Genomic DNA, 72,089 nt, shown 5'->3' on the forward strand with positions numbered 1-72,089 from the left:
GACTTATTATAAATTTACATGATTACTTAAGAAACAGACGACATTGCTATATTGCTTTACAGATTGAGTTGCAAAAATAAATTCCTACTTCTTTATTCGATTACCTAACAGCCACATATAAAAAAAAAACAGAACTGCTTAATTCTGAATTTATTTGCTATAGTTAGAAACCTCAAAACCATGGGAGCCATGTGTATTCACCCCCTTTACTCTGGACCTCAAAATATAATCCATCGCAACCGAAGTGCATTCAGATTTCACCTCATTTAAAGCTGTGAAGGTTTCAGCAGTTTGTTACAGAAAATCAGTCTCACAGCAAGTTAGCGAAAAAGTTGTGAAGAAGTTTAAAGCCTGGCAGACATGCAACAATACACAGTGGTTTAAGTCAAATGCAAGAATGGCCCAAAGTTTAGATTTAAACCCAATAGAGAAATAGTGGCAAGTTATGAAGTGTGATATTTGTTGTCACTCTCCATCCAATCTGACTGATCTTAAACTGTTTTATCTTGGTGTGGAAAACGTCTACAGAGATTCCCTAAAAGTTGTACAAAGTGTTCATTCACCCAAAGTAACAATAGTTTATTATGGGCGGGGAAATTTTATCCTTCTAACCGGTTTCTACATTTTGACTCACTTAACCTCTATATTTTGGCCTTGCTTAATCTGTACATATATTTATATTGTTTAATAAATGTATTTATTCATCGAAGTCTGTCTTGAAGACCCCACAAAATGCACATCACCATTACAGTCACCAGTTAGCTGTAATAGATCTATTATTTTCTTGCTCTGCACGATTGATGCACTGGCTGCTTTATTTAACATCACAAAAAAATATATAGTAGCCTAATAATGATCGAATGTGAAAATTGTGGCTTAGACCCTGCAGAGTGTGTACAGTACGAAATCAAGTGATGTGGATATTTTTGCGAGGCACTGTAATATTCTGCATCGTATCGGGTTTATGAAAAACCTACACCCGCAACTTCTGAAGACTTTTGTGGTCAACTTTTAATGTAGTGCATGGATGCAGCGGGGTTGGGATGACATGGAGAAGTACTATAAGAAACAACTGAGTGAAGTACTTTTAACCTGCAGTCAAAGCCCAAGGACTCTGACCATAATTTGATCAGGGTCTGGTGCAGCAGAGATTATCCGAGCAGATGTCGCTTCCCACCCCACGTTTTGAAACAGTGGGGCCAATAATAATAAGCGCGCGCGCACGCAGGCACACCAAGGAGAGAGGCTCTCTGCCCCTGCGCATCTCTCCTCTTTCCACTTTCTATCAGACACCGGGGTCGCAGCTCCAGTCTCAACAACTTTTGACGTTATTCCGGCGTGCATCTCTCTCGCTTCTGACAACAAACGGGCACCATGAGTGAACGAGTCTTGAAATGGCTCCTGTGCCATTTGGCTCTGTTCACTTTTTGCCTTGACGAAGTGTGGGGACAGATCCGCTATTCTATCCCAGAGGAGCTGGAACACGGGGCTTTCGTGGGGAACATCGCGGAAGACTTGGGCTTGGATCTGGACAAGCTGTCCATGCGCAGATTCCGCATAGTGTCCGGCTCCAAAAAGCAGTACGTGGAGGTCAACTTGGAGAACGGCGTCTTGTTTGTCAATGAGAGAATCGACCGAGAAGAACTGTGCGAACAGGGTTTGTCCTGTTCTTTCCACCTGCAAGTTGTGATAGAAAACCCTCTGGAGCTGTACAGGGTGGAGATCGAGATTCTGGACGTGAACGACAACTCCCCGAGCTTCCCCTGGACCGAGATCAACCTGGACATCTCAGAATCTGCTGCGCCCGGATCGCGTTTCCCTTTGGAGAGCGCGCAGGACCTGGACGTGGGCTCCAACTCGCTGCGCACCTACTTGCTGAGCGTAAACGAGCATTTCCACCTGGACATCCAGACGCGCAGCGACGGGAGCAAGTTTGCGGAGCTGGTCCTGCAAACCCCGCTGGACCGAGAGCAGCAGAGCGCCCATCAGATGGTGCTGACCGCCGTGGACGGGGGGGCGCCGGAGAGGTCAGGCACCGCGCAAATCTTCATCACGGTGTTGGACGCGAACGACAACGCGCCGGTGTTCGACCAGTCGTTTTACAGAGTAAGGCTGGCGGAAAATGCGCCAAAAGGCACGGTGGTGATAAAGCTCAATGCATCGGACCAGGACGAGGGTCCGAACGCGGACATCGCATACTCCTTCAGCGGCCACGCGCCCTTAAAGGTGCGCCAGCTTTTCAGCGTAGACACACGTACGGGAGAGATAAAAGTGAAAGGCGTGATCGACTACGAGAAGGCGAGGATGCACGAAATTTACGTGCAAGCGAAAGATAAAGGTCCCTCCGCCGTGGCTGTCCACTGCAAAGTCCTCGTCAACGTCCTGGACAAGAACGACAACCTGCCGGAGGTCATCTTGACCTCGGTGTCCACACCTGTGCAGGAGGACGCGCCGCCCGGAACGGTGATAGCCGTGATCAGCGTGATGGACAAAGACTCGGGGGAGAATGGCAACGTGGATTGCGAGATTCCGCACCACGTCCCGTTCCAGCTCCACTCCTCCTTCAAGAACTACTACACCTTAGTGACCTCAGACTTTCTGGACAGAGAGTCTGTGGCAGATTACAACATCACCGTCACTGCCAGAGATATGGGTTCCCCTCCTTTGTTCACAAGGAAAACAATCATCGTCCAGGTGTCCGACGTGAATGACAATGCGCCTCGTTTCAAACAGCCGTCCTACACAGTTTACCTCACTGAGAACAACGCACCGGGAGCGTCCGTCTGCTCCGTGACCGCAAAAGACCCAGACTCGGGTCAAAATGCGTACTTATCGTATTCTATTCTAGAAGGAGACATACAAGGGATGCCGGTGTCCACGTATGTGTCCATAAACTCGGACAGTGGGAACATTTACGCGCTGCGCTCCTTCGACCACGAGCAGCTCAAACACTTCCAGGTTACAGTGCAGGCTCAGGACGCGGGGTTTCCCCCTCTGAGCAGCAACGTCTCGGTCAGCATCTTTATCTTGGACCAAAACGACAACGCGCCCGTGATCGTGTACCCCGTTACGCAGAACGGCACAGCGCCTAACGAAAATGTCCCCAGATCGGTGGATGCGGGATACCTGGTGGCTAAGATCAACGCGGCAGACGCAGACGCGGGTCAGAACTCGCGCCTTTTTTATCAAATGCACCAAGCCACAGATCCCAGCTTGTTCAGCGTGGCTCTGTACACAGGGGAGATCAGGACAATGCGCCAGATAGAGGAGAAAGAGCCCAGCAGGCACAGGCTGGTCATTCTGGTGAAGGACAATGGTCAGCCGCCCCTCTCGGCCACGGTTTCCATCATTTTGTCAATAGTTGACAGCCTGCCAGATTTACAGCCTGATTTGGGTGACCTGTCACAGAGCCCGCATCACAGCTCCAGCTTCACTCTGTACTTAATCATGGCTCTGGGTGCAGTCTCCTTCACATTCCTGCTGGCCATCATCGTCCTCGTCGCAGCGAGGAAACTGAAGGGCAGAGTGGACAGCAAGACGTCTGGCCTCCCCTCCATCAGCGGCGGCTGCTGCGGCTGTTGTTTCCATTCACAGCTGGCCTCCTCCAACACCACCACAGATGTTTTCAAAAAGTCCAACCTGAACGTCCGCATGTCCGCTGCAGGTGCGTCAGGATGCCCAGAAGCGAGCGTCGGCGGCGCGCACCCGCAGGTGTACTGCTACAAAATGTGCTTGACCCCGGAATCCTCCAAAAGTGACTTTATGTTCCTCAAACCTTGCAGTCCGGTTATGTCAGTTCAGCAGAACAACACCAAGAGCACGGACTACCTGACCTCAGGTTGGAGCACACTGGAGCGCAATGAGCTGTCCAACAACAGAGCAGCGACCCCGAATGAGGTAATGATCTAAAAAAAAAAACATGACTGGGCCAGGGCAGTGTAAAAATTATTAATACCCCACAAGTATGCTGCAGCCACAAACCTTTCTAATTGGATTTTACAGAGCCAACCAGTGCGAGATTTTCTGGTTTAACTTTTGGTTAAACACACTATGTGTTGCAGAAACCTATCACTGCAAAGAACCAGGAACACTACATCCCTTCAGTGAAACACGGTGGTGACAGCACCATGCCTTGGGAATGCTTTTCTTTTCCAGAGAAAATAGATGGTGGTCGGAGTTGAGATTTATGGACGATTTACACCAATAAATCCTAAAGAAAAGGCCATGAATGTCCGTGAAAGAAAGTTGATTTTGTGCCTGATGAATAATTTGTTTGTCATAGTGCCCATATATTTCCAAATGTCTCAGCGTTTTAAAGGGATCGTGAAGCTATGCTCAAACATGTTTCTCAGAGATTAACTCCCTCAGCACCACCAATCTACCACTGTTCACATTTAGCTTTCAGGACTTTTCCACATTTTCACTCTTTGCTGCTAAAAACCTCAATCTTAGCCTCGTTAAACTGCAACACATAATTCCATTTAAAGTCTCTGTGGAGTTTAGAAAACTGCATTTATGTGTGATATGGAGAAAGGGATTTTATTCCAACATCACTTGCTGGCTGACCTGCAAGTAAGTAACAATCATTAATAATGATTGTTTGAAAGTAACCACAAGTTGTTACTTTTTGGCACAGATATCTTATGGTGAGTTTTGGAAGTCCTTTACCTCTATTGCAACTCTGTTCATTGTTTAATGAACAGAGTGGCAGGGTTAAACATGACTCCCCAAAAAGCACTATTTGTCAAAGTCCCAGTTGCTATTGCTCAGATCGATTGATCATTGTTGCTTTCTTTTCAATATCTTATTGTGATTTACAAAGTGTCTTTATATTGCAGCTCAAGTATTCGCATAAGAACTTGACTTGGACCAAGAACCAACGTAACTCAGCTTACAAAAGGTGAGTTGATTCAGATGTTCAGTTAAAATCTGGAATGTACAAGCATATTATCAGGTAATACGTCTTTTTTTTTTTTTTTTCTTTTAGATATAGCTCAGCTAATATGGAGGGAACTCTTTCAAGGGAGGCAAAGTGTGACCCTGATGGTTTCGCCTGCACTGTAGCACCACAGTACTGGACTTGGGGAAACCAAATGAACGGTAGGTCCGGTTCTAGTCTACTGTTGCTTATATGAAAGAGGTTATAAGTAGATTAAGCGTGAGGCTTTCCCTGTGTCTGTTCCAGAGGGATTTTGTCAAAGACGTGAAATGATAAACCATAAAGCAGATAATGCCAAATCCCAAAAGTAGGGGGGGATTTTACCGCTTCAGTATGAGAATTATTTAAGTCCCCTCGAGGAGTATTATTCGCTAAAAGCTGAATTAGGAAGATGCTTTTAAAAACCACAGTGTCCAGATCAAGTAAAGTGTATTTATATATGAGCTCATTTCCTGAATTTTCATTTCATATTTATTTTTCGTATTTTTATTTTTTTTTAACAGACTGCAAGAGATCTCTTCAAGAGGGAGTGCCTCCTAACTACTCGTGGACTCCGAAGCACGCTCAGTTTCATTCTGAGGGAGCGGATTATCAGCACAACGTTTACATTCCCGGAACGCCGTCCGGCTACAGCACGCTGAAGCTGACACCCAGAGGAGACCTGGATGTCTACAACACCTTCTCCACCTTTGGCAAGAAAAAGAAATTTATCTCCAACTACGAGCAAACTTTTGATGGAGATGACGGCGTCATAAGCAATTCTATTTTCAAATGAGATGCTGGACACTTCGGAACTCTTTTAAGTTAGCAACGTTTTTGTAAACAAGATAAAACTTAGAGACTTTCATGTTGCCCTAAATTGTTGCCCTTCATTTTTCAGTGGATCGATGACAGATTTGTACAGAAGTTTATAACTAATGTCTCACAAGGCAACCAGTCATTCTTAATGCATATTGACAGGAAACAAGTTGAAACAAAGTGAAATATATTACTTTTAGCACAGCAGCCTTCCCCTTCATTTCCACCCTTGACATAAATGTTTGGAAAGCTTTGAAATAAATGCACTTTTCATTTGAGCAGCATAATTTTCTACTAAAAAATATAAGACATGTCCACGATCCTAACTGGACATTTCTTGAATGGGGAAAAAATAATTCTACATCAAGAGGTCGTTGTTTATTAGAAAACCAAAGAGAGCACAGATCCTGGTGACATAAATGTAACTGAACTTTCTGTTCACCAGGTATATGGATTATGTGGACAATACCAGTTTTCACAACGGCTTTTCGCAGGATGGCAATAGAGACAGCGAACCTGGAACAGTTATATAATAGATAACAGCATAGAATTTCATGCTGTTTAGTTTATTTTAAAGATTTTTACATGTCTTTGAGAGGTTGGAGTTGGGTGGGAGTTTGGGTGCAGTATAGAATATGTTTTTGTTAAGAAACTTAATGAAGTTTGTTTTTCCTGTATTAAAGTAAATAAATTCACTAAAGTCTTTGTACATAAACATTCTACTTTAATCTATTGAATATATTTATATTTTTCAATTCAGTTTATTGCAGCTCTTCTGAAAAAAAGAGCTAAAAATGAATCCGAACATTCATGCGTTTTTGGAGATTTTAAGGCAGAAAATGACAAAGTAAACATAGAAATAAGTTTTCAAATTGCTGACAACTTTTGTATCTGCTGATTCAGTTGACTTTTTTTCGGATGCAAATAACGCATCTCTGCGAGTGCTGATATCCACAGGTATATTTTGGATGAAGAATCTGCAGTCATTTTCCTGTCAGTTTGATTAAAGGCAGTCATTACCCAAGCTGCGCTGTCACCGCTTGAAATGACTTCCAGGATTTCTACAGCTCACTAGATATGAGCTGTAAAAACCCTTTAGGTCTAGTGAATAATGTATAGGGTATCACTATGAATTATTAATAAATCCTTCTTTGAAAATCACTCTTGGTTTTTGTTTCTTACTGCAACTATGATAATATAATTATTGAGAACTTTTTTTTTTTAATGCCCAAGGATACTTGAAGAAAACATTAAATAAATAAAATCCATGTGGTGGTTGGGTCAGTTTCAAACAGCGTGTCGGTGGAGCCGGGGGCAGTTTGTCAGATGCAAGCATAAGGTAAATTCACCATTTTCTTGCAGGGCATGTATTGAGCAGAGGCTGCTAATTCACTCAGTGTGGTCCAGCCCCTGCTGGTTTTGTTGATGGGTAGCAGTTGGCGGTCTTCGGTTTGGGTTCGTCCACCATGGCTCTGCAGGGACTTCCAGGGGGATTTCAGCTGCGGGGTCTTTGCGGAGTCCTTTATTTGGCCTCGGTCGGCGGGGGATTGCATTGTGGATGAACTTGGATGGATCCTGCCTTGTGTGGATCCTGGAGCCAGTCTGCTATTGGTGTAAAATGTGCCCAACCACACCATCTGCCTGTTGTTTTCTCTTCACATCTTCAGACTTTCAAAGGCCACTCCCAGACCTTTTGGAGATACCCTTCCACCTGTCTGTTCGCGAGCACCTCTACACTTGAATGTCAGACATCCTTCACCAGTTAATTTGTGTGTGCTAGCCACATACAGTATATGTCTAGAGACAGGCATTAACACAGTCATATGTATGTAGACCCAAGAGAACAGCTTTGGATACAGCAGAGGTGGTCATGTGTTTGGGTCAATACATATGTGTTTGTGTTTGTTTGGTTGTGTGTCTGAGAAGGTGGCAAACCGGCCTTCTGTCTCCAATCAATACCTGAAACTAAATTACTACCACTACCACTAAGACCTCAAACAAAAGCAACATTATTAAATTTATTTTATGAAACAGATTAATAAAAACTGTAGTAGCCTGACAACACAACCACCCGGCTCAGGCTTCTTCTAATTTTAGCCAATGTCACACAAACACACTATTTATTTGCAGAGCAGATTGAGTAAAAAGGGATGAACTGAATAGGCAAGATAGGAACCAAATTAAGTCAATGAGAACTTATAGTTACTACACACCCTTGAACAATTAGTGATATAAAAACTGCACTTAAATCAGTTTCATTATGCCAATTGAAACTGAATCCTGTTTGTCAATGAGAAGAAATATGTTTGTAATCCATCCAAAAGTCCATTCAATTACAATCAAATATCGATAGAAAATCACCAGCATTAAATCAGCAACAGCTGATAACTCTCAATGAACCAGCTAGAAACACCTGGGCTTGTAGGGCTGAGGTGAGAAGAGTGTGCCACTAGTACGACAATTTTACTTTCTACAAGTTAAAACATGGTTGACTGATCAAAGCATCAGCTGGCACTCTCTAAGAGCATCTGCAATCAGAACTGTGACAATAATAATAATAATGGACGAAGTAGGTTACAATCTAAGAGAGAAATTTAAATGATTGACATTTCATATTTCTTTATATTATCATATGAAGAAACAGAATACTATCAGAGTACAATATTTATATCTAGGGGCTTTACACAAGAATTTCTAATAGCGTTTTTTTGTTGTTGTTTTTTTTATCCGATACAAAATGACTGCAAGGCAAAAAGCTTGTGGAGAAAATGCTTATTAAAGCTTATCTTACATTTTAATACTACATAAAAGCTTTCCCCTGATGATCATTATTTATTTTAAACAAGTGAGCTCCTAAAATGTTCTTCTGTCTTCCTTTTTTGTTTTTGCAACACAGAAAAAAGAGAATGTAGCTCTAACTTACATAAATCGTATCAATCGATCACACGTTTAGCTAATATAATCCAACTAAATTTGTTCATGTTTGTTTTAGTCGACAATTGAAAAAACGTAACAAATTGCCTGGTGTGTCTGGTTGCCTTTACTATGTCAGGACAATGTGTCTCGTTGTCCTGACATAGTAAAGGCAACCAGACACACCAGTTTGTTTCCCTAAACTGCTTGGATAGAAATCCTGAGAAAGAACATAAAGAAAATAGGTCATTGCAGGAAGTAGAACAAAAAAATTATATATAATTTAACATATTGGTGAATAAGAAGGGTTTTATGGGTAGATGTCAGAAAAGTGGACTAGAAGAGCATTCCAAAAGCTTCGGCACACCAGTTTGAGAAAGGCGAAGCATTCAAGTTCAAGAGGACATGTGGATCTGAGATAGCGCGTAAAGGTGAAGCAGTTCAGAGAGGCACAGAGGATAACATGTCAGGAGAAATTTATTGGTGAGAACTAGAATTTCCTAGTTGATCCGAAACCTCACTTAAAGCTGATTTCTTACAAAATGCTTTTTGTCCACTGCGATGGACTGGCAACCTATCCAAGGTGTACCCCTCCACTTCGCTGGAGAAAGATACCAGCACCCCTCCCAATCCCGCGAGGGAAAAGGGTGTACAGAAAATGGATGGATGGATAGATGGATGGAAGGATGAATGGACAGATGGATGGACAGACACTCTTTGGCCAGTCTGAGCTGTTTTACAAAAAAGAATAGCCAATAGCCACACATTTCAGTCTCTGAATGGATAGAGCTGGTTTAATTAAAAAAATAAATAACTTGTGGCTGTATTTTTGGAAAAATGTGTCTCTAGAAAGCATCAATAAAGGGACTCTGTGTCAATAACATACAATTCAACTTGCAAGGAGATCTTTTTGTGTTCAAAAGACTGAGAAAATCTGATAAAAAAAAATTTTTGTCATCTATGCAACCTTTGGAAAAGTAATAGGATTAGTATTTCCCTAGAAGCTGACTTTGATTCTGAGCAAAGCTGAGCTCCAGAATTTTATTTATTCAGAATAATCCATTCAGTTTCTGCCAATTCCCAGTTTGATAAAGTCTGTAATAACATACTCAGATGTAATGAAGCGCCATGAACCCTACTAATCTTCTCTGCTAATAAAAGACAAGAGCGCCTGCCCAGGGACAAGACAAGACTCTGATAGTGGTAGGGCGAAGGGAAAATGTGAGCTGTTTGAGACTCAAGGCAGAAAATGTCTTTTAACCTTTCTTCCTGACATTCTAGTGAGTAAACCTCAGATTTTAAACTGCAGCGACAGAGATTATCCTTAAGATCCGCCGCCTCTAACTGAGCCGCTACAGACCACTGGGTCAATCTTGAGCTTGTTTGAGCCTGACCGCCTCAGTGAACAGCTTCACGCTCAAAACGCAGCACTGCCAGGGGCCAGTCTCTCAATTTATATAAAATCCTTGGAAAATGATGTTAGATGGATAAAAAAAATCTTCCATCTGTCCAAAATGACATTTGGGGAGTTGAAGGAATTTGAAGGAGTAATCCCGACAACCCCACAGTTACATCCTGTCAATTATTCCAATTCACCAGCCTGAAATTTATTTTAAAATGAAACACATGCAAGAGAAAAGAGTCAGAATATGTGGTTAATATGTTGCATGTCTTTCCAATGAAAAGACTTATAAGGCAGTTTGGTTTTGTAAGAATCATTTTTGAAAATATTGTTTGCCTTACATGTTTTCTATTAATTTGTAAGACTGTTCTCCTCCAGGGCATACAATATGTGAGCTTATTTTTAATATCCACTAGAGGGCATGATTTTCCCACATATTCTCACTATCAGGTCTTCCAGCTGCTGAGATTGAGCAGTATATATATATATATATATATATATATATATATATATATATATATATATATATATATATATATATATATATATATATATATATATATATATATATATATATATATTGCTCAAAAAAATAAAGGGAACACTCAGACAACACAATATAACTCCAAGTAAATCAAACTTCTGTGAAATCAAACTGTCCATTTAGAAAGCAACACTGATTGACAATCAATATCACCTGCTGTTGTGCAAATGGAATAGACAACAGGTGGAAATTATTTTCATATTTATTTCATTCATTCAGATCTAGGATGTGTTATTTGAGCCAATTGGTGGCATTATATGAGGTTTGATCGTACTACATTATCGTTTGGATAAAACAACTCTGTGTAATTGGATCTATGCATATATGAATCTGAATATGTCTATAATCCATTGGATTTTGACAGATTTTAATAGCATTTAGACAGACATAGATTATAGATAAATTCTTCGTATTATTAATAGTAGTATTAGTTGTAGTAGTGGTGGTTGCAGTAAAACTTATGAATAGATAGATGCATTCCTTTGCAATGTCACTAGATGGCAGAAAGGCTTCGTAATGGTTGCTACAACATTCAGCTGCATATATCATTTAGCCTTTCTTGGAATTCGCAAGCAGATCTTTTTCAACATAAATGCAGAGTTTATGCATTACTTTTCAAGATGCTGTTGCCTTTTATTCTCTGAAATGGTCAAATTGTATTATAATATGACATCATTTAATAGAAGAAAAACAATTGTAACATGAGCAGTATGTTTTCATTTAAATCCACTATTAATTTTTATAAGGTGGATTTGTAAGAGAAAAAAAAAAGTAGTAAGAAGAAAAGTGGGGTAAGATATCTCCGAAATCAAAATACTATAATCTACGAAAATTTAAGCGAATATAAGAGCTAAAGTTATTGACATTTGTCAGTCTCGAAATGATTGCAAAACCTTTCTAAGGCATTGGGATTCCATGCAGCAGATGACAGTTAGAGCAATAATCCACATAAATAGAAGTGTGAAACTTCTAAGAAGTGTCTGACTCCAAGAGAGAATAAAGGACTCATCCAGGAGGTCACAAAGAACATCTAAAACTGTACAGATAGCTTCCCTTATCTCTCCAATTGTACTTTGTAAACTGCTCCAGTGCTGACAGTGCGGAGATAATGTGAACAATAGAGTCCAGGCTGCTCACTGAGACAAACTGTTTAACGACAAGTCAGTCATATTGCTTTCTTTGTTATCTTGTGTTATTCTGTCAAAGCAGAGAGGCTGTTCATACTGCCGGGTATGAACAGCAGGGTGGGTATTTACATAAAACTGATGCAGATACAGGCAGCATCTCATTCAAATTGCATTGATATGTCCTCAATAACATTACATGTGGAAATGTAAAAATGTATTCACTCTCAACCTTCATAAATGGAAAACAAGGAAGAAATGATCAGAGGAACTTTGGTATGATGAATTTGACACTAATAGATTTAATAAGGAGCTGTCCTGATGTTTGTGATTATAAAATCAGAGGAACTTATCATGAGACACAGAAAAGCGAAAGCAACTAAACTGATTAAACACAGATTAAAATTAGTAATAAAAAAGACTATGGGGACAAGGAGAAAGATGGACGTGGGTGTGGGAAAGTTGATAAATATAAAAAGTACACTGACAATATTTGTTTCAATATAATGTTTGAAATGAGCAGCCAAATGAGAAGAGCAAATAAGATCAATCTGGTTTTCAGGGGAGGAACCTACAGTACCATGCAAATATTTAGTTTTCTCCTTCAGCTTTATTATTAAGTCACCAGCATCAAGATATTTAATTGGGATTTTATCTAACAAAAAAAAAACAGATTACTATTAATTCATAATAGTAAAATAGAAAAAAACCTACATGCTTTTACATTTTTTGCAAATAAAAATCTAAAAATTGTGGTAGCATTACTATAACTCCAACCATTTTTGACTTTCTTCTTCGTCAAAATCAGTTTTGAAGTCTTCACACAGATTAAATTAAATCTGATCTTTGATTTAACCATCCTGATACAAATATCCAGTTTGATCTAAACAATTAATTTGTAGCTTTGGCTGCATTTTTCTGTTTTTTTCTTGCATAAAGTGTAACTTCAGTCTATTGTAGGCATTTATGTCCCGTGTTTTACTACAGTTGAACTCAATTTACTAATTTCTTCACAAAAAAGTGACTAATAGTGATGAATTCTGATTCAGAGTGAAGTCAGTTGGCTATATATCCAGATGCCACGCCTCTCAGATTATACTGTAAAAGAAAAATAAACATGATAAGGGGGCAAATATAAATATAAAGTACATATGTTTAATAAACAATGAATGAAAGAACAATAATAAAGTTCGAGTTTCAGTTGAGCTTTTTTCAAGGTACAATAAAAAGCTGTACACATAAAAATGTGTATTTTGTGTGTTTCTGTAAGATCTGCAAATATATATATATATATATATATATATATATATATATATATATATATATATATATATATATATATATATATATATATAAAGAGAGAGAGAGAGAGAGAGAGAGAGAGAGAGAGAGAGAGAGAGAGTATTTTTTTCTGCTTAAGTAGTTTAAATAAATTGAAACAAAACAATTTGTAAACATACTATTGAAACATAAATTCGTTTTTTGTTTTTTTGTTCTTTTTTTATGTAAAGGTATTTTTGCTTCAGTGCAGCTATTTTGATAGGCACCATTTTTAAAAAAAAGCCCCGCTACCTCCTGGGTCTGTGTTACGCCCCTGCGCTTGCTGTCAGCGCGCACACGGCTCCTCCAGCGGCTCCACACCTCAGATGGCCTGCTGCAGCGGCTGCTACAACTCGCGGAGGCTAGAATGTCACCGGTGATCCTTTGCACGAAGACAACACGGTCGTAAGAACAGATTTGTGACATTTATCCTTTTTTTTTTTTTTTTTTTTTTTGCGTTAACGCTCAGAATGGCGCTTAACTGTGCAACCATACGGACTCGTTCGTTCGTGTCTGCTCTCACGCTTTTTGTCGCGCTGTGGGGACCTGCGCTCTCCATCACCCGCTACTCCATACCGGAGGAGATGGAAGAGGGTTCCTTTGTTGCCAATCTGGCCTCGGATCTGGGTCTGGACGTCCGCAGTTTGCTGGAGCGCAATGCGAAGCTCGATGTCATTCACAGCAAAAATTACCTCGACATTAACAAAGACACGGGGGAGCTGGTAATCCGCGAGAAGATGGACCGGGAGAGCATATGCATGACTAAAACAACCTCGTGCTTCCTGAAGATGGATGTCATACTCTCCAATCCCGTTCGCATTTTCAACATCGAGCTGGAGATCTTGGACATCAACGACAACGCGCCCGTTTTCCGTAGGAAGACAATGCACTTGGACGTTTCTGAGGCAACCCCTCCCGGCGAGAGATTCTCCCTGACCAACGCCGTGGATGCGGATGTGGGGGCGAATTCAGTCAAGACCTACTATCTCAGCGAAAGCAAATACTTCAGCATTGACATCCAGACGGGCAGCGACGGCTCCAAATACGTTGATCTTGTGCTCGACGGTAAACTGGACAGAGAGGAGCATGCGATTCATAATTTGATTTTAACTGCGGTGGATGGAGGTGTGCCTCCCCGCTCTGGTACAGCCAGCATAATCATCAACGTGCTGGACATCAACGATAAAGCCCCCACGTTCAGTCAGCCCGTTTTTGCTGTCAATGTTTCGGAGAACTCTCCAGTGGGGACGGTGGTGATGACATTAAACGCGACTGATTTAGATGAAGGAACAAACGCACAATTAATATACTCCTATACCCTGTACACCTCGGAGAAGACACAGGAGATCTTCTCCCTAGATCCACAATCAGGCGAGATCAAAGTGAAGGGGGTGATCGATTATGAAGAGAGTCAGAGTTTTGAGATGTACATTCAGGCTCAGGACAGAGGGGCAAACCCGCTGTCAGGACACTGCAAAGTGATGGTTTATGTCACAGATTTAAATGATAACCACCCAGAGGTGACCATCAAGTCCCTGAAGAGATCGGTGGCTGAAGATGTCTCGGTAGGGACACTGATCGCTGTGGTGAGCGTCAGTGATAGAGATTCTGGAGACAATGGTGCCGTAGACCTCCGCCTGAACCAGCAGGAAGCTTTACCCTTTCGCCTGAACAAGTCCTCAGAAGGTTACTTCGAATTGCTGGTGTCGAAACCGCTGGACCGAGAAGTCAAAGGCAAATACGACATCAAACTAATAGTGACAGACAGAGGTTTCCCAGCCTTGTCTGAGAATGAAACCATCACCTTGGAGATCCTGGATGTCAACGACAATGCCCCCATGTTCTCTCAGTCCTTCTACACAATCCATGTTATGGAGAATAATCCACCTGGAGCTTTATTGACATCCCTAAGTGCACATGACCCAGATTTGAATGAGAACCAGTACTTGGTTTATTTCATAATGGAGAAAGAGATAGTTAACATGTCTATGTCCATGCTTTTCTCCATCAATCCAGAGAATGGGGATCTTTATGGTCTTAAGACCTTTGACTATGAGAGAGAGAAAGAGTTCCTGTTCCACATTGAGGCCAGGGACTCTGGTGTCCCTCCTCTGAGCAGCAATGTGACAGTTCACATTGTTATCCTGGACCAAAATGACAACACCCCCCTCATTGTATCACCATGGCGAGCACACGGCTCAGTTGTTGAGGAGGTCATACCTAGGTCCACTGAGAAAGGGCACTTGGTGACCAAAGTGGTTGCCGTTGATGCAGACTCTGAGCAAAATGCCAGAGTCACCTACCAGCTACTGCAGATCAGTGACTCAACTCTCTTCAGCCTGGATCAGTACAACGGTGAGATCAGAACAACAAGAATGTTCAGCTACAGAGACCCAAGGCAGCAGAGGCTGGTAGTTGTTGCTAAAGACAATGGACAACCTGCTTTGTCTGCCACTGTTACCATCAAGATATCAACGGTGGAGCACGCCATGACCTTCTTAGAGACAACAGAGTTACCATTAGAATACGAAGTCTTCACCAACCTTAACCTGTACCTCGTAATTGGTTTAGGAGCTGTGTCCTTTCTGTTGTTGATAACCATCTTGGTTATTATTGTCCTCAAATGTCAAAAGCCAAAGCCAAAGGCCATCAAGATGCCCCCAGCCAACAGAAATAGCCTGATCAGCCAGAGAAGCTCCACCATTGCAGATTCCACCCTGATCTCCAGTGATGCCTACTGGTATAGCTTGTTCCTTGCAGAAACCAGGAAGGGCAAGGTGGTGGTGAGACAACCAATCATTCCCAAAGGAGCAGGATATTTTGTATCCAGCATACCCAGAAGCATAGGTCCAAGTGAAACCACAGACTCCAGAGCATCCACACTGGAGGTATGTTGAATTGGTAGATAGCCTTTGGTATCACTGGAAAAACTGTTACATAAAAAATTTTCTTGCATGTATTTCATCTCCTTTAATGAGAATATGTCTTTTCTTCCTTAGTAATTGGAGGGTTGTTAGTAGCCTACTTCTCAAGCACAGGGTCACAGTGATATATATATATATATATATATATATATATATATATATATATATATATATATATATATATATATACGGCGTGCTCCATTTATATATATATATATATATATATATATATATATATATATATATATATATATATATATATATATATATATGATTCTGTGAAATGTCTCAGCTGATGATTATAGTGGGAAATGTTTACACTGCTTCAATCTTACCCAAATTTGCAAATTAGAAATATTTTTTGAGTGCTTAATATCCACATTGAGGGTTCCCATAGAGCTTCAAAAATAAGTATTTTTCAGGGTAACATATGTATGGTATGGGATCCATCCATCCATCCATCCATCTGACAAAAATATGCAGTAATGCTGAAATTTTACCTCTCTATAACATGTGCTTTTATTGTATTTTATTTAGAGGTATTGCGTTTAATCAATTATATACATCTGACAACTCACTTATTGAAGAAGATTTGCATAATTCCTCTGAGATTCCATTATTTTTTAAATCACACTACAAAGGTTTTGATGTACAGTACAGCAAGTGATGCACATAGTCAAAGCCGGCTCCACCCTTGCACTTTAATTGAAGTGTAATGCATGTATCATATTGAGAAATATTGAACAGTTTTCTGTCCGAAACACAGTTTCTGACAGAGTCCTGCTGATTTTGATTAGTTGTGCGTCAGTAGATCAAACTATCTGCATTTTTAGCCATAATTAGGTCAAGATTCCCCCCTCCCTACCCCCTGCCTCCACCTCCCAAATCTGCAAGTGTTTGATGTCTTATGTGGTATGTAGGTCATGTATTGCAGATACATAACACACAATCGCAGCGAGAGTAGTAGGCGTATGAGGGGGAGCACTACAAAGAAGCCCAGAGTTGGAGGGGGTTCTCTGAGGACAAGAGATAGAGCTGTACTAAATGAGATCTGTTATAATTTTCAAGCAGCACTCTGGTGTACAGCAGACTGTCGTCAGTGTATATGTGCCGAGAATGATCCAGATGTTGTTTATTTTTCCTACAGCCGGTGCTACAAAGCAAGCTAAACCAAGCGGTGCTCTGACAGAATCAACAATATAAATATGCATGTACAGGTGCAGATGGAGGGTGAAATGCAGTTGTGCATGATGTATCTGTATTGTGCATTTGCGTGTCACACATTCCACTGAACTTGTTTCTTTTTTCTGTTCTTAAGTACTCAAAATGAAAGGAAGTCCATTCTACAACTGGAGGTATGCTGGTTACTAACTACAATCTGTAGAGCCACTATTATTTTATAGACATTCACTGTCCGTTTCTTTCATATTTATTCTTGGTTAGACTAAAAAAGCAAGAAAGAGAATTGAACTACCACAGTGTACATTGAAAATCTTCTGTTATCCTTTTCCCGTCAACATATTTTCCTGATTAAGTAGAACAGAATCCAATATTTCTGCTTACATTTGGTCAAAATGTCCCCTCACAAATACAACAATCTGTTCCAATCTAATTCTAACGTGAGCACTGAGATGGGAATTGGCTTGTCTATCAAGTGAGAAAACCAGCTTATATTGAGAACTGAGATTAGACTAAAATTGGCTGCTGGTCAGATTCATGTTGTGCACATCTCTCTGTAATGGCACTGTCTGAAAAAGAGATTAAGGACTGAATCGTTTCAGCCAATTGTCAGGCAATAAATGTCATCTATTCATTTAAACGCTTGTTAAAACATGTATAATGTGTCAAAATTGTAAATTTGGGATCATTTCAATCTGATGTTTGAAATAGTGTTCGGTGTTATCCACACCTTTTTGACTTTACATTTCTCAAAATATTTAGCATGTTATGAAGTTATCATATAACACCATGAAATTTAGTGCATTTTAAACAATTGTAATATTGTTATTTAATAAGATTAAAGGTGCTACAAAAATATACTGCAGTACCTTTTTTATATGTGATGTAATTAAGCTAAAATAAAAAACTAACTATAATGACCTAAAGGGTATGATAATGTGTTTTTCTATAAACACATTTTTCTCTTAAGAAAAATTCCCATTTAAAAAAAATAGACTTCTTCAGGACACCAGTTAAATCAAGAAATTAGATTTTTATAATCTGCACACTGCAAGTTCATTTAATTACATTCTTTAATTAGTAATATTTATGATCTCATTATTTTCACGGATCATTAATTGGACTCTATTGTCAAAATAATTCAGTTGCCGCTGAAACATATCCATCCTGCTCTGCTAGAAAAAAAAACTGGGTCTTTGTTGTTCTTTTTGCAAAAGAAATACTCCCATGAAATTCTGAAAAATTACGCAATAGTTAATTGCGTAATTTTTGTCAAGGGGGCTGTGACAAGAAGTCTGAGAACAAAATGACATGCAAATGTAAAAATTAGAATTAATTTTTATATGTCAGGTCAACAATGCAGAGCTTTAAGACAGTTTAAACTTTGTCTACAAAGGCATAGTAAGGTATATTTGGTATTTGAAGTAATAAAATAGGCATTTATAAGTGGGGAATCTCAACAGGTTCTAGCTACTCGTGGGCGTCTGTGTACTGCTTTTAATAATTAAAGTTGAAGAGGAAAACAGATCGGAGCTAATAGCCTTTCATGCCTTAATGTAACAATACCTTTGCAGATTTAAACATAGTATTACGAACAATTTTCAGAACTGAGGTATATGGTCTATCACCCAATCCTAGCTTGCAGCCTTGACTCCAGAATTAAGACATAGTGATGACTGCTTTTGCATGCTTAAATAGCATCATCTGTCTATTAATTGAACAAAAGCTGTATATTTTCTTTACTTCTAAAAGTGACCTTGAGAAAGTTTTGATAAACTAAACTGTAAAGTAAAATAACCAGTAAGTCATTAAAATAAAGAAGCAAAGATCATTGATCTCCCCCCTGTAATTCCGAATGACCCGTAAGTCCAACGAAATGATATTGATGGTGGCAGTAACCAGTCACAATCCACTGTTGCATGAGTGAGGACTTTCTAAAACTCTATATTGTAACTGTTTGGTTTCTAATACCATGTTTTGTTTTGTTTTTATTTATTTTTTCAGCAGCAGCCCAGAAGAGAGCTGCGGTGATGTAATCATCTCTTCCTGGGAGTCGCTGGCGGAAACCTTCCAGTGGCTCGCAAAGAAGATAAACAGTTTTCTATTGTCACTCCCTCTGCTCCAGCTCCTGATTTCCCCTGTTTCCTTTAATCCCACACACCAACAATCAATCAGTATTAACTTTATCCTTCTACCAGTGTGTTTTTAGTTTCCTTTTTTGTTTTTTTAGGTATGAATACTTTCTCTTAACTAGCATTTGGACAAACCATTTTACAGCAGGATGCTTGAAGATTACTAAAGACTCCCAGTGGATACATTTGCCTTTTTCGTCCAGGTTTTACTGTGGGCTGTAGTTTTAGAAGCCATCAGTTCAGTTGTCTAAAATATACCTAAGTTGCCATAAAGTTGTTTTTTTCAATGCTGGAGTTTGAAACACGCCTAATCATAAATATACACACGAATCAGGGTGAATAAGCTTCTTCCATCTGATGAATCCATTATTGTAGCTGTTTATAACATTCAGGCTTGAAACTAGGTGTCTTTTTTGTCCTATTTTGTATGGAGAATCTTTCTGTTTGATAAGACTCAAACTTTTACCTAGTAATAATCAGTGATTTGGGTTTAGGTCTTTTTTTTCTATACAATGTCGTGGTTAACAAGTTTTGAATGTCTAAAAAAATGACAAAAAAGAATGAAAGAAAACAGGTAAACGTAAAAAACAAACAAGCCAATAGCTTTTCCCTTCTTATTATTTGATTGTAGTTGAAATGTGAGTCGTTACAAGGGTGGATAAGATAAGACTCTCACCAACAATAGATGTGCAATTGGTGCAAGACATGCATTTCTGGAGAGTCGTTTACATCCACTCATCACCATACCTGATGTTAATTATGGAGTTTTATTGATTTATTTGAACAGTTTGTTGTTTTTTTTTTTTTTTTTTTTTTTTTTTTTTTTTTTGGGGGGGGGGGAGTCATTATTGAGAGATGATTTGACAAAAGGTTTGACTTCATTGTGGCTGTTTTGTTATAATTTGACTCAAATATACTCATACACATCCACTAATGTTATGGGTAAATGCAATTGTAAACACAATTGTGTGCAATAATTACCAAATCATCAAAATCACTGGCAGTGAAACAGACCCTAAGCATGGTGCTACCACCACTATGCTTGACAATTGTTCCTGTGTTGTTGGACTTGAAAAGCTTACACTTACTCCCAACATTCACATTTTTTTAATAATAATAAATTAGTCTCCTTCTAAAGATTGTAAAATTTCAGTCGAGCTTAAACAGTTTTGAACCTTGGTCGTTCTTTGGTTCTTGACGATTGTAATTAATGTCTTTTTATCTGAGAGTTTCAGTTTGTATAATATGGTTAAAATTTGGAAACAGATTATAGTTCAGGAGGGTAAATTATCCCAAAAACACAATGTAACTACATTGGTAAGGCTTTTTTTAAGCTTCCTGATTGACCTTTAGAAACCCCAAAATGAAACTGATTGAACATTTGTAGGCAATACTAAAAAAATTGGTTGGTGCCAGAATATTACTGTACGCATATAATTGAGCTATTTATAATTTTTGTTAGTATTATCATTATTTTACCATTGTTTTTGTCCTGTAGGGCAATGGCACAGCCTTTCATAGGCATGGCCAGACTGAGACCGTATCACTGAGAGGTGTCCAACAGCAGATCTGTGCGGGAGCCATTTTGGAGCACATCATGCGTATTTTCCAAACAGATCACAAAAAACAAGAAATATTTTCTTGAAACAAATAAATATACACCTATTTTTATAAAGATATGCTGTCCAACCAATTACTGCTGCCACCAAGTGTTTTAAAGGGGAACTGCTTATTTCAGAGGCATGCTCTGCTGGTGAGTTACCTCCCCATGGGAACAACCACCAACTGCTAATCCGCCGCGGCTGCGTGGATTAGCAGAAGTCCCAAATAAATTTTGGCTCCTTATTAATTAATGTGCTAATTGATGTTGATTTTTTTTTCATTATTATTATTTATACCATTCCAACTTTAAAAAGAAAAACTGTTCAAATGCATCACTATAAACCAAAAATGCATGTCAGTCAAGTTCGTGATGATTGCATGTAAACTTTTTAACAGTAACTGTACACTGCAATGCAAACTCTGAAGTTTCTAAGCAAAATCAAAAACTATTATACATTCATGAACAATCAGTTCATCTCTTCCTGTTGAAGAGAGAGGAAGCTCGTCGGTGGCATTTACAAAGTTTTGCCACAGGGAAGAGCTTTATAAATGCATCATTCACAATCAGTAAAGTGACTCGACTGAAAATCAAATGTTTCTTTTAGAAACTATTTCCCCAAATTTCTCCCCCCAAAAAACGTTAAAGAAATTATTTTAGGAATCACACAACTGGTAGAAAAAAGAAAGATGACACATGAGGTCATGATCTAAAGTAAAATATAAATAACCATAAATATGTTTAATAGCCAGAGTAAAACTATAAAAAAAAAAAAAGTAATAATCTTGGCAAGTGTATGATCTGAGGTAGCGGCAAGATGTTCTTTGATGAATATTAATGTTTTTTATATATATTTTATGTAGTAACTTTTATTGCTGCTTTTGTGAGCTTCTTAAAGGACATTTTGTTGCATATTTATAGTGTAGTGCCGTCGTTTTAGTTGTGTACATGAATAAAAAATGGAATAAGAAAACATTTTGTGACCTCAAAGGTAGTGCTGCTGCACCGCCTCCAAGTCCAGGACTTCAGTTTCTCTGTAACAGGAAGCTTATTAAGAGTGCTAATTAGGCTGCTAAATGATCAAATGTACTGGCGCGAGTTTAGGGAGGCTGGATTAGGAGAGGAAAGAGAACATTGTGTTAATTATAGCGACGCTATTCCTGTAGTGACTCTGCTGACAGTGCATAAAATGTATTAAGCAGATGACAGTGGTTTGAATTTGGGATATGCAAGGAATCTAAATGTGATCTCATGCAGCACTCCTGCAGAAATGCAGCGAAGGGGGAATGTTTCTGGATGTATCCGGCTTCACGCTCTGAGTCAGTGAAATGTTATCCCCCCAACCCCTTTTTTTCTTCTTTTTCATGCTGCTCACCTTTGAAAGCATCTAGTTGGCTGCTTGTCAGCCTGAACATGTCGCATAATGAGGGTCAAGTGCATGTTAGATGTGCAATCAGTGGCAGAACTGATTGATTCCAACAGTGTTAATGAAGTTATCGGGTTGCTCCTTGCGTGCCTTCTGCCTTGTATAAGATGACTGTTGACAAATGAAACAATAGCATTTTGTGCACACTAAAAACTGCTGGGTTTTTAAAGAAAAAAAAACTGGTCCTCCGAAGACTATGGGCTTGATTTAACACATAACTCCATAACTCAATAGGTTTGAGTTGTGGGTTTGACTTCATATACTGGGCTTTTACCCAGATTTCTGTTAATACTTCCAATGTTTTTCCTCATGGCATAAACACAAAAATTAGATAAAAAAATAAAATCTATGAACGCATTTCAAAGTTCAAACAGAATCTCATGAAAATTTAAAGCAGAGTCTATGAATATGGCAAAATATTTTTGGTCAAAGTATCAAATTTCAACATAGCTTAAAGTAGCATTAAAAAACAGTAATTATAGATTCAGTGGTGAGGTAACAACATCAACCCAGTATTTTGGTCACAACTCCAAAACAGCAAACTATAAAAATTAATTTAAGTAAAACAATTGTTATTTGAACACATTGCAAATAAAAAAACATGCAAAGATAAATACATACGTAAACTTTATGGCCAGTTCTTTGATTAAAATGTGAAGATTGAACAGAGTTGTCAGTAGTCAGTGAGCAAAACAGTTTTTTATTGTGAGCTGGGCATTAATACAACACATTGACATTGTTATACATTCGCTTTTCATAGTCGTAAACTATTTATTCATATGGAGGAGATTCAGTGAATTATGATTTGTTATTCAACATGTTTGGCTGTAAAAAACATGACGAGTCTCTTCCTGGTGTCTACTGAAACCCAACAGTCGCTAATTTTAACCTGATGTCAATATGACCCAACTTCTGTCCCAGCAGAATAAACCCAGGAAAGAGGAAAATAACCCAGCAGTTTTTTTTTTTCCTTTTATGTGTGTAGTGTTATCGATTCGTTTTACCCAGGTTACAGTATCTTGAGCTGCTTGTTGGATAGGCACTTTTAGACTCAGAACAGGGGTTCTGTTACGAACCAATAGACGCATTAATTGTAAATTAAACTGCTTTATACTTTGTGTTTTTATACAACATACCTTTTTGATATCTTCTGTATTCACTGTGATTGAATGGCACAGGGAATGCTTGTGCTCAGTGTAGTAGGCTGTGAGTGAGTTAATTGTCTCTTTTTTGTTTGTTTTGTTTTTCCTAGCAGCTACTTTGCCGTTCATACTGTACAGTAAGCTTCAAGAGTTGTACCAAACGCTCTCCAGTTTCACCCCGCTTCGCCAATCAAAGACAGTATGAGTGAGAATGGGCTTTCTTTACTTTCATGTCTTGTTAATTGACCGGTTTTGATGTTGCTTATTGGGTTTTAATGTAACGCCTGATTATGCTAGTTTGAATAAAGATTTTTAATCCATCTCTCAGTTGTGTCTGTGATAAAAATGTATTGCAGAAGTCATCAAAAGGGACTTCTTAAATGCTCCCCCACTTCTTTCCCTTGCTATTTCTCTGAAATTTCCTCACACATTGAGTTTGACCCACTTTTTCTTTATAAAGCTCTGTACTAATTCTTAGATATTTGAAACCATTTGACGGAGATGGAATTTCAGAAGCAGACAAATAGTGTTCTCATAATAAAAGGACGTTTCCAGTCTATTTGTTGTAAGTCACACAAGGCTTTCAGTCTGCAGTACTGCAAGCTCTCATGTCTGACAGACAGAGTTTATATCACAGACTTATCCCTTGAGTAGATTATTTATGCCATCTAACTTAAGCAGTAACAAAATTTGTCTTAGTATCAATAATATTAAGATATAAACAGTGTATTGGAACAGCAGTCAAGGGACCCAATGATGCATGAAAGTGCTTTCATCCAAACATTGACATTTCAGCTGTACTTAATTTTATGTAAGCGCAAGGGTTGCTAAATATGTATGAATGTCTCAGGTTTCAAATTTGTATTAATATTTTATGAAAAATATATAATTCACAATTATATTCCATTTCATGTCCGTCTGTCTTAGAAAGACCCACTACAATGTGTTGATATATGATGTAATGTGACTAACTGAACATTTCACGAGCTTTGTAAATGTCCGCAATATGAAGACTTATTTGGAATGGATTCAAATGTTGTGAAAATATGACAGTACCTATGCTATGTTCCGAAATTAAGATCAAACAAGAGTGTAATCCAATAAATTTCAAAATTATTAAGCAAACATTTTGCAACCAATCACACTACTTGGTTTGCTAAAAATTGCCACATTAAAGACCCAAAGTTCCAGAACTTGCTTGTGTGAATCCGAAGTAGGTCAGCAGAACTAAGCAGTGCACCATGGGCTACAGACGTGTGCTGAGTGTTGCTGCCATCAGTTCCTCTCCCCTGTGGGCTCCATTTTTTAGAGTGGGCAATGTCCCTGGCAGTGTTTCTCAACCAAACTGGAAGTGTAGAATTGTGCTTTTAATAACCTGAAGGAAGAAATGAATTATACTTTTCTCAAAAGCCTTTATGTGCTGCAAAAGATTTCTCGATATATGTCCTCAGTACTTTCTGTATGCACTGACTGGATACAGGAACACAACAGTCAGCATCTCATACATTGCCCTTCCAGTCTTATTGGCACCTCTGGTAAAGATGTGCAAAAAGGCTTGAAGTAAATTAATCTTCTTTCTTTTTTCTTTCTTTTTTTTGCCAAAGCATAATATCACACTCAAATTTGATTACAGAAATATATATATTTACATAAAAGTTTTTTAGGAGTTCACATTAAGAAATGATTCATGCAAAATCACACTGATATTTTTTATTAGCACCTTTGGACTTTTGCTATTACTTTTAACCCTCCTGTTGTCCTCGGCTTATGTCGACCGAGGACAAGCCCTTAAAAAATATGTTTTTCAATTGCAGCTGCATACAGAAACTTTAATCTAACAGTCCTGCATCAGAACTATGGTGTGCACAACTCAGGGGGAAGTTTAGGCTCAAGCAATCCAAATGTGAACTTTACAAAAGAAATAAAAATAACCAAACCCAGGCCTCAGGTCAGACTGACCGGAAGACTAAGGAAATCACAGCTGGACAGGCAAACAGTATGGAATGGCATCACTGATCTCCGTAAAACTGATATCTTTTCAAATTTCCCCCCCTCCTGTTGCCCTCGGGTTGACATGACCCGAGGACAAGCCCTTATAAAACATTTTTTTAATTGCAACTGCATACAGAAACTTGAAATCTAACAGTCCTGAATCAGACCTACAGTGTTCACAACTCAGATGGAATTTTCTGCTGCAGCAATTCAAATGTGAACTTGACGAAAAAAATAAGAACAACCTCCTCTTGTCTTCGGGTCAAAATGACCCGAAGACAAGAGGAGGGTTAACTAAGTGGGAGCATCTGTGAGAAATATGTTGTCTCGCTTTGTAGATTTAGCCATATGAGATAACAGTTAATTGCTGCTATGGAGACTAAGTTAGACCTCGACATCATACGTTGATGCAGTTCTCCAACTTTGAGAATCTTGGTATACATCCGGCCCCGTTTGTCTGAGTTCCAGTTTTTCAGACCCTTTTAATTGATGCTGTGCCTTTAGAAATGGGTCATGTTTGGTAAATTCATACTTTCAACCTTTTCCTGACTTATGAGAGGCAGTACATGTCTTTTGAAGAATATCTATGAGAAATGAGCCACAGTCTCATCATTATTACTGCCAAGAAATGAAAAAGGAAGTCATGGTGTATTACTTAAAACTTTATAGACACTTCTTCTTCTTCTATCCGAACCCACAAATGCCCTGTACATAATTTAATTGTTATACTTGCCTGAACAATAGGACAAGGTCAGTGTTAGTGAACACTTGACCATCTGCAGGAAGCTGCAGATCCAAAACCAGTAAAATGTCATATTAGTGTGGAACACAAGATGTGGTGAAAAGAGGAATGAGTGAGCCATTAAATTCTTAAAAGCAACGCTATTATGTGTAGTCGTCAGTCTTCATCATAAATAATTTTGCAATCTTTCTCCATCACAGAGGAAACTGCTTCTGTTTGCATGGGGCTATAGACCTGCAGATCCCAGTGTATTGATCCATTAAAGGTTTTTTTTTTCACTGCAGACTGCTGCTCTATATTGAGTACTTAAGTAAAGTGTTGGAAGTAAAAAAAAAAAAAAAACTTCAAATGTGTACATGCCTAAGCATATTTTCAACCAATAACAGTATCATGCACAAGCATGCACACATGTCACTTTGCATCTGGAGAATTCAATGTATTTCGTCAGACGCCCATGTGACAGAACAACACAAATCAGTGTGTAATAGTGAAGTTAAAGGTAAAGAATTGTTCACCAAACCTTTTGACAACATCTGAAGTTCTTGCACACCAATTTACAGTGGTACCCTTGAATAAAATTATGTCAGTCTGTTGCAGTTGGCAACTGAGTAAGAAGACTGACAAGGTAAATTGACAGAGAAGGAGGAATTAACATAGAGCAGCAGTCAAGAGCCCTATTGTGGCTGTGGAAGCGGGGCAGAGACCAACAACTCAGGTTTCAGAGTTAGCATAAAAACTAATGGTCATTTACTGCAGAATTTTGTCTTTATTGTCGCCTGAAGAGATCGACAGGAAGTCTGGTTTACAGTGTGTCATAAACAATGTTGGAAACATAGCAAATATGTGGAAGAAGGTGTTTTTTGTCCAAACACCAAATGCTATCTGTAGTGTAGGTCATAATGAACATTTCATACACAGAGAAACATGGTAGTGGTTGCATCATGCAGTGGGATTTCATTTCTTCACCAGAAAGAATTATGAAGTCCTGATGCAACCTTCAAATGTGCAAAATTCAGGGTATTCCTGGAGTAACTAGAGATTAAAAAAAGACTTAAGACTAGTACTTAGGTTCCATTTCCAACAGGACAATCACACCTTCATACAGCCAGTTTCAGTTTACAACCACAATGATTTAGGTTACAATAGGTGGAGTCTAGACCTAAAAATCTATGGAAAGACTTGAAAACTGATCTTCACTGGTTGTTTTCATTCAATCTGAGAAAACCGCAGATGCTTTGCAAAGAAGAACGTAGACATTTTTCAGTCTCTGATTGGCAAAGCTGGTAGAGACAAACAGCAAAAACAACTGCAGCTTTAATTTCAAGCAAGACTTGCTTCAAGACACACACAGAAGAATCCACTTTTCAAACTAAACATTACTTTGTGTTGGTCTTTTGAGAAAAATTGGAAAAAAAAATTCAAGGGATACGAATGTAGAATCTTATTTATTTATTTTTTTAAAATAACTTTTTAATCATTCATCATACAGCATTAATATTTTAATTTAAAACCTTGCTTTTTCTCTTGAATTTTATTATTATCCAGTTGAATGCATCTGCAGATGAAAGCAGTGAGTTCTCTTTTTCTTCTATTGGTTCCAGGAGAAAAGACAGAAAATGAGAGGTTGAAGTTAAACTGATTAAAATCATTGGGTTACATTATAATTATGAACGCATCTACACTGATTTATGATGATGTGATTTTTACTTCTTTGAAAATCATGATTGCATTAGGTCATGTCATGTCAGCTGGCCTACTCAGCCACACTGATAGCAACACTTGATTTTAAAAACCCGCGTTGCTTTTGGAACTGCAACATCATCGGTCAAAGTGTCAGAGACGCTTCGAGCGCTTGACCCATTTTCCGAGATCCTCTGGCCGGAGCCCATGCACAATGGGGTCAGGAGTCTTTTCACCTAGAGCTTTGGTTTGCATAACAGTCGGAAGGATGAACCCAGAAGATCTCCGGCAAGTGTCTAGTGATGTGTGGCTCCAACGCCAAGTCGGAGGGAAAAATTGATGAGTCTGAGATGCGGCTTTGTTGGAAAGATGAAACAGTCATAGCACTGCTGAGGGAATTGATATGAGCAGCTTGTCACTCTAATTTAGGGAGGCACACTGGACAAGACAGGAGTACAAATCTGTTACCGCATCTGTAAAATCTACCATAAGAAACTGCAGATCTCCACAGACAACATCTGTCCGGTTGCCTTTATTTTACATCAGTTTGCGTTTGATGAAGCAAATCCTGCAGTGGGCAGATACTAATAATGACCTGTACTTAGATAACACACAGGCTACACACTAATAGGTGTCATGGATATAAACAGAGGATGTCATTTCAAGTCTGATAGAGTGAGGCATGTGGCGGGGTGTTTTTGTGCGTGGGCTGAACTAGTTTATGTTTGCTGATCAATTTAGAGTATTCATCACCTTCAAAGTTATGGTGCAACATGACAATGCTTGACAGGTACCAAAATTCCTAGTATATCAATCTCATATTTGGTGGCAGTCTGAGTTGCGCTTGATGTCTAGATGAATGAAAATATACCTGGTAGCTCTGCTTCTTCCATAGAAGAAGGTAACCCCAAAAACGACATTCATTGCTTTGCATGTCTCTCCAAAGAACACTCCCACATACGTGTCGCTAAGTGGGCGTATAAATAAGCTTGCCGTTGCGTGAGAGCGTATGGAGGGGGGCAGCATGTCCGATTTAGAATGTTGGTCACAGCTCAGCATTCATCAAGTTGCTGTTGCCATGGAAACTCGATTCTTATGCAACAGAAGAAGAAGAAGAAGAAGAAGAAACGGTTTCTAGAAGCAGGCAAGTGAACGAGAAACGGCACATTGGAAATGCAGCCGTGTCTGAGCAAGCGCTGCTCTATCTGTCGTCTGAAAACCAAAAAATGTGACACAACTTCAAACCCAGCAACGTACGGACGCACACCTGAACTGACAGTCCACAGGGATGTGGACTGTCAATTAGAGAAACAGTCGAGAGGCATACTGTAGCTGAGGAGGGACAACAGTATGGCGGCTCAGGTTGGCCGGTCTACCTACAGGTGAACTATGAGCACCTCGCTTTATAAATTTGACCTTTATGGAAGAGAACAAAGAAGTTTAACGCTTGCCATAAATCCGTGAAGGAGACAAAGCAAACATGTGCGTCAGGGTGATCTGGTCAGATCAGACCAAAATTGAACTAACATGAAAAACACTCACACATCCTCCTCCATGGTTTACAGAGGGTAAGAGATGCTTTTGAACATATTTTTCTCTGCAAACCAACACCATAGTTTGTTGCTAAACTTATCATATTTAAAACATTTTAACAATAAAATGTTTCAACCATGTCACAGTAATATATGACTACAGATCAATGGTTTCACACCTCACGATTCTAAACACTGTCATGTACTTTTTAGACTGAAATTGCTAAAAAGTAATTCCAAATTTAAAACAGAGTTGCCTCTTTCTGTCATGTGTTTTGCTTACTGTTCTACGCTATTCTTGACCATATGACTCCAGTTCCATTCTGTGGTCTGATCTCTCCTCCTTCCATGTCCCAGTTGTACATCTGCAGCTGCAGCATTGCCGCAGCTGGCAGCGCACTGTGCCTTCATCACTGACAAAAGCCGCTTAAATCTGCAAGTCCGAATAAAGTGTTTGCAAACAGCAAATAGTATTCCTGCCATCCAACTGGAAGTTAGCACATTTCAAAGCTATGACGCTTTTGTGGTGGTTGTAGAGGAGAGTTTGCTGCTTTCCAGCTGCTGTCTGAAGGAGTAATGTGGCGAAGTGATACATGTCAGAGTAGGTTTAAGTAATAACCCTCTACTTCACAGCATAGTGGAGCTGAGGCAGATCAGAGCTGAAATAATACTGAAAATCATCCAATGTTCCTGGAGGAAAACAGATTAAGTTGTGAACTGAGAGTGTATTTTCTTCTTTGTCATGTTTTGCAGAAAGAAAAGGATTGTTGTTTGAGCAAGAACTGTCATGGCTAAACGTTTCTAGCTTATTGACAGGAAGAACCATGGCTGTCTCTCATGAAATGAGCTCATCCGGTGATCTGTCCTGCTTAAGGCTATGAGGACAGCTTCGCAGTGCCAGCTGTTGTGACCGACTTTGCTTCTGCGTTCTGGATGGATTTCCCAGACCCCGGCCTCACTGTGACCTGATGCACCATCCCCTCTTAGCGAGAAACTTTCCTAATTTCAGCTGGTTTGAAATTAGGAACCAGCTGAAACCCATGCTATCCATCCAGCTCTTCATCTGGACATCTGAGGCTCTGACAGGTTCCATATTTAAATATGTATTAATGGAATTCATATAAGTCCCATTCTTGATTGTATTTTTCTAAAATATCTGTATATAAAGACTCAGAACTCTAAATAATTGACTCCAGAGAAGTCTGCAGTTTGGATGGAAAGATTATGTGAACAACTTAATTTTTGTCGGTATTATCTCTCTTAGTGTGGCATGTATTTAGTTCCAGCCAACATGTGAAATGATATGTTTGGAGTCAACTCTAATAGGCCACTTTATTGTGGGAAAAAAAAAAAAAACATGGTGATGAGGGGTAGTGGCAGCATCATCTTATGGGGGTTCCCCTTACTTCCATTTAACTTCAGGTATAACGAAGGAGATCCATGTGTCCACGTCTAAATTCAATCGGGAATCTGAGGCAAGGAGAAAAATTAGGCTCACAAATGTTTTCCTTCGACTCTGATTGAGGTGGAAAAAAAATGGGCAAAATGTTTCAGTTTCTAAATATGTCGAGCTGGTGGAGATACACTGCAAACGACTTGCAGCTATAATTGAAACAAAAGAAAGGCAGGGCTTGAGTACGTGCTACACTATCAAGACACAACATGGCAATGATGTGTTTGCGCTCCTGTCTTGCACAATGCTCCACTGAACGGAAGTGTAAAGTACACAGCGGCGCTTATACATTTATGTTACAGACTGTCAGTGAAGGCACCGGAGAAAAGACTGAGGCGCAAATACGCACGGATTGCAATCATGTATTGCTGTCTGAGAAGCATTTCGCATGACTTGACTAGTAAAGCGACATTGACTCCAATCCAATGTTTTTTTCTTTATAAGCGTGCAAACATCACAGGAAGTTTTGACGAGATCTGGAAAACTCCAAGGGGATTTTATTTTATTTTATTTTATTTTTTTTTTTGCGATGCACCCAACATGAGTTCATCTTCAGGTTTCTAAATGAGGAAATCGGGACTTCATGAGATCAGCCCCCACGCCTCGTTTCCAAAACGGTTATGTGACCTGACAGCGTGAGGTCCGCTGTTGACAGTGATCCGTGAGGAGGGAAGGTTGCGATTGTCAGGGCCGATGCTGTCTTCCCCAAAACGCTCGCCATGCGGCACGCCGCCTTCGCCGCAGAATAGCCGCCGGCGAAACGAACCGTCCCTACGACTCAAGCGAAGGAAGACAAAGGGACGACAAAAAGGATGAGCTCAGTCCCCAAACATGTGTCTGCGTCTGCAGACGTTTCTTCTCTCGTTTCTGCAAGAAAAATAAATAAAAGAAATTGGGGGTGGGATGCAACAATAATAAAAAAAAACGAATTCTATCTGAATTGTGCGTTTATTGAGGCCACGTTTTTAATCCGGTTACTAGTGTTAATTTTTAACCCAACTGGTGTCACTGGGAGCATGTGTGTGAAAGCGATTGGTGCAATCCTTCCAGTGCTTTCTCTTTCCTTCCTCTGCCTCATCACTCTGTTTCTCTCTCTTTTTTTTCCTGTCTTTTTTTTGACCGGAGGTGTTGTTGGTTGTAGCTCTCCGAACCAGCAATGGAGGGATGAGAGAGGAGAGAAATGGGTGTGGATGGAAGAGGAGAGCTGCACCACCGCGGAGAGGAGAAGGGAGAGCCGGGGTCTGAGCGCGCGCCAGGGTGGGCTGCGCTCCCTCCAACGTCAAGTCGGCGTCAGTTAAACCAAGCCACTTCCGCCTCCGTGCTGCGTTGGACTTTACGCTCGTACAGTCTGCGCTTTCACAAATTGTTAGAGAAATCCGTCTCTTGTTTTATCAAGGCAACCCTATCTTTTTTTTTTAAGTGTGAAAATAATTGTTCGCCTTTATCTTATGTCCCTACGATAAACCGAGTCCAAATCATAAGTGCATCTCAGATCATGCATCAAAACTCACCTTAGACATTTAAACAGACGACTCCATCTCCACTCTTCCCTCCAGCAAATTAAAATAATAATAATAATAATAATAATAATAATAATAATAATAATAATAATAATAATAATAATAATAATAATAATAATAATAATAATAGGAAGCAGAAGAAGAAGAAACGAATCAATAAATTCTAAGCCTTTTCTTTGTTCTGGGTGACTCTTTTGCATGGAGGAAGGAACATAATTCTCTAACTAATGCTTTGGTATGAAGAACCCTTTTGGAAGAATTCATTTTGGGTGAACTTCATGCAGAAAATGCTGCGTTGTTAAGACCTGTTAGAGAACATGTCAACATGTGTTTTTTTCGAAATTTGGGTCTGGAAACTGCCTATATATTTTTTTCATTTGCAAAAAAGTATATATTTATAACTTAAAGAAAACATGAATCATATTTTTTCCCTTAGAAAAAAATCGAAATGATAATAATAATAATAATAATAATAATAATAATAATAATAATAATAATAATAATAATAATAATAATAATAATAGAATGTGGTTTTACTTTGAAATCTAACGTTGTCGTTTCCGGTTTTGCGCGTGCATGTTTTATCAATCTTGATGGTCTCACAGCTCCAGCGGCTGGGAAACACACCCGTCAGCAACGCGCATTGGAGAGAGGAGAAGAAAAAAAAAAACGCATCACGGACAAAGGAAAAAATATGAACGCTCCGTGGAGCATTGATTTCAGCCGGGCAACGCGATGGATGAGCCGCTCCTGTTTCATTCACCGGGAGACCAATTAGCCCACCTTCATGAGGTGCTGGGATGCGAGATACTGCAAGCAAAAAAGGCGGAAGGGTGCGTTTAATCCGTCTGCGGATCCTGTGAGCTTGCCATGGCTGTGACGGGGACATGCAACTGGACAGGGAGGAATGTGCCTTTTTATTATTTTGTGCTGTTTTCCTTATTTTGTGGCCTTGGGTTTGGACAGCTGCGGTATTCGATCACAGAAGAACTGGAAAACGGAGCTCTGGTAGGTGATCTGGCGCACGATTTGGGGCTGGATATTCGAAGGCTCTCCACCCGAAAAATCAAGTTAACCTCCAACAGCGGGAAGCGCTACGTGATTGTCAATCCCAAAAATGGCAAACTGCTCGTCAATGACAGGATCGACAGAGAGGCGCTGTGCGATTTGTCTAGCACCTGCCTCATTAATCTGGAGGTGATGGTAGAAAACCCCCCAGAGGTGCACCACGTCGAGGTGGAGATTGTGGATGCAAATGACAATGCGCCGCAGTTCCCCAGAGACGAGTATCAACTGGAAATAACAGAATCGGCTATGCCAGGCTCCCGTTACCCAATTGAAAACGCTCAAGATCCAGATATTGGGTCCAATTCTGTCCGCATGTATCAGCTCAGCACAAACGAGAATTTCGCGCTGGTATCAAACAAACCTTCAATCAACACAAAGCACATAGAGCTAGTGCTCAAAAAGCCCCTGGATCGTGAGCAGACGCCTTACCACCAGTTAATTCTAAGTGCTGTAGATGGTGGAATACCTGAAAAAACAGGCATGGCCAAAATCAACATCCGGGTCCTGGACTCAAATGACAATGTCCCGGTGTTCGACAACTCGGTATACAAGGTGAAACTGTTAGAAAACTCCCCCAAAGATACCCTTGTGATAAAACTGAATGCGACTGACTTGGACGAAGGCACAAATGGAGAGGTTTATTACTCTTTCAGCAGCTACACGCCAGAGAGAGTCAGACAGATGTTCAGCATGGACACCAATACAGGTGAAATAAGAGTGAGGAGCAATGTTGATTATGAGGAGACCAACTCTTATGAGATGTACATCCAGGCAATGGATAAGGGCCCGGGTGCAGTTGCAGCCCACTGTAAGGTGGTTGTAGAGGTTGTAGATGTGAATGATAATGTCCCTCAGATAGTGCTGTCATCTCTCTCAAGCCCTGTGAGGGAGGACGCCCGTGCAGACACAGTAGTGGCCCTCATTAGTGTCACTGATCGAGACTCCGGCACTAACAAGCAGGTGACCTTAGAGATCCCAGCAGGCCTTCCATTCAAGATCAAGTCATTCAGAAACTACTACACCCTGGTTACCTCAGCCTTCCTGGACCGCGAGACCACTGATGCCTACAATGTCACTCTGAGTGCCACGGACGGAGGAAACCCTCCGTTATCTTCCCAGAAGACCATACAGGTGGATGTGGCAGACGTTAATGACAACCCGCCACGCTTTGAGCAGACTTCATACACAGTATATGTGACTGAGAACAATGCCCACGGGGCCTCTTTGTGTACTGTGAAAGCTCAAGATGCAGACATCAAAGAGAACGCACGCATCACCTACACAGTGCTCAATGACAACAACCACGGCATTCCTGTCACCTCATATGTGTCTGTGAAGGCCGATACAGGGGAGGCTTATGCCCTGCGAGCCTTCGACTATGAGTCACTGAGAGAGTTTCATTTCCAGGTCAAAGCCCAGGATGGGGGCATTCCTCCGCTCAGCAGAGTTGCTACCGTCTACATCTATATAATGGATCAGAATGACCATGCTCCACTGATAGTCAGTCCTGCTGGCAATGGGACACGGTCCCTGGAGACGGTACAAAAGAATGCAGAGCCTGGTGCCTTAGTGACAAAAGTGGTGGCATATGATGCAGATGCTGGTCCGAATGCTTGGCTGGTCTACGTGCTGGAGACTGCCACTGACCTGGACCTTTTCAAAGTGCATGAGCACACCGGAGAGATCCGGACCACTCGAAGGATCCTGGAGGACAACTCCACTTCTTTTGCTCTAACAGTTGTGGTGAAAGACCATGGTGAGCCAATTCTCTCCTCTACGGCCACCATTAATGTGGCAGTCATGGAGGTGGCGCCGAAAGTGGCACCTGATACCAAGAAAGTTATGCGACCTCATACCACATGGTTTTTCTCAAACGTGACTCTCTACCTTATTGTAGCTTTGAGTGCCACAACGTTTGTATTCCTGGTCACTGTGGTGGTGCTTGCCATTGTCCGCTGCCATGCCTACTGCTCACAGCCAGGTTCCTGTTCCCCTTGCTGTGGGTCACAGAAGCCTCCTCCAGATGGCGGGAGCAGCAGTGTCAGTGCAGGCGGGGGAGGAGGTGCAGGGGCGCCGGGACAGCCTAACAACAACGTTGTGCTTCGAAGAGACCTTAAAGTGGAACCTCATTACATCGAGGTGCGTGGGAATGGTTCCCTGACAAAAACGTACTGCTACAAGACCTGCTTGACCGCCACCTCTGGCAGTGACACCTTCATGTTCTACAACACGGGTCGGCCTATCAGCGGCACCTGGGGTAGTGGCGCTGACCGTTTCTTCACTAGTGGAAGTGGATTTGTAAGGAGACTGAGTATGCCTGATGCCTCACTTCAGATATGTCCAGAGGTGGGTCAGTTTATATTATATTAAATGTAATTGTACATAATAGGTTTGTGTTGCTGTTAAATAAAAACAGAAAATGTTTGAGAGGGCAGTATGACTACCAAACTTGACATTCCTTGTGTCAAATTTGATCCTTCCCTGTAGACTTCATTGCTTTCTTTCACCTCCCACTTTGTAAAGTGCAGTCACATAGCCATGCCGAGCTCAGCACTCATTCTGCATTAGTGTCACTCCTGATGCTTTGCAAGGGACCAATGTTTTTCCTGATGATTCAGAGATTTGTGTCTCAGATTTTGAGGTTGACACAATATCTACACCTTCAGAAAAACAAAACAAAACAATGTTTTGCCTTTTATTAGTGTCTCAACCATTTGTGAGCGTGACAACTTGCCAGAGGGTAAAAGACGCAGTTATGGTGTAGTAGAGTTAAACACCCGGATCACGCTTCATAGAATTTTACCTGATTTGTACAGACATGGGATGTTAGAATCCATTATATTTAAAAGATTTAGCAGAGCCCTGAACAAGAGACTCCATGTGAATTGAGCTGAGTCTCATCCATTCACCAGATTTCTAATAAAACTGGCTTTAGCATCTTAATTTTATTAAAATATCTGGTCCCGCTGATTGTAAGATAGACATTTTTTGAAATTGCCCCAAATTTCTACTTAGCCCTTTTTCACTTCTGTAATTCTCATGTAATAAAATCAGTAAGTTGTTTATTAGATATAAACGTTTCAAGGTCAGCCTAAAATGTATGAACCAATAAATTCCCTTCATTGACCAACACGTAAACTACATGCCACCTATGCCAAGTTCAGCAAACCGGTATTGGGATATTACTCAATAATCTCATGGAACAAAACTGTTTTGGCAATAAAGTTTCTTTCATTCTTGGTCTCAATTGCAAGGGACATCTTCTGGGATCGTCAGTTTCATCACTAGCAGACATATGAACTCGAGTTACACATAAACCCACACACATCAGTGTAATAAAATACATGAGCACTCAGGGACGCGGCCAAACCCTTCCAGCTTTCACATTTGAAGAAGATTAAGTAATGATCTGTCAAAAAAGCTGTCATATCGGCTTTGAGTGGCAAACAGGTTTAAAATATGTGTGTATGTATGCTAATGTGTATCCAGATGTGTGGACACATGTGCAGCCTCCTACCACATCCTGAACTGGGATGTGCATCATAAATAATTGATGAAACCATGGCCCAGCCTGCCTATGCACAGTATGAGATCAAATTAAACTCACTCTCAACCCTCCCTGTCTCTCTCTCTTTCTGTGTGCTTTCCATTTTTTGCTCCCCTTCTTTTCCCCTCTTTCTTTCGATCTCTCAGCCAAAGGCCCCGAATGCTGACTGGCGATACTCTGCGTCTTTGAGAGCAGGGGTGCAGAGGTAAGCATTTTTTTTTTCGCCTCCAACTTTTTATGTTCTCTTCAACTGTTATGCCTATTTTGAGATTTTTATCATAGTCCTATTATTATGCAAGTGCATAGTTTGTGCAAGTGAACTTATGAATACATTCTGAACGTTCTCTCAAAAGAAGTTCAGCGATAGTGACAAGGAATTTAGTTTGTAAATGCAAAAGCAAGACATGTATGCAGAATCCAATGTTTGGTACTGAAGAACAACTGGTCTTTAGATACCAGATTGATGCATTAAAGATGATTATTGCATTTCTTTATTAAGAATATAGGCAGGAACCTATCTTAGAACTTGCAAATTTGAGGTGCAGTGCAAAAAATAAATGCAACAACAACTTCTAGCTTCAGGTTCTACTTCAGTGAAGGCTTACAAAGTATTTTGCTAAGGTACCTCTTGAACATTTTCACATTTTTTATATTACAACTTTAATAGATTTTATTGGAATTTTAGGGTCTGGACCAACACTAAGTTGTGTATGATTACAGGATTTTATTCCAAGTTTATAAAAATCTGAAAATGTGGGATGCATTTCCAAACAGCCACCTTGATCGCACTAAATTAAATTCAGTGTTCCTGATTAACTTTAGAAGGCATGCAAACTATACAGAGCTCATTCATTCGAGTACAATTTATATCCAGAAAAAAAATGAAGTTCTATATAGGCATATGAAGGATTATTAGGGAAGATCAATCAAAAACAGTCTCAAGGACATAGCAGATAGGTCAAGGATAACGTTTAAAGCTTGGTTTTGTCATAAAATAATATCCAAAGATTTATTGTGTCACATGGTTTCAAACCAAACAAAATGGTTGCCATGGTTTCTAAAAAGCCTTGTAGAAAAATCAATTTAATGTAAAACCAACAAACAGAAGGAAGAGCTGTTTTCAGTCTGCTACAAGCAAGTTAGGGGACGAGGCAAACATGTCAAGGAAGAAGCTCTCGTCAGATGAGAAAAATAAATTGAACAAAGTGTTGCATGTGGCAGGAAACAGTGTGCAAACTGAAGGCTCCATTGTCGAAATTGTAGCTGGCGGCACCATAACATGGGATACGTATTGATGAAGCACAGCAACCTAGTAGAGTTAACGCTGACATTGAGCTATATGAAATACCCACTTTACTGAGCTCACACAATGGCAAAAAATTGTATCAGCAATATCATACTATTATTAGCACAAGCTACTTTTGAAAAAGCAACATAGTGTTGTACCCACAGAAGAAATCAAAGCAGAGCCCTATGGGGAGGTAATGCAGTGAAGCCAATAAGGAACAGAACATCATACACATTATTAAATGATGGAGGCCCCTTGTACTTAAAGCACTGAATGAATAAATCAAGTTATGAACTCAGAAATTACCTATGCAGAGCAGAGTGTGTTTGGCTGTGCTGAAATACTAAATTTGGGGTTAAGCTACTGGGAATTGAGGTAGGAAATTACTCAAAGTATTTGTATAAAAGCATAAAAAATTAACTACATAGTCAAAAGCAATTCATTATCACTAGGAGAATGTTTTATGTTCACTTTTGTAGCCAATAGATGGAAGCAATTTTTCAGAACATGCTTATAGTTTATTGTAAAAAAAAAAAGTGTGGTCGTGTGTAAATAATTTCAGCAGCAGAAGGGAACTTAGAGCTGAAAGGTTGGATCAGAGGGCTTAACTTCTCATAATTCATAAATCAACTGGCCTAAATAATAAATATATGAAACATTGTAAATGGAACAAAAACTATTCAGAAAGATAAAATCCATAGTTAAATAAAATTACAATTTGTTTTCTAATTATCCCTGTAATTTATGGCAATACAATAAGCTGCAAAGAAAAATGAACTGAACAAAATGCTCTTTATGAAGGCACAAAAGGGAAGTTGAAAGGAACAAATTAGCATTACCTACATATAGGTATGAAATTTATATATGAAATGGTGTGAAAGCTGAAAGCTTTTCTAGAAGAAGAAAGCATCCAAAAGGAGTTTCCTATCTTGGCATCTCAGTCCTAATGAGAGTAAAGGACTAACTGGGCCTCTTACATCACATTGTTTTTAATTGCCTGCCATTCTGAACGGTGCCTAAGTATTAGAATCAGAGCAGTGTTCTGTTATTTATTACATTTTAAAACCAACCAATGTTCTGAGAGTGGAATGAGTTCCCCGAAATGGTCATGTATTTATTACTAGATTGCAACCAATTAATCATGCTGTCTGTATGAGGGAATCTCCATCAATGAAGCCAACTAACCATGATATGAAGTGATATTATTATCGGGCTTTTGCTGTGATATTTGGGTTACAGTTGCAACGTTTCTGTAGGAGTGACACAAAGGTCTTTCATGTACTTTTTGCTCCAGAGTGTCTAATCTGACATTAACTTCATCAGTTCTATGTTACAGTGTCACATGAATAGTAATGCAATGTCAGAGCATTATTTTCATGTTGTGTTGTGCCTTCTCACAAAACTGAACTGGAAGTCAGATAAGCCTCAGTGCCTCAGTGGTATAAGTAATTGCCTGGTGCCGCAGCAACCTACCAATAATAGTTTATTGCTTTTGTTGATTCGCCTAGGTTTAACCAACCAATATGGGTTATCTACTTTTGAAGCTAAATTCTCTTTGGACACGTTCCTGCTCAAATTGAAACACAGCATCATTTTGCTGCTCAGTCCCCTCCCCCTGAGCTTCCCTTATTCACTTTCAGTAACCGTTTCTGGGTACGCCTCAGAGTTTGTTTGAACCTCTGTCCTCATCCGTTGGAGAAAGAAAGTCTGAGCATCTCCAACTGTGGATCCAGTAACCATCTTCCTCTGCAGTGTAGTACTATATAGGTCATCAACATTCAGAGTGTCGCTACCCCTCCCACCTCCCCTTTCAGTCTTTACGCAGGAAGCATGAAGGACAAAACGAGCTGACGATGACCTTTCTCAGATTATGAGATGCACACATGCATCAATTTCTGCTTTAAAGCCTCCCCTCCATGCATATGTGTGCATCTCTCAGGGGGCAGTTTGAACTTATGTGAACTATGTTTTCTGTTAAGTTCTCATAAGTTCTAATTACTAAATTAAATACATCTTCCACACACACACTAACAAGCAGAATATTACAATGGCATTAAATAAATAATGCCATTGTAACTAAATAAAGACTCTTGACTCATTTTTTTACTAGAACAGTTCACTTTTCAGAAAAAAATAAATAACATTAATGATTTGAAATATTATAACAACCGGAAGCGAATTTTAAAATGGTTAAAGTTCCACAGCAACATAAAATTAAGAGCTTCTCCATTTGGAAATCAGGACAGCTGGAACATCAGGAACTAATGAGTCTCCCTTCCACATCCCCACGCTTTGTGCAAAATTCTCCTAATTTCATGCTGTCTGTGCTTACCACTGACTTGTCCCGTCATCTGCTCCATCTAAGGTTGATTTAATTGGCTATTAGTGTTAATTTTTTATGGTGAGCAGGAGATCAGAACGCGGATGCTGCCTTCAAACACGACATGGATTAACATAAATCATCTCTGCAATTTGCCGCTGCCATCTCATCAAATGACAATGCTTGTAACGTACGCAGACGCAGACGTGGCTCGCATTAACCCTTAACCCCAACACGGGCGCGGACGTGTCGCTCTGCACTCTGCATGTCGCTCCAACAGTACTGACCAATGGTCAGACCTGTCAGTATGCATCCATGCAACGCTTTCATAGGGTTAATAATTTTATTTGGACATACATAGCAACGTATATACACACATGGGTTTAGGTTTGGTGTGGTAGCTGAAGCTACATAGCTCTCTGTACTGATTGTCTACTTTTAACAAATTAATAAACAAATATACTCCAGAAGAAACTCTAAAAAAAAAGTTAGATTTGCTGTTGGAGGAGTAAAATAATCTGACTTCATGGTGGGACAATTGTTAGCACAGTTACCTATCGGCAAAAACCTCGGGCGTCTTTCTGCATGGAGTTCATAATCATCAACATGACAAGGAATAAAGGCTTGAAATATTTCACTGTACATGTCATTTCTGAGTGACAAACCCCCCCCCAAAAAAACACATTTTCATTTTTCCTTTGGGTGATGTAACTGGATGTGTGTTGTTTTAATTTTAACATACAGTTATTGTTGGAGCACATTCACTTTATCAGGTTCTAAAAATATTTACCTCATGCATATAGAAAACACAAAATAGAGGGTTTTATTTATCAAACAGTAGCAAAGTCTAATAATTAGATAATCAAGGAGTTAAGGAAAAAAACAAGTAACCTTTTTCTGTAGGTTATAAAAAGATCAATAGTGACTGAGGATGCTATTGATTATTTGCAAGTGTGACCAGTTCTGTACAAGCAGGACTTAAGATAATTAACTAGTCTGAAGCACTTTACTGTTTGTTAACACAATGCCAAGTAGAAAAGACATCACTACTGACCGTAGAGAAGTCATTGCCTATCTACTTAGGAAGATATTTAAGACATTTCAACCTACTTAAAGTCTGTTGTTGAAAGGTGAAATTGATTCTTCAGAAGAGCAAAATGCTTTTCTATTTTTACAGCGGTAGACTTGTTAGTGCTCCGAGCCCCAAAGTCAGCCCTTTATAGTAATGCGATAAATTGGGAAAAAAAAAAACAGATCTCCAAAACAAAGAATTGTACAAGAATTATATTGACTGGTAACTTTGCAGGTCTCACTCAATTGGTACATATACTGTTGACCTTTTTCCAGTGTTTCTAAATTCATTGTTTTACATTTGCCACATACAAAGACAATCAATAAATGCACTTTTTAGTTGATGTTGTCAAAAGAAAATCTTCAACTTTCATATTGGGCAGTCTTAGAGAAAAACAAATGTCCCGGGAATGAAGTTATAAGTTTAAGTGCTTTCGCTGGAGCTTTCACAAACGTCTTAGCAAATCTATTTTAGCAAGCATCGACAGTGGTTTGACTTTTATCTTCTTCTTTCCATTAGTGCACCCTGCTGTTCTTATGAAAATGTGTACAACTGGGTGTTAGCATAAGCGTGCTCAGAGGAAAAGCTTTCTATTTGTGTAACACAGCTTAGAAAAACCTAAGCTGACAAAAATACAACTATTTTCCAGTAAATTAAAATATCATTAAAGAGCCAATTCATGTAATTCATTTGACTCAAAGACAAATCGTGTATTATATAGATTCATTACACAGCGTGAAATATTTTAAAGATTGTGGCTGTCGTGTGATGAAAGCCAACAACTCAGTTTCTCATAAAATTTGAATATTGTCATGTTCTGCAATTGAGAGTGAATATTCCAATGAGTCTTGTTGTTCAGATTAAAAATATCTTTTGAAAATAGAAATCTTTCAGCATGCTTACTTTTTCTTTTCTTACTTTTTCCCCTAACCACACATTTATGGATTTAAAGTCATTTTTGAACCATATCATTGATGTTCTTATTGTCTAAGAAACTAATTTTCGAATTTGAGTTTTCTAAATTAACATCTCACTCTGTATGTAATCTATCTGTACAGAAAATAAGTTTCAAATGTTAATTTACTTTGGACCTATGTAGATTAAAAATAAGTGTGATACAGAAATGCAGACAAAAAAAATCAAATATTTCAAATGATTGTTTGAATGTTTGATCTGTCTTCTAGTTCTGTCCACATGGAGGAGTCTTCGGTGATGCAGGGTGCCCAGGGGATGCTGGTGCAGAACTGGCCTACTGTATCCAGTGCTGCAGGTGAGTGGCAGCACTGCAGTAATCAGAAGGCGATGTAAAACAGGACTTGACATGAGGTAAATCTCTGCAGCAGATCTGTGCGAAAAGAATAGAACAAAAAAGACATATGCAACATATTTCAACAACTTGAATCTAAGATTCATAGAGGTATTTAGTTGAACACATCTTTAATTTAAGATAATGTAATACTTCATTTGGTAAAGAAAAAAAACATACTTGCCGATTTCGCAGATAAATGTCCAAGAAAAAACATCACTAATTTGACAAAAAAAAAAAAAAGCTTAAAACTCCTGCAAATACAAATAAGTAAAGAAAGCATGAAACTTTACAAATTGGGTTTTATTAATTTTTTGGATTAACGGCCATAGTTACCATGATACGTTTTCGATCTTGAATGCAAACCACCAGCTTAATCAAGCATAAAACACACATGAAAGAATGGTTCTTTTCATCTAACTCTGAGCATTTATATGGATGAGTGAACGCTCCAAAATGTCAGTCTTCTTCTTTAATAACCTTTATTTGGGGCAACTCTACAGGGAAAAACAGTAGCTCCATAAAACTTGCAACACAAACGATACCGCATCCTTAAACAGGAGTACATTTAGCTGTGAATTTGCTCTAATGTGAAAAATCAAACTTTGCTTTGATTTTGCGGGTTATTCAACAGCATTATTGATTAGATATCTGCATCAGCTGGATCTCCAAGCTGATGTTGATGCAGATCTTAGATGAGATGCCAAATGCCCAAGGTACTCATGGAGAGCCACTGATAAACAACAGATTCCTCCCTTAAAAGCAGCCAGCAGCTGCTGCTGAACATATGCACTTATTTTCAGCTGGAAATCACTTGTCCTGAGTCGGATCCAACATTGAAGACACATTTCAATTTTTAAGGAGTTTCTGCATCTCACAGTCCAGTGAAAAAAGTATTTGGGCCCATCCAGATTTTTTCTATTTTTTATTTATTTATTATTATTATTATTATTATTATTATTATTATTATTATTATTATTATTTATTATTATTATTATTATCATTATTATCATTATTATTATTTTATTTTGTAAGCGCTGTGATTCATTTGATGATCTTGGACATTAAAGTGAATTGTCGAGCTTAAGTGTAACTCCGAGGTTCTGCTAGACCACAATTCAAAACTCTCTAACGATGGTGCACTGTGTGGCACGCTGGATAAAGCAGGAGTCTCACGTGAGGAGACCAACATTTCTAGATGAAGCCGCCCTGCATTCGATTGCCAGCCTGGTTTCTTTGCTGCCCGTCTTCCCTCTTTTAACTCTGCCTCTGGTGCAACAACAAGGCCAAACCACTTTTCTTTTTTCAGGCAAAGACATTTGGCCCCAGAATCGACCTGCAGAGCGTTGCATCATTTGCAGAACCGTATGCCTTTGAGCTAATGACTAAGACCATGCGGTACTACTACGAGATGTTGAAAGTGGCAAAAAATGACTGGAATATGTTTGTGATTTGTTGCAACGCTGCAAAGTGCTCCCTTCCCTTCAGCTGAGCTTCCATTCATTGATTTTCTGTCCGGCTGCAGGAACTTGAACAGGCTTGGAGACTTCAAGGTGAAGGGTAGCATGACAGTCAGCGACAGATGGTTTCTTCCTCCCTGTCAGTAGATGTGTATATAGATACATTGCATATTTTCCTTTTTTCAAAAATATGTGCCTTTTAAGAATATGGAATATTGTGTTTGGTAGATAATATTTCAGCTTGCTTTGTTGAATTTGGCATTTTTTTTAGAGCTTAGGGAATGACATACTTTTAGCAGAGGATCAGACTTTTTTTTTTTTTGGTGACACATTTTCATCTTCTGTAGCAGCCACAATATCATATCTGCAGTTAATCTTTTGCAATGATGAACTTGTCCAGCGTGCTGCTGTGCACCGAAGTGCAGCATCCCTTAAACTCACATTTTATATAAGCGATCCTTGGCTCAGATGAGGGAGACGTTTGTTTCATGCCGGAGGGAGAGGCAAGCTCTTATCAAATATCGGGGGTGAAAGAGACAGAGATCCATTAAAAGCAGTTTCGAAAGAGAAAGAGCAAAGGAGGCGGGTGAGCGGAAAAAAAAAAAAGAAAATGCGAGGTGCGGGGGGATGGAGCAAGAGAAAGGTTAAGAGGATTGTCAGGTTCCTGCAGTGGTGTTGTTGCTAGGTAACGACATGTGACTTGTTGCCTGGCAACGCACTGTCTAACTGAGAGATTGCTGCAGCAGCCGCACCCACCATCAGTGGGGGAGCGGGTGAAGGCAGTTTCCATCGCAACCGGGTGTATCTCTGAATGGAATTTTTTGCAGACAGGAGTGGGAGCAGAACGAGGAAGGAAACTCAGCCAGTGTGATATTAGGCGGAAAGAATGGGAAGCCGAGAGGATTCTCTGTGGAGAGCCGCAGCTCATTTAGGTCTGTCTTGCCTTTTAAACGTGCAAAGCGCGTTCCCGTTCATGCATGACCTCTTGAGGGATTCACTTGAAAATGGAGCTGTGTCAAGACTGAAATTAAAGTACCCTATTTTTTTTTTTTTTTTTTTTTTAATATGTAGGACATCAGGTTAGGCGAAATGAGGCTTCTTACATCCTCCTCAGGTGTCATGGCAACATCCTCACAAAGAGCTGTGCTTGACCTGCTTACCAGCAGTTACACAATAATCCATTTCAGCTCATCATATGCTGAAATAGGCTTATCTCTGGAAATGTTTGAGATGTGTCAGAGAAGCAGCGGCAAGGAAGGCGCAACTAGCATCATGTATCTGGTGCGTGACCTGCTCTCACACACACACACAGACATAGAGGAATAGCTCTGATTATTATCAATATCCTAATTAACAATGTCCGGGATGAGGATTTGTCAGAGCAACCCGAGAAGCTCTGGGGTATCCCAAGGCGCTGCAACAATACTTGATTAGAGCTGCAGTGTTGTGTAAAAATTTTGAACCACCCCTCTATTTCTGATAGCGGACTCTTCCAAAGGGCCAGACTTTCTTGGAATCTTAGGACGTGGTCCTATGCAAAAGTGAAGCTGGCTTTTTCAAAGTTTTTGAAGGACTCTTAAAAAATAGATTTTCAAGAGATTTGATTTGACTTATTTATGGAAATAAGCAATCAGTAGGACAAAGAAAACATGTGCATACATAACCAAGAACAAAATAATTACTTTACTATTACTTTTCAGTTTATAAAGAAGCAGGAAAAAGTGAAAGCTTATTTACCTCAATTTAATGAAATATGTTACTTACCGACTCAATTGTCAAAAATTTGTAATTAAAATCATGTTATAATATTCATTTACCAATTGAATATACTGTGCTTGATATACTGAGTTAACAAATAAATTAGATTACACTGACAAAATGGTCACAAACTAATTCATAACAAGACAAGAGAATTTACTGATAATCTCCAGTCTTATATATGACCTTCTTAACATGACTATTATTTTTATTTTTTAATCCTGACTATTTACTTGTTGAAGTGTAGAAAAGGACATAAACATCAATAAATTACCCAGTGTTGTTCAAGCACAAAGCAGTTAACTTAGGTGATCCCATTTAAAATTGCATTTCTGGCTTCTGTGTTGATGGATCAAAATTCAGCACAGAATCGTGCCATCTGCTTATAATCTATCATGAAATATGCTCTTGATAGAGTGTCTTTGGCGATAACCTTATATTTCAGCTTAATAGTTATCCCTTCAACCCTGGCAATCCAGCAAAAACCTACCTGACTGATAACGAACGTTCCCCAAAGGATCAGTTTAAGCATTAATCTCTTGCCTGTGCCAAGACCCACATTTGGGGGAAAATGTCGGAATCCTGCACATAAAATGGAGTTTGCCAAACCGAAGCTTGTTTCTGATTTTTATTTATTTATTTTGTCGTGATTTTATTTTCCTTTTGTTTTGCCATGTCTTAATAAGTCACAGTTGCCCATGTGGCGCTGCTCATATTTACTGTCAACCCTGATCAAAACATCAAAAAATTCTTACATTAAATTAATTTGTTATGGCAGGAGCATGATCTTTTTTTATATTGTGAAAAAAATTGCGTGAAAGCCGACATTTTACTTGGGTATATTTAGAAATAAAGTGGTTTTTATTTTGCTTTGTGTTGCTTTGTGTTGGGAAAACACAAAGGAAACTCATTTTATAAACTCATTATCTGCTTAGAATCAATTGCGTTTATTGATTAGATTTATCATTTATTCATTTATTCCCATTGAAATTGGTTTCAGAATAACGTGACATTGGCACAGAAGAGAAACATGCATATCGAAACCTTCATGGTATGTGGAGTTTTTTCACTGGTGACTCAATTATTGGAGCTAAAATTTGTTATTGAAATAAATGTGAAGAAGTTGATTACAGCTCTTAGAAACCTGTAATTAATAGTCCATGAATTGTTGTTTCCCTGTATTATGAATATGACTGACCCATTTGTTTTAGTCAGTGACCACATAGAGTGAGCCATTGGCTCACTCTGTCTGTCCCAAATCGCAGATTTGCATCAGCAGATTTTGATGTAACACCTGCACTGAATGTAATATTTGGCACTGCTATAGTAGTTCTGTGTGTCTAAAGTACACACTGAGTTGCTACCTTCATTCACTTGAGAGTGAGAACTATTGCATGTTGAAAATCATAATGTAGATAATTTGTGCTAAATTATTTTGTGCAGCAAACTGATGTGTTGCAGTGAAATAATTTTTAAATTGTCTGCTGTGAGCGTTAACACTGAAATTTATGATAAAAAGTAGAAATTGCAATGTCCGTATTACAGCAATTAAAATATTAAACACGATAACCAGTAGAAATTATTAATGCACACTGAAATGCGAGACTCTTTTGTGCATATATGGCAATCTACTTGTAAGATTTTGTCACTAAAAGCAGTTTTTCATTTAACTGCATAGACATGGGCTGGTGACCTGATAACCTAATGTCAAATACAGAAGTGTAAAACAATAAAAGAAAGTGTAACATGATCTAATCATTTTTATGTAAAACAGAAAAATAACCAATGTTTGTACCTCCACTCAAATGCATTACATATTAAACTTATAGTAATAGTTATCACATTAAAGCTGCCAATTGGCTTCAACTGCTTATCCTGAAGAATTGTAATATATTTTTGCTTTTTCTGATCTACGTAGTGTAATAATTAGCTGGCATTCGCTCTTTAATTAGTCAAGCTATCTGCTCACATAGCAAACCTGCAGTGGCTTACTATGCCTTATGAACTGTAAAGTGGGAAATGTTAGCAGTTAACTTGTCAATAACTTCAGTATATCTTCATTTTATAGGTAAGCAGCCCAACCCAACACATATCTTCTTTTTTTTTTTTTTTATTCCAATTGCCTTCTGGTATTTTACTGAATGTAATCCAATGTTTATTTTAATAATGGTTGTGTTCATCCACAGATGTAATCTGTTTCTGCTAACCATGGGTATCATTTAAATAGGACATCCAAACGCCGCTGTGTTTTTCTGGGTTTAATACCCAGATTAAGTACAGACGAACAGACCATGCTCTCAAATTTCATAATCCTCAGAAACAGACATCATTAAGGCATTACGCCAATGAGTCTGTTTTTAATGACATGAGACATGTAATGGTTGATCCATCAAATTACCTCAATCATACTTGCCAGTTAACATGCTTATTTGTACTTTTAAGTAAAGTGAATTGCAAAAAGACAAGACAAATGTGATTTAAAAATCAACTGGTACATGTTTGTTTTTTTTTTTGTTTGTTTGTTTTTTTATGTCTTCTCATTTTCTTGCAATTCATTAAATGCCTTGAAATATATATTTGTTGTCTCTTTTTTGTCCTTGTGGTACAGCCATGTTGCATTGCTATGTTGCTGCATCATGCAATAACTCTTCCCCTCTCTTAATCTGGAAACATCAATTGCTTCCATCATTGCATTTTAGGGGGCGATATAATCAATTTGTAGTGAGTTGTGGCTCAATATCTTGCCACAGGTCTCCCTGTGATACTCCCAGCTTTTCATTGAATGGCTAAACGTGGCTGTTACGCAGGGCTATCTATTGACTTGTGCAATCGTGTCCATATCGTCCGCTCTTTTTGTGGCCAGCGCATGATATTCCTCCTGTTGCTGAGGCGATTTGATGCGAGAACATGCACACAGTTGTAACAGATTTTTTTTTTAAATAGTGTTTGTCCTGGAGGGATGATGGCTAAAACAATTTCAGCACTCCAGCAATGTCATAAATAGCCTACAAAGGAATGAAAAAAAAATAAAAAGAAGAAGCTTTTTTGCAATGGCTCATGTTTGATCTAAATAAAATCCAGACTGAAAGTAGGTCAGCGCTGAGGGAACTGGTGTGGGCCTGAGAGCACCATGTCTGCAAAACCCGCCCACCCCCATCCCTTCTGACTCCCTCGCTCTCATGCGTTCTCTCTCTTTTCATCTTATCTAATAACCCCTTTGCACTTCACTCTGAAATGTCTGACCTTTTGACTGCGACAGGTATATTTTACTGTTTTTTTTTATTGTTATTATTATTCGTTTCCTTCAAAATGGGATTTTATTTTTTCTTGGCTTGCCAGCTGGGTTCGTTTCTTGTTTGCGTTAGAGGCTGTGAATCCCTGTCTCTGGCCTCCTACGTGGTGGGATTATGTAGCTGGCATCATCGACACACAAAAACCAGTCATGCTGGCACATTAAAAAGCTCTCTGGGTTATTACCTTGCCTTACCTTGCTTTTACTCATCTGGGCCAAATTACAGTTCTAAAAATAATCACTCACTGCTGTGACTTCTAACAAACTGTAGTTCAAGTAATAAAACAGTAAATAAATTAAATAGAGCCGATTCCAAAGTCGTCATCCCCCAGCAAAAAAAAAAGAAAGCTAAAATATTTCTTTGAGGTTTCACAAAATGTATCTGTGTAACAATATTCTGGTTAGTCTAAGTATTTTAAGGACAAAATGTAGTTACCAAATATAATGCTGTTAGCACATAATGGTCAATCAGTTATGATATTCTGTTTATAAACTTAATCGATATATTGTCTGTTGTTGTTTTTTTAATATTAAATCTCCAAAATGCTGCTACATAAACAACTGTAGTGGAAAGACCTACAATATTTAAATAAGTGTTTTTGCTTCAATCCAAAGTCTTGTACAACTTAGTCATCAGATGACCAGGGCTAATATAGAGCGCAAGCATAGAAACAACTAGTTGCCAGATTTAAGGAACTCAAACAGTGCAGCCCTATTTCACCAGACAAAGTTGTGTGCTGATAGCCATCCGAGAGCACTTTTTGAGATAGACTTGACCTAAATATGACGACTTATTAATATTGTAAAACTGTATCCCATGTGATTTTGCTTCAAGCTTATAAATGGATAAAGTGTTGTTTCTACCGAGGTGAGAGGGCACCGTAAACTCGATGAACTCTTCCAAAGAGCTGGTGCTAAATTTCCAGTAAAATCTCTACATCCAGTCTGACCATCCATCTCCAGCTCCAAGAAAATGACCTCAAGATACACAAACTTGTCCACATAGGGCAAAGACTGGATGCCCACACAAAGGGAGAATGTACACATGTCAATTTTAATTGATTACTATAAGTGCTTTTTTTAGTACAACTTTAACGCTCAACTGAGCAACTGCCTTATTTCCTGCGATTATGACAAAAGCACTAAGTCGATAAAAGAAAAAAAAGAGATCTATGTGCTTAATTTGGGTATTTTTTTATTAACCTAAAAGAATGGAAAGTGGGAGGTGAGATATTTCCACTACTTGAGTCTGAAAGTTGAAAATGCTACAAAATATCACACTGACAAATCAAAAAGTTTTTAAGTTGGATGATTGTTTTAGTTTACATTTTTTAGTTTCTTGTTTCTTCAAGGGAAAAAAAATTGGTTGAAATTGGTCAAATTGATTGATAAACACACGTCCTCAGATCTTAGCTTACACTGATTTCTAACCAGCTGCCTCTGTTTTAACAATGGTTATCTTGAAGTATGATTTTGCATTCCAACATAAGAAAACACACAATATTTCATTCATTAGATTGAGGATTTTTTATTTATTTTTTTTTACAGTATTTTGGGGGCAAACTTTTGATCCATTTTTCTTTCTAGATAACACAAGTTTCAAAAGATACCAACTTATAAATAATCAATTAAATAACTAATTAGCTGTAAGTACGCAGCCATACAAACAAAAATAAGATGAGTAGTCAAGAAATGTTAGCCAGTTTGTTCAGTTTTTATTATCTGACAAGGTAATACTTTCAGATGAAAACTCAAGATATACTTCTTGTTTTACTCCCAAAACAAGAATCTAAAATATTAATAAAGGGTGCCAAGCCTAAAACACTCACCTTCCCATGCAGGAGCCATAAATATCACCTTGGACCGTAACAGTAACTTGAAAGTGTTTTGCGAGACAGACCACACTTTCACAAGATATATCGTGCTGCTAAAATTTCCTAAGATTATTCTATACCCTTTCTATTAACCAAAACAGAACAGCCTCGAAGGCCTCTAAAAATAATAGCTCTAGCTCACAAAAAACAGGCAGAGTAAAGCAAGGATTCAGAATATACTGTAGGTGGAAGCTGCAAAGCACACAATTCAGCAACTTCTGGACAAACTACTTCTCTCCTAATTCAACGCTCGCTAACGTTTGCTAACACAGTGCCACTTAGTCTCAAATCACTGGAATTTGCAGTTTGTCAAAAAAAAAAACTTGAATATTATAAAATATTAACTAATTACTCAGAAGGTCGGTCTTTGATACGATTGTCACAACAATGATCAAGGCTAGATTAAAGTGTGGGTGAAAACAAGCTTAGCTTTCAAATTGTAGGCTATTATATGAAAAATGGGAATTTCATCATTTAATTTTAGGAGATTGTTTGCAATTTTTTCTGAATTTTCTGCCCATTAGCTGGAAACTATTCGTAGCATAAAGCATTGTATTTATTATTAAAGCACATGTGTTTCATGAACTGTCCAGCAGATTTCATTTGTAAAACAGGCAGTTCAAATGCCACTCACATTTAACTTATTTAATTTTTATTATGATTTTTTGTTTGTTTGTTTTTTTTTCAGATGGAGAGGGCGGTGGGGAACTCTCTCCCCCAGTGGGTGCTGGAGTCAACAGCAATAGCTGGCACTTCCGATACGGTGCTGGACAAGGCTATATGCCTCCTCAGCCTCTGAAACCTGGAGAGATTCCACCAGAGGCCTTCATCATCCCCGGATCTCCAGCCATCATCTCCATCCGCCATGACCCGGGCCCTGTGGATGACAAGGGTGATTTCATAAGCTTCGGCAAGAAGGACGAGGCCAAGAAGAAGAAGAAGAAGAAGAAAGACAAGAAGGACAAAAAGGATAAGGGAAAGGATGACAGCGGGGATGATTAGAGGAGAAGGAGGTGACCAAAAAGCAGAGCTACCAGTTAATCTACCGTACCAGATTCAGAGCCAGAAAAATAAACCAAATGCACAATATAACCAAGGGGTTTCCTTTGTGCCATGTTTGCATAGACCTTGTACAGTGGCCAAAGGCTCGTTTGATCAGCCTTGGCTCTCACATTAACTGAACAACAAATATTCCTAATCCAAAGGCTGGACCAAATTGAAACAAAAAACAATTTATCCGTTAGCGTAGCCTTCCTGTGATTTACCATCCACTCCCCCAAGCCGCTATCTGCTTTGTACATTTGACAACAGAAATGCGCCATAGATGGTGCTCTATTTGTATCCGACCACTGTCGGCTGCAGCAGCTGATGTCAATGTCTCTGGCACTCTTATTTCTTACCAAGCCAACGTGAAGTGAAAGCCAAACGGAAACCAACAAAACAATTGAAGTAGAAGCTTTCCCCTTCAGTCTTACCGAGGGCTTATAGGAATTCAGAACATGACATCTTTTGTAAAAAAGAAAAAAAAAAAGAAAAAAGTTCTAATATTTCCTATGTATCTTTCATGAGGTAATCACCTTTGAGAGTATGAGGTGGATGAGAGTAGCTGGAGCACGCATTGACACAGCTGCGTCTTAATGGAACAGCACATTGGACGGGCTGAAGACCTGCACTGGGTTGCACCAGCTGTCCTGCAAGTTTGTCCCCAGGTTAGTTTATAAGCAAGGGGCTTCATAACTTGTAGTTCATTTAGAATTAGTAAGTTATTGAAATTGATTGTACAGAGTTTTATGAGTATTTTGTCAGCAATAGCAATATGTTGCTATGGTAATTATTAAAACAGATATGCGACTAGACTGATGGGGAAATAGAAAAATGATTAAAAGATAATAGAACTGTTTTTGTCCATTCTCTGCCAATTATTCTTTGCTAACAATTTTCCAAAGCTGCTGTGAGTTTTATCCTATTTGTTTTAATTGATGTGTTTTCTTCTTTGGACTGTTCTATAACTTAAACACTCTTCATCTCAAAACTCCTGGAAGTGAGCAGAGCTTGTGGGTTTATTGCCTTAAATTTATTTACAGTTAATTTTTTTTTCTCTATCAAGCATATGCTACTTGAACTATAGTCTGAAAATGAATAAAATCAGGGATTAATCAGTATACCTCCAACCCCTAGGTGGTAGCACAGTGCTCCCAATACATTATGGAATGTGTGCGATAGGCATCGACTGGCACTAATAGGATACATATGCCACCTTGGTGGCATTAAGACTGAAATTTATTTCAGGTGAATTTTTTGCTACAAGGGGTTGAGCGTTTTTCACGTTTTGTTACATAAACATTTAGCCTCTGTTGTATTTTTAACAATTCTCAAAATAGACAAGATACTTTAGAGTCAGCAATTCAAGCTGATCTTTTTTTTTTTTTAACCTTCAGCTAGTTGACAGTGAAAGATAATCTGTAGAAAATGGACAGAAACATAGAAATGCACATATAAGGGTATTTGCTAAATTGCTAATGCGAAAACGTGCTGTTTGCAAACAAAAAAGGGAAAATGCTACTTTACTGTTCGTGAGTGCAGTTTTGTGATTATGTATCAGTTGCACTTGCTTTATTGCTTGCCTAATTATATAGTTGTTCCATAGGGTAACGCTGAATCAGACTGTTGTGGTATTGCTTGTCAAGTGGGAATTGGAAATAACTAGGGAATCTACATGCAACGTATGCGGACGGCCTCCAAACTTATACATGGCAAGGCACAATATGGTCTTAATAATACACTCACTCAGACTAAAATTCAGACTCTTCTCGTCTCACACATAGAAAAAAACAACAACAAACACTGTCTACCAAACAGGACACATAAAAGAAAAAACAAGTTCAGATCAAGAATCCACACTACTTCCCAGAAGCAAAAGAACTGAAGGCCAGTGCTTAATAAAAGAGTGTATTATATGGCTCAGAAGCAGAAAGGTTGCTTGTCGCCTCATTTCTGTTCAAGCCCCGATCCCTCCGCCTCTGTCTTTGAATGTTAAGTAGTTGTTCTTCGAGCTCTGCACCACTGCCTCAACTGCTTCAATGCTTGTAGGATTTGCTTGCCCCTGCTGCCTGTTTTCTCCCTCGACTCCTCAGATCTACATGGTTTGGCCTCTTTCGAGTCGCCCTCCTTCAGTGAACTGTGCAGTTGTAACAGCGCATAACATTTGTGTATATTCATATAGCCACACAAAGCGACGCAGGAATACAATGCAACACACTCGCATTTCGGGTTCAAATCAAAGCGAGCTTGGGCACTTCTGCTGGCGACTCTCACCTTCTGACTGTTCATTGTTGGCAGCTCTGTTGCCTCTTGCATGGGTTCCTAAGTTTGGCATAGTGAAGACGCCTGATAGGTTAGCAGGACCTCAGATTATGCTCTTCTGGATGTGATGGAGAGGCAAAAAGAGGAGACAGAGGGGAGCAAAAAATCTTGGTCCAGTGCAACGCAAAGCAAAATCGCTGGGCTACTTTTGTGCGAGTAAAGACATTGGAGTTCCTCGATAAGAGCTGATGAACTTGGGTTGACTCAAATCACTTACAAAGAGGGTGAAGCACAGTTCATTGCTTATGGAAATGGTCTAAGGTTTGGATTCAATTAGAGATGGGCTTGGGAGTTGGGGGAGGGGGTTCAAACTAACTGGGGGTGAAACTGTTTGTTGTGCAGTCATTGGTGGTCATCCCAAAAAAAAAAAAAAAGCAGAAAAAGAAAGAAATTCTGCTATTATTCCTACTGTTGTTATTGCTTTATTGCTTTTGCTGAAACAAGGTTGCCCGGAAGTGCCATGTCAAGTACCAAACTTGAGCGGTGAAATGTGAACCACTGTTGGCCAGACTGTTCGAAGCAGTAGGCATCAGGACAAAAATTATTAAAAGCGCCGGAAAATTTCACCTCAGTGTTCCTTTCTTTAGACCATCGTATTGCCAATCACCATTGGGGTATGTACGTAGGTGCTGCTATATGGCCCGATCCCTCCCATTCTCCCTGATTCCTGCCCCCTCTGCGACTTTCTGCAGACATACTTCTGTGCTGTCAGATCACCAAGTGGCTGTTTGCATGTTGTAAGCAAAGGAAACAGATTCTATATAGATACTATATATACATAGATATGTTTTTTTTTCTTCTCCAATGTGTATTGGAATACATATAGATCCGATACTAGAAAATACACTCATGTTGAAAGTCTCGCATTCATCCATCCAAGTAAACAGACGTCTACTTCATAAAGACACACTATTGCAAACAGTAAATTGTGGAAAAACCTAAAAGAATCACATTTTTATCCTGCTGAAAACAACTTCAATCTACTAGATATACATGATGCTGTTGTGTTATATTAAGAAAGGCCTTTTTTTTTTATGTTTTTACCCGTACGATTTTCATAGCGAAGAAAATCAATTCTTAAACTTGTGTTGAGCTTTGTAATGATCAAACAAACACCGATGTGAAATAGAACCATTTAACTCATCCTGCATATCTGTCTGTTGCTCAGTAAAAAGAAAACGTGAAAAAAAAGAAAAAAAATGTATATAAAAACATAAAATGTTGTAAAAAAAAAAAAAACGATAAAATTGATGTAATCTCTGCTTGTGTATAGTGAATGTTCCTCAGTCGCTGGTTGCGGGAGCTGTGACTGGCTCAAACCGGTCCACTGTGTCCGTACAGATCTGTTCATGACCTTTTTTGTACACCTGCTAATCATTGTTACAGTGATAATAGTGGTTCTTATGATTTCATCGATCTGGTAATGTGTTTTGTTAAGAAGTCACAAATAAAGTTTTTTTCTTACATATCTTACAACTTATCAAGCGTTCATTTCGGTGGCTGACATCTTTTCTGTTTCAACTAACATTTACAAATAATTCAAGATTTCGTCTGAAATTATGAATACAACACACCAGCAAGGCCAGAGGATGGTGTAAGCCTCTGGGGTTCAGCGTGCTTTTGTACCTCATACCCTTAGGCATGTCTTAGTTTGTCACCTTCCTAAAATAATGGCCTCATTTTTTATTTTATTTTTTTTGCCAAAAGTGGATTTGGAAAATATCACAACCTCTTTCTGCCCAAAATATGTTTTAGGCAAAAAAGTCACTTCTGTTCAACAAATTTGTTATTTTAGGAAAGTGGCAATATGTAAGTTGCACAACTCACTACAGTTTTGTAATTAGCTACATGTCTACTTCATGTTGTTTTAACCTTTTCCACATTTGCTTTCTCTAAAATTTCAGTTTTTTGGGGGGGTTCCCAGCAATATCTAGAAAATTGCATTAAATGTTGTAGCAATTATCTAAGGTCTGTTTAAAGTGTGGTTATCTTAGATGTAACATTGTTTTTACGTTTTGTGCTGATTATCTCAATGAAAGTCCAACACATAATTCTTTGAAAAAAAAATCATTGTAAAAAATAAATACTACATTGTTGTCCACAAAACACCGGGGCTCTGATCTAATGCTCTTTTAGGCACTTGCTAAAGTCCAGGCAAGTACTCTAGAAATAGTGTTTCTCAAAATATTTAACTTTAACTTTGTGCTTTGAGTAGCTAGTTCTGCTTTTATGTATAAATTTTACTGCTGAAAACTATACCAGAAAACTTTATCAGTAAGCCTTGAATTACCAAAGCTGCAGCACTCTGATCTCAGTTGGTCCGGTGACATGACAGTGCTGCTAATCATAAGGGCCACATTCTAATAAATTAACACATCGGCTAACTAATTAATTCCAAATCTCCTTAATTAGCTTAAATGGAAAATAAAAACATAAATAACTAATTACATACAAATTAGGTGTATCATTCATTAAGATATTAATTGCCTTACCTCAAGCATATAATTATCTAAATTCTTAATTATTTTATGGTTCCAAGCTGCAAAGGCTGTAAATTATGAATTTGGTCAGGCTTAGCAATCAAAAATACAATGTGGAGCTAATGCTGGTCTCAAGACCTCCATTTACATTGAAGGGAAATCTTTTAACATATGTTTCCGGTTTCATATATGAATAAGTTTAGGAAATAAGGATGTGAATTATATTGTGTAGAGCTGATTATGTATGTTTTTTCCTGTCTTGCAGAAAGTCATGAACGATACATTTTTGTGCTGCTCTTGTCTGAAGTCCTTCAACTATAGATTTGGATTCAATTGGAAGCAAATCATTTTGATAATTAGGGATCAAGAACACCAAGAGGATAATGCTGTTTCCAAGAACTAGAGTGCCATCATATATATGGTGAAATATATGATGGTGGTATATATAAACTCCCTTCTCACCCACCGAGGGTGGTTCTTATCCTCTGAGCTCGGGTCCTCTACCAGAGGCCTGGGAGCTTGAGGGTCCTGCGCAGTATCTTGGCTGTGCCAAGGACTGCACATTTCTGGACTGAGATGTCTGATGTTGTTCCTGGGATCTGTTGCAGTCATTGATCCAGTTTGGGGGTTACTGCCCCGAGGGCCCCGATGACCACAGGCACCACTGTGGTCTTCACCTTCACCTTTACACAAGAGCCAAAAATATGTAAAAAAAAAAAAGAAAAAAAAGTGAAGTAAACAAGACAGATCTTTCTGAAAAGATCTTTTGTATCTGCTTTTGAAAAACGAAACTTATTGTTATTGCCTAACCAGCCCCTTCCTGAGGAATTTGGGTAAAACAGAGCAAAGTTCCAGAAAGTACTTTGTCTGGAGTCCAAACCAGCTCTTTACGTAACTGAACAGAAAAAAGAAGTCAGACTTTTCTCTTCAACTCAATCCGAATCAGGATTTGCATGTAGACCAGATGTTGGTCCTCTGACCAGAGCACATCCTCCTACATGTTTACTCTGTATCTGACGTGGCTTTTGGAACCTTATTATTTCTACCATATATTTCATATTGACTCACTTTCCTAAAATGTCAGATTTTCACTCATATATTATTAAGTTTATGGTTGCATCATGAACAACTGGTAAACAATTCAAGGGGTTATGCTTTTTTTTCACAAGACATTGTATTTATTTTGTTAACAAGTGGGACAACAACGTATTAATAAATATCGTTAAATAACATCTTGCAGTAAGGATCCTGGAACAGAATATGGAAGCTGCTGAATGACAGCTTGGAAACAAAAAGAAGCGATGATAAGACCTTGCTGATGCTGCCCCTCAGTGGCTACTTTGTTAAATTGCAGGCTCTCTATTACAATTGTAAAAAGTTGCAGGAGAAGCCTTTGATACTTACAAATCTTATTTGTTCGAATGATGACTAATTATGAAGTCAGTCGAAGTTATCAATAATTTAACATTAAATTGAAAATAATTTCAAAGACCATTTTTTCTTGTGCCATGATTAACAAACCATTAAAGTTAATGAATACTTAATAGGCTGCATTAAAATATTTTGTCTCTTTTCATATTTTTGATTAATTGACTCACAAAATTGGAACATTTTGACACATGTACAATTCAACTGAAAAACAAATAATAATAAAAAATTTTTTTCCTGATCTGTGCATTTTTTTTCAGAGTTTATGACTAGCCAACATCTTGACAAAATACATTTTGTTTTAATCTATCAGACTGTGACGTGGTTTCCTCCTCACAACCCTCTCTTGGATCATAGTAAGAATTTCTAATAACATTTTTCACTAGATTCTGACTTCCAGACTTCCATTCTGTTGTTCTTCCAAACTCATCATGATGCTGAACAAAAAAAAAAAAAAAAAATCCTTCTTCTTCTTCAGTTTAACCTTAAGTCTAAGAAACACCTGTAGGCTTTGGATCAAAACCGACTGATATTAAGAACTTCTAAAGATTTCAGCCTCCTGGACCAATAAAACAGGGATGCTGTCACCACCAAAGAGGGAACTGTGACACAAAAGTTCTATTTCGTTTCACAAAAACCGCTGTCACATCGGAAAAGTGTTGCAGCTCTTTTATGTGTTGCTTAACAAGTCATGCCCCTTGTTTGTGCACATACGCTTAACAATCAAAGCTAATTCTGAATCTGTGAAACAACAGGCCATGACCGACTGTACTCTGCGATCATGTCCGCTGGTGTTGGAGGGCAGGTGTGAAATCGCCCCTGTTTCCAGTGTTCCATAATTAACCTGAAAAAAAACAAACTGCTGCTCTCAGCTCCACCTGGACCCCTCATTTGCAGCCTGTGCCGCCTCTAGCCGCAGCAACAAAGCATCACTCTTCACAAGGAGCCACACACTCTAAAAGCTATCTGAGTGGAATAGAAACATTGTGCTGATGCAGAGGAAGAATGTTCAAGAAATTCATGAATGAATAATGAATACACACCAGACATGGAAAACTTTTGCAGCGCCAATAAAGCAGCGTTCAAGGCGTTTTTCGCTGATATCATATAATGCAACCCACATCCTCGGCAGCTTTGGGGTTGTATTCTTCCGAGAAAGTCAGCTCCGTGATCCCCGGGGAGCCAGAAATGGAATTTAAGATCAGCCTACTAAACGCGGCACCATCAGTAAGCTCACAGACCTATTTAACAGCACTATGAGTAAAGTGATGCATGTGCAGTGCTGTAAACCCCCTGCTATCTGAGTGTATTATATAAATGCTGCAGTTTCACTTGTCATAATAACAGGTCCAGAGAACGCTGGATGAGTTTATCTCTGGCTTTCAGGTATAAGTTCCTTTTCTGTATTCAGTGAGAGCAGGTTGCTTGGCTTAATACAATTACTCTACACAATTTCAATTTAGATTTAGGTTATTTATCTAGAAAACAACTTGAAGCTAAAGCTAACAAAATTGTTAAACCAACATTTTCAACAAGAATAGCACAGTTATTGTATTCATTTTGATACCGGTTGCACTGCAAAATGAAAGTGCTACATTGAGGTTCATGTTGCTGTCATGAAAACAGAATGTATTTCCAAATATTTGGTGTAGGACTTGGCTTTAATGCATGTTGGGGGCCTTTCATTTTTGAATTTGTATTTTCTCTCAAATTTCTGAGGGAAAATGGAACATTTGCTGTAGAGAATTCTACAATCTACAGTCTAAGTCTAGTCTAAGTCTAATTTCTTTTGTAGAATTTGTTCTTGTTTTCATAATCAAAAAATATTTTATTGTTTTCTACTGTTTTGACTTCTTGGGCTTATTTTTCAGTATTGTTTGCTATCCATCCGTCCATTTTCTAGCCTCTGTCCTTAGTGTCATCAGGAGGCCTGTCTCCAGCTAACGTTCCAGGCGAGAGGTCGCCAGTCTGTTGCAGGATAACACACAGACACACAGACAGGACAAACAACCACGCACACACACACACACACACACGCACGCACACACACACACACACGCACACACTCACATGTAGGAAGAGACCAATTAACCTGACAGTCATGTATTTGGTCTATGGGAGGAAGACGGAGTACCCTCAGAGAACTCAAGCATGCACTGGAGGCTGGGAATTGAACCCAGGACCTTCTTGCTGCAAGGCAACAGTGCTACAAACTGCACTGCTGTTCAGCCCCACATGAAACATATGTTTTTAAAAAAATAAATAAATAAATAAAAATATGTTGTTCAGATATAGGGGTGCAGTTGAGATAAATATTCAGAACATGTTCGTATATGGAAAGTACTTAAAGTTTGCTCAGCAACAAATGTAACAATGTTTTATGGTGAAATCATTGTATTTTCACAAATTTTGTTTCTATCACTCTGATGGAGTGACACAAAAATACACTTGTTCAGAGAAAACATAATAAATAGACCTGCAGTTGGTGCCAAACGATGGGAATGACGTGAGAAACCGAACACTGTTTACATCGACAATAATGGGAAAGTGAGTCTTATTTGTATGTATGATGGAAACACATTACCACTGCCACACGGTGTCCATCCAGAGTAACTTTTGTTCATATCTTTCAAGGTGCTGCGTGTTGTTTTCCATTTATTTTATTTTTCTATTGCTACTTCCATTTTATGCTTCATTTAAATTGCATGGTAATTTACAGACGCTCCCTACTCTGCTGATGCAAGTCACTGCCTCCCTCTCCTGTCTATTTTTCGTTCTCTCTCTTTGCTCTCTCTTCACCCAGCTGTAGACCAGGACACACGCATGCTGGGAAGGAGGATAGTGGCAGAAAGAAAGGGGTGATAGAAGGAGAGAGTGAAGAGGCGGGGGTAACAAAGGACAAGACAGATAGTAGGACAGAGAAGGGGGGCTGCAGCCCAGTGTAGAAGATTGCCATGTTCTGACAATGGGGTGTGCATGGAGCAGCAGAACCAAAACAGGACACAGCTCAGCTGTGTGTTGGATCAATAAACGGTAGATGAGTTCAGACTTCAAGCGATGGAGTGGAAACCTTATTATTAAGAAGCATTGCTCGACCGGACTGACTGCATATTGAGTCCTGAGTTTGGATTTTCTAAGAACTGACATTACAAGGATAAAGTCTCTCCAATCCTTGGGAGCCTACAGAAACTTGGAGTAATACAAACTTGAAGCTGGATTGCATTAATATTCAGGTAAGAGTGGGAGTCAGAGTAACCATAAATTTGCAGTAAACAGTGATAAAATGTCCCGTGGCTTTTTTTTTTTTTTTTTTTTTTTTGTTGCCTGTTTTATTTAGCTCTGCAAAGGGGGATTTAATGAAGTATTAACAGAACATGACAGTTGTCACTTATCATTAGACTGTGCAGGAAGACATAGGTCACTTGACTGAGCTCAAGTAACACTAAACACAACAATCCAAAATAATAGTCCCTCCTGCTATAGCTGACGACATGCTCTTCTTGCAGTTTTAAACATCCGTGTGCATGTAAGCGTGTGCGCGCGTGTGTGTGCATGCGTGCGCGGGTGCATGTAGGAAAGTCATCAAAGGAGAAGAAGAGGAGGGAAGGGATGTCACAATGTGTTTGCATAAAGAATTTGTCATAAATCAACACTTGAAAGCAAAAACACACATACACACACTTTTAGACTGGATGCTTTTTCATAGATAAGTAAAAAGGCTGCTTTGCTGCCAAAATCCACACATTGCTGCCTTGTTGCCAAACTGCGGTACAGATTAAAAAAAAAAAATGACATGAGAATACTGGCACATGGATATGATAAAAGAAAAAATAATAATGAAAATAACTGTGACAAAAGATGTGAAGGGAACTGTAACCCAGAAGTGACAGTTTGAATTTTGGTCTGAATTAAATTTGTGGTGTGGGTTCACAATAATATATAATAATAGAAGTACTGTGCCAAGAAAGTCGCTGCTGACCTGGAATTGGACGCTTTAGTTTGCTTGACTGGTTCTGATCCATTAATCAGACATAGGGATGGACTTAAAATGTTATCACTATAATTTGTAGTTTTCATTTTCTTATGCAATTTGCTCTTGTTTTTAGTTCTCATTTTAGCAGTTTATTTAATTGAGTCACATTTCCTAACTAACTGTATTGTTGTTGTTTGTAAATTGTTTTTGTTTTATTAAAACAGATCTCTCCTGTAAATGAGAGGCCGGCCGTGGATCTCAATGAGTTATTCAAGTTATTTCCTTTCTTACTTATTTTCTGCTTTAATGAAAAATGTTGAAAACTGGGTGCACAGTTCTTTCTGTCTTATCTCGAGTCTGCAATTGATTTCTTGACAGCTCAATCTTCATCATTTCTGCTGAATTGAAGCAGTTTTTTTTTGTCTCTGCTTTAACTCTTGCATTGTGGTAGATAATTCTGCTTGCTGGTGGATTTTCTTTGCACTGCCATTTTGAGCGCCTCTCACTGTAAACGTGTTCCTCTTTTTCTTTCAGACGGACAAAATGATGTGAAAAGCAGCGTCTCTTCTTGACTTTTCAGACCTTTAAGTGAGCCAAACAAGGGATGGGAAGACGAGCGGCTGACCTGACGACGCCGGTTCCGGTGTTGGGCGTCCCCGCCTCTGTAGGGGTACGGAGTTGGAAGACAACAGGAGGAGACAGAAGCGGAGGAGTCCTGCTACAGACCTGGGGACAGTGCAGTATCGGCATTCAAACGTCTCCGGGGATTAGCAGACCACTTGTTCAGTTACCTGATAGCATCTCAAACAATGTTACTCAAACATCCAACACAAATACCACCGAGGAAACCAGGGCTATATCAGTTCATCTAAAGAATGACAGAGAGAAAAGGGCTATTTTAAGGCAGAAAACTGAGGAAACCAAGATCAAAAAGGAAGTGACTTTCAAAGCACTTGGAGGTGTCGACTCAAAGAATCTTGCCGGGTGTCAGAAGAGAAGTGGTGGGACGTACTGCTACGCCAAGGCAATTAAAACCAATCCCCTCACTGCCGGCACAGCCAGCAGCAGCAGACCCAGATTGAAGTCTTCCACCCGTTACATCAATGGAAGCGTAGTGGATTCTGAGGCAATCGGCGGGATCATCGAAGTCAAGGATGACCCAGAGCCCTCAAAGGCCGCAACTTCTCATGGAACGGTCTCCCACCATCCTTGCGCAGACCAGTCAAAAAATACGTGCAACCACTGTGGCGGGATGCAGTCTGTAATATCCAGAGGCGCCATCCCGGGGGAAACCAGCCCCATTTCCAAAGCTCTCTTTGTGGAGAAGGCATCAAAGCCAGCCCTTACTTCTCTGTTTACTGCCACGCATTTACAACTTCCTTGTACACTGAAACAAAGCCAGCTAAACTCTGAGACCAAGAGAGTAAAAAACACACCAATTGCAAGTAACCCACACTTGTATTACCTTAATGAAGAGATAATATATAGACAAACACCCCACCCTGCATGTCCAGTACATTCCAGAGTTGGTCCAGAAACTGTGTACCATACACATGCTTCAAGTGACGTGACATCCTTCCAACCGGAAGCCATTCTCCAAACTAAAACTGTTACAGTTGCTAATGCCAGAATTGAAAGCAGGCAGGAGAATTCCACTATAAACTGTTTTGCAAAGCCCTACCAGAACAATAAAATCTCCCTCCTTTCAAGTTTTTGCTCGAAACCTCAAATGGCCACAGCGACCAAAACTTTTCAAACTTCCCCTAAGCGGCTCAAGACATCGTCTCACCATTCCCTACAAGGTCATATTACTCAAAATGTATGTGTCTCTGTGCATGCTGTGCCCGAGTGTCCACCTTTATCTTTGTACACTGTAGCCATGGGAACTCAACGAACATCCAGTCCAGTTGCACAGGGAACTTTTAATTTGGAGAGGACGTGTCCGCATAGTAATGCCAGACCAGCGCCAGAAGCCTTGCACTCAACACACCAAGCACAACTTCTTGAATCAGACCCTTCTTCACATCTCACAATGGCAAGCTCCCCATCTGATTCAGATAAATGCCAGGAAAAGCCGCCTTCAAGAGCTGCCGATGTATCGCCAGCTAAAATATCTTTTGTTGACAATGCAGCTCAATTCCCTGCTTCTGCTAATCCGCCTCAGAAACCTGCACCGCATCCACTCCTAAGTGCCGCTGTCCCGAAGATCACTTTGAATTATAGAATTAATCCAGATCAAATTACATGTAGAGGCAGCACAGACAAAGCCTTGGCTCCGCAAATTCACTCGGTTAAGCCTAACTCCTCAGACTCTGGAACTGCTCTGCATATTTCCGCATCCTCTCCACGCACAATATCTGGTGCATCTAAGTCTCCTGACGCAAAAGTTGAGTCGCACGCAGCTCTCCTGAACTCCATTGCTGGTCATTGTACAGTATATAAAAATACGACCGTCAAAACTGAGGTGAAACAAGTCACATCCCTGCCGTCGCTGGGTAGAGAAAGACAAGATAATCTTGCTGCATCTGGTACATGTTTGCTTCCGTTAACAGACCCAACTGAGGTACGAAGGAACAGTGATGCAAACGACAAAAACAAAGCTCATCGCACACAAGCACCAGACATCAGCAGTCAAAACAGTCATAAACCTTGTTTTTGGGGTGTCGTTACCAACCAGCAGAGCAACTCCATAGCAACTCTGCTCGTCAAGTCACCAAACATGTTAGAAACCGCTGAGGGAGGTAGTGAAACTAAAAGCCACCACACTGATCCAACCATCAGCCCTACTGTGGAATTACAATGTAATAAAAACAAATGTAGTGACCATGCCGTCAATGAGTTAGTTGTGCACAAGTCTGAAGAGCATAAAAATTCACAGGTCATTAACCTTCAGAATTGCTTTCCCCCAGTTATGTCAAGCACCTTTCTTTCGCAGGGTTGTCTGGACAGAGAAAAGCAAAGTCTTAAAATTTCTAAAGGATTCACACAAGCAGACTATGAGGGACACAGTGCAACAAGCCCACTGGGACATCCAGCCAGGCACCCATGTTCAAATGCACAACAGTTTGCCTTTGGTGCAGCAGCCAGCCGTGCAAATAGTACGTTTGAATCCAATGCAGCTGGGCAGAAGCATCTCGGTTATTCATCGCCCCCGGTCGCAACACAAACTAACTGTGAACCCAATATCTCGCAAACAAACACAGAGGTGAAACATATCACCCAGTCTACTGACTGCCAAAATTCCAATTTCGATATTACATTACGAAGGCAACCACACACAAGTCCAGAACGTTTTGTCAGCCTGCCAGCATCACTCACCAGCGAAGGAGGGCTCTCACCACAAACCGGCCCTGAACGGGAGTTCGACCTACAGCCGTCTGCAATGCTCTCTAAATCAAGTTTCACCCTCCAGTCCAGAGAGTTGGAGGAAATAAGCAGACCAGATTTAAAGTTTAGCCCCGCTGCTCCTCAGTCGGGCCCAGAGGCCACCAGGCTGTCTCACTCCCACCCGTCCGATGCAGCGCTGCTGTTGCCGCCTTCCCCGCAGTGCTGCAGATCTGCAGGCCTGGAGCAGAGGCTCAAGACTGTGGAGGCCAGCCTGGCGGCCAACAAGGACAGGATCACCATCCTGCTTAACATCATTCAAGACCTGGAGACATGCAATGCTCCCAACAGCCTGTAAGTCTGTGCTTCACTGTGGCAGCTGGGTAGATAACTTGTCCAACATGTATATAGTGCAACAGAGCCACTTTTTAAAAAAGCTATTGATTATTCACGCAGAAAATTAAAGGTTGGAGGCAGACCGTCGCTGATCGTCTTCCTCTGTGAAATTGTCAAGGCTAACTTTTATAATTAGCCTTGTCATGTTTTTCACGTTAAGTTTTGCTGTAGGTATTTTTTTTCTCATTTCTATAAAAATCTTTTCACATTGATCCTGGGAATGATTGCCTTGTTTTTTTGTTTTGTTTTGTTTGTTTTTTTTACAATGCGGATGTGGAATAACAGTTATGGGCTTGAATTGAACTGAACAAACCCAACTGAATTCATATACTAGAAAGGTTGTTGGTGAAGCACCACTTTTCTGCATCTGTTCCCTGTGTGACTAATCATTGGCTTCTCTGTAAAAAAAAAAAAAAAAAAAAAAAAAAAAAAGCACCCAATGCAAACAGAACAATGATTTGAAGGTCACTAAAATATTGCTGGCTTAAAAGCGTGTTATTCACTACAGGTAAAGCAAGAGCAACTTATGAACATTTCTTTCAATGTAAAATACATAAAACAAATTTGTGTTTAATAATCATTTTAGACTTTGGAGCAGATATGCATAAAGACAAACCATTTTCTTAAAAAAAAAAAAAAAAAGCAATGGAATAATTTTATTTTAGCTCAAGTTAAACCAACTTCACATCCTTGCCCAGATGTACGGCCATGTTTATTTGAAATAACCACACCCTGCAAAGCATGTGCCACACTCTTTGACAGGTCATGCAAATAAGCAAAATAAAACATTTTACGATTTTCAAGTGTTAAAGCAACGCCTCGCAAAATAGTCATCCCAAAAACCTCCACTGCTAATCTTTTGCATGTTTTTCAACCCAATTGGGACTTAAGAATAAAAAAAGATATATATTTATTTCTGTTTTAGTGTAAAACTTATTTGTGTGTTCAGCTCTCTAATTTAATGGTTAGCTGCAGAACAAGGAGTTTAGATTGTTTCCCTAAGCAATATAAAGGGAAGCCATATCTCACTAGCACAAAATTCTTTTAATATTAGATACTTTTTACGTTTACTACCATTGTCATTGCAAACCCCGCCGCCCCACCCCGGAAAACAATGACATAACAGGTCATATAAATGTGTTTTCGAGGAGACTTTAGGTGACAATTGCATAATAATAAGTCATGGTTGTTAGTGCAATGATGTGGGGCTGCGACATCATTAAAAGCCTGCAAACAGGTCAGCGGGTGTGTGTGCGTGTGCGTGTGTGTGCGTGTGCGCGTGTGTGTGTGAGTGTGACAGAAACCTACTTGGGCAATTCAAGGGGCCACGTCTCACTGAGATTTATTTTAGCCACCCGGCTCTTCTGGGAAAAATAAGGGGAATTAAAACCCCCTTCTGGCAAAGTGTCTCTGTCAGTCACTCTCACTGGCTGCTCTGCGTTAATAAGTTGTGACTGCCTCTAAGGTCATCTTTCAGAATAACAGACTCCTAATAAGAGACGAGTGTCTAACAAAACGCGTGCCAGGCAGCTCGTCACTGCCGCCAGCAGCCTGAGCAAATTCAGAAGGAGAGGATAAGTGCAAAGATGATTGAGCTGCTTATCCGAGAAGATGAGCGCTGTGGAAGTAATTTGCTTTTGTTTGTTTTAGTCGGAGATATCATAAAAGCGAACTCGACCTGAGAAACTGCTCGACCTGCCAGAAGACTGCTTGTATTGTGTACAGGTGAGGCAATAGCGAAATCTTTGATCTGACGTGTCTATTTATTTATTTATTTGGTGACATAGAGATCTCTGGTGTGTGATGAATTTTGTGAATTTAGTGCTGCTTCTTGGTGTTTCATTTGCTCAAGTAGAGATGACGTTGAAAAGTAAAACCTGGACTTTGATTAACACAAGTAATCTATCCAAACACTTAGGGTGAACGAAAAACATGGACTTTGTTGAGAGAGGTTGGCTAAGGGCTCAATTTATGGATACGCCTGCTGCTTTTCATTTCTCTGAAATTGTGATGTATTTGCTTCACACCTGATGAAAAGCTGCCACTGCAGTTGAGAGAGAGACGTCTTTGTCTCATTTCATAATACAGAAAGAGAGTGTGTTTTCGTCTGAGTGTACACCACAAATCTTCTGAAACGTCAGTAAATGCAAACAATAGCTCCATGCGGCAAGGGAGAACTTCATCTGTAATTACTTCCCCACATTTTGTTATTCCATTCTTTCCTGTGATTATTTGTAAGCAAACTCTTAGACTATGATCAGGATTAAGACAAGAAGAGTTTTCTACATGTGTGACTTTCTTCCATGCATCATTGTAAAGGATAAAATTTAATTTTTGCTGAAGGAGTTAAGACTCTTTGGTCTTCGATTTCAATGTACATAATTGCTTTTGATTTATATTGGCTTTATTGTTGCTCATGTAATGTTTTAAGATTCATCTTTTTTTTGTACCTCCCATATCTGTGCCTTGACTTGGTTTGCACTCATTTGCAGAAATGTTACATCATGCGTAGGCAGCAGGAAAGGTAAAACTTCAACAATTTGCCCCAGTGATACTGGAAGCAGGAAGGAGGTTAAGTGAGGTTGTTAAATCTAAAAGCATTCTCCTCCTCATTCTGACAATAAAAGCCATCTTCAAATATTCAAAACCTGTCCCTTGATCTACTTACTTTCAAAACTGCTGATGTTTTAGAGAGAAAGATGGTGAAGTGCTTAATGCTGCATGTTGGCATCTGGACCTAAGAGGCCAAGTCAGACATGAGCATATTTACATAAGCTGTGACTTTAGAAGAATATGGGTGCCACGCTGGATAATGTGCTCATGTCCAAAGTAATCACAGACTTCTAAAATCTCATAAGGAAAGACGTTGCACATATAGACACCGTCACACAATGCAACTTGTCAGTAGCAGCTCTTAAGTAACATGGCATGAAGATGTTTTAACCTCCATACAAATGATCTGGAAATCCTCAGTTTGGACAAACTAAACCTTTAATAGATTTGATTAATAATCTTTTTGTTTTTCCCATGTCTCTATCTAGTGTTGAGTATGACTTCAGGCAGCAGGAGCGTCACTTCTTGGAGGTTCTGAATCGCTCACCGGGTGACAGCAACAGTTTCCCCGCACATCTGGCGGAGCCTTTAAACCTCAGCCTTCTCCGAAACGCAATCTCTAAGAACCTCACAAAGACAAAGTTGAAGAGCAAAAAGTTGTGCAAGACTCTGCTCAAGTGGATTCCAAGAAAAAAGTCATCCGTTGTGGATCTCTGTGCTCCCAGCATGTGACCAGCATGCAAGATTCTACCAAGAACTACAGTGAGGAATAATTTTCATAAAAACTAACCAGAAAACTGGCAGCTACCCATTACTAAGAGACATTGGGTTATCATTTAATCAACCAGGACTATGGTACCACTGGCTATGAGATACTGTAACATAGTTTTTTTGTTTTTGTTTGCTTGTTTGTTTTTTTCTAGAAGTTTTCTTAACAAGACAAATTTAAATGCAAAACAGAAAACAAAAGTGAATTTTTGTAGAATGCTATAAAAGTTTGTTCTAAAAGCTGCTGGACTATTCGGAGCAGATGTACAAGTTTTCAAATTACTTTAATGTATTTAAATTCAAATTCTGCCTTATAGCAGCAACCAACGTGAGAGCATAATATTTTTTATTTTATGTGACAGAGCAAGATAAAGGTCAGCATTATATAAAAAGAAACTTAAACTTAAAACAATTTGAACCCAAAAAAGTGCATTTGTGTACAACCCATTGCTCTCATAACCCACAATAAAGTCTACAGCAACAAAACTTCAGAAATCACCTAAGCAATAAATTATACTTAAATGCATGTAATTTAATCTCAGGAGAAATAAACTGTTCTGAGACAAAACAGTATACAAATAACTTTGAAAACATGTTGAAAGCTTGGCTGCATAAATGCGGTCATCACTCTTAATAATGTTTCCACTCATGTCTTAGAATGACTTTGTGGAACAATTAGAGCCTTTGACCAGAACCTCAGACTGCGAGACGATGTATTTTTACGGTGCAGAGCAACATATCCCACAGGATCCTGTGTATTGATCTCAAAATTGAAAGAGTACAGCAGAACAAACTGACCAAACATCGTTATCTGTCTAAACAGTCAGAGCGGTCAATGAGAATATTGATGTGGCGCAAAGAGGCTCAACTCTTTCAGATAGGTATTTCAAAAGTGGTAAAAGGATTTCTTTGTTTTGCGTTTCAGTGTTAATATTTAAATATGCCTGGTTGTATTTGATGACTAACCACAATCCCAGCTGCAGAGGATCAAATGACTTAATGACTATCAGTTAATTAATCCATATGGATGTTTGCATGGTTTAAATCAGTCCTTACGAATGTGTTAGAATGGCAAACCTAAATCAGAACTCATAATAGCAGAATTTATGTCACAACTTGAAACTTATCAGATGCTCTTCATCTGTTGTGGTTGAGTTTTCAGCCACTTTTCAAAGAAAAAGTCTCTAGACATCAACTGGCAGAGACATGTCACAAAGTTCTTGCATTTGTCATTGCAATAAAATGGTGATTCAAAAAGTCTTGACTTAGACACATCGAATAGAAATGGGTATTGCACTTCCCAGATTTTAAACAATTTGTTTCATTTCACTTCAGTCTATCACATAAAAAGCAAAAAGAACATTAAAATTTCCTTCTGGTCATACCTGGACAACATGGGAAGTAAACCTGAGGGGTATTATACCCAGCATGAATGGTCCACAGCCTGACAATCACTATATGTCAGAGCAGGGGGCTGCCTGCACTCAAATATATGAGTTTGGGTATTTTATTTTTTTTTTTACTCAGTGTATCCCTGGTTGATGCATGGTGTCATCACATTCAACTGAAACCAGAGGCTTAGATAAACAAAATAAAAAAAAATAATAATAATAAAAGAAAACACAATTTCTCACCACCTGAACTGAAGTCAGAAAAAATATTCTCTTTCTTTTGGTCAGTTAGAATTACTAAAATTATTTACATTTGCATATTGAGACATTGAGATAGTAAGAGAAACAATCTGTCAGGGATGTAATTTTTAATGTATTCAAAAGAAATCAGAAATTCAGATAGGTTTTTCAAAAGTGGTATAAGGATTTCTTTGTTTTGCGTTTCAGTGTTAATATTTAAATATGCCTGGTTGTATTTGATGACTAACCACAATCCCAGATTTCTACAGTATATCTAGTTTTCTATGTATGTCTGTTCTCTTTGCACTGCTGAGATTAACACAGCTGACTGAAAGTTCACCTATTATCTTGTCCCCCTTAGAATAAACTCCATAAGCTTTATTTCACTGACTGTTGATTTCTCCCCGGTGTTTTGCGATTCCTAATAAAGATCCAGCACATCCAACTGTTTTCGCAGATGCAAAATGCCCACATGGGCCCCAGAAAAATAGAGTGATCTCCATTATGTCTCTGTCGATCGTGCGATGGTCTCAAAATCCCCAAACAATCTGAAGTTCATAAAGGGTTTCAGAGGAAAACAACGACGCGACAAAGGCTGCAGTGAAGCATGAGTCACAGACGGGTTGGTCATGAGCGCGGGAACATGCTCCTGAAGAGCAGCGTGGACAAAGACTGGCAGACATTATATTCCAGCTAAAGCAGCAGGACTGGTGAAATTAGTGTGAAAACTTGAAAGAAACAAAGGAGAACAACAATGCTGATATTAGCTCCTGAACTCAGAAAGCAGATGTTGCCCTGGTTCTTTGATAGAAAGATGTCAAAGAAG

At 39.2% G+C, this 72,089-nt stretch overlaps 4 protein-coding genes across 7 annotated transcripts; all 4 read left to right on the forward strand.

The window, feature by feature from the left end:
- Positions 1-1,267: 1,267 nt before the first annotated feature.
- LOC129368564 (protocadherin-10-like) lies at positions 1,268-6,898 on the forward strand. Its single transcript, XM_055043601.1, has 4 exons — positions 1,268-3,897; positions 4,839-4,900; positions 4,988-5,100; positions 5,443-6,898. The coding sequence occupies exons 1-4, from the start codon at positions 1,375-1,377 to the stop codon at positions 5,712-5,714; spliced, it is 2,970 nt and encodes a 989-aa protein (XP_054899576.1). The 5' UTR covers positions 1,268-1,374; the 3' UTR covers positions 5,715-6,898.
- A 6,509-nt stretch (positions 6,899-13,407) lies between these two features.
- Positions 13,408-20,100, forward strand: LOC129368565 (protocadherin alpha-C2-like). Of its 4 annotated transcripts, none has more exons than XM_055043604.1 (3): positions 13,408-15,928; positions 17,283-17,319; positions 19,148-20,100. In XM_055043604.1, the coding sequence occupies exons 1-2, from the start codon at positions 13,511-13,513 to the stop codon at positions 17,292-17,294; spliced, it is 2,430 nt and encodes an 809-aa protein (XP_054899579.1). In that variant the 5' UTR covers positions 13,408-13,510; the 3' UTR covers positions 17,295-17,319; positions 19,148-20,100. The 4 variants fall into 4 exon arrangements, with proteins under 4 accessions (XP_054899579.1, XP_054899580.1, XP_054899577.1 ...); XM_055043605.1 differs by having other exon boundaries at positions 19,151-19,203; XM_055043602.1 differs by lacking the exon at positions 17,283-17,319.
- A 12,868-nt stretch (positions 20,101-32,968) lies between these two features.
- Positions 32,969-56,178, forward strand: LOC129368570 (protocadherin alpha-C2-like). The gene is made up of 4 exons (XM_055043614.1): positions 32,969-35,776; positions 37,124-37,182; positions 42,842-42,927; positions 52,036-56,178. Exons 1-4 carry the CDS (start codon positions 33,233-33,235, stop codon positions 52,347-52,349), a joined length of 3,003 nt encoding a protein of 1,000 aa, XP_054899589.1. The 5' UTR covers positions 32,969-33,232; the 3' UTR covers positions 52,350-56,178.
- A 5,256-nt stretch (positions 56,179-61,434) lies between these two features.
- LOC129368393 (uncharacterized) lies at positions 61,435-71,644 on the forward strand. The gene is made up of 4 exons (XM_055043321.1): positions 61,435-61,851; positions 63,126-66,269; positions 67,962-68,036; positions 69,353-71,644. Exons 2-4 carry the CDS (start codon positions 63,196-63,198, stop codon positions 69,594-69,596), a joined length of 3,393 nt encoding a protein of 1,130 aa, XP_054899296.1. The 5' UTR covers positions 61,435-61,851; positions 63,126-63,195; the 3' UTR covers positions 69,597-71,644.
- Positions 71,645-72,089: the final 445 nt, after the last annotated feature.

The sequence above is a fragment of the Poeciliopsis prolifica genome, unplaced genomic scaffold (genome assembly GCF_027474105.1).
Source record: "Poeciliopsis prolifica strain line A6 unplaced genomic scaffold, Auburn_PproV2 SCAFFOLD019, whole genome shotgun sequence".
In the NCBI taxonomy this organism is placed as follows: Eukaryota; Metazoa; Chordata; class Actinopteri; order Cyprinodontiformes; family Poeciliidae; genus Poeciliopsis; species Poeciliopsis prolifica.

Bases quoted from the DNA above. Each gene is read 5' to 3' on its own strand.
- LOC129368570 (XM_055043614.1), top strand. From the start codon at position 33,233: ATGGCTGTGACGGGGACATGCAACTGGACAGGGAGGAATGTGCCTTTT. The intron at 37,183-42,841 runs GTAAGCATTTTT...TCTGTCTTCTAG, and splicing joins TTGAGAGCAGGGGTGCAGAG to TTCTGTCCACATGGAGGAGT. The intron at 42,928-52,035 runs GTGAGTGGCAGC...TTTTTTTTTCAG, and splicing joins TACTGTATCCAGTGCTGCAG to ATGGAGAGGGCGGTGGGGAA.
- LOC129368393 (XM_055043321.1), top strand. From the start codon at position 63,196: ATGGGAAGACGAGCGGCTGACCTGACGACGCCGGTTCCGGTGTTGGGC. The intron at 66,270-67,961 runs GTAAGTCTGTGC...TGTTTGTTTTAG, and splicing joins TGCAATGCTCCCAACAGCCT to TCGGAGATATCATAAAAGCG. The intron at 68,037-69,352 runs GTGAGGCAATAG...GTCTCTATCTAG, and splicing joins ACTGCTTGTATTGTGTACAG to TGTTGAGTATGACTTCAGGC.
- LOC129368564 (XM_055043601.1), top strand. From the start codon at position 1,375: ATGAGTGAACGAGTCTTGAAATGGCTCCTGTGCCATTTGGCTCTGTTC. The intron at 4,901-4,987 runs GTGAGTTGATTC...TTTTTCTTTTAG, and splicing joins CGTAACTCAGCTTACAAAAG to ATATAGCTCAGCTAATATGG. The intron at 5,101-5,442 runs GTAGGTCCGGTT...TTTTTTTAACAG, and splicing joins TTGGGGAAACCAAATGAACG to ACTGCAAGAGATCTCTTCAA.
- LOC129368565 (XM_055043602.1), top strand. From the start codon at position 13,511: ATGGCGCTTAACTGTGCAACCATACGGACTCGTTCGTTCGTGTCTGCT. The intron at 15,929-19,147 runs GTATGTTGAATT...TTATTTTTTCAG, and splicing joins CCAGAGCATCCACACTGGAG to CAGCAGCCCAGAAGAGAGCT.